The sequence below is a fragment of the Uloborus diversus genome, chromosome 1, assembly GCF_026930045.1.
Source record: "Uloborus diversus isolate 005 chromosome 1, Udiv.v.3.1, whole genome shotgun sequence".
Taxonomy (NCBI): Eukaryota; Metazoa; Arthropoda; class Arachnida; order Araneae; family Uloboridae; genus Uloborus; species Uloborus diversus.
This window is the reverse complement of record NC_072731.1, coordinates 145,644,029-145,716,117: the sequence shown is the minus strand read 5'-3', so window position 1 is coordinate 145,716,117 and position 72,089 is coordinate 145,644,029. Positions and strand designations below refer to the sequence as shown.

The 72,089-nt window shown below is 33.6% G+C and overlaps 2 protein-coding genes across 2 annotated transcripts in view; both read right to left on the bottom strand.

Moving 5' to 3' along the window:
- LOC129216145 (tyrosine-protein phosphatase non-receptor type 4-like) overlaps positions 1 to 10,204 on the bottom strand; it is a 150,534-nt gene extending 140,330 nt beyond the window's left edge. Inside the window, 1 exon segment of the mRNA XM_054850305.1 lies at positions 10,190 to 10,204. The gene's annotated coding sequence lies outside the window, so the exon portion shown is untranslated.
- An 18,218-nt stretch (positions 10,205 to 28,422) lies between these two features.
- On the bottom strand, positions 28,423 to 70,109 carry LOC129232731 (protein disulfide-isomerase A4-like). The gene is made up of 9 exons (XM_054866846.1): positions 69,782 to 70,109; positions 48,776 to 48,981; positions 47,895 to 48,033; positions 46,356 to 46,561; positions 44,172 to 44,327; positions 38,787 to 38,935; positions 37,157 to 37,313; positions 36,749 to 36,988; positions 28,423 to 28,826 (listed from the first exon to the last, which is right to left on the bottom strand). Exons 1-9 carry the CDS (start codon positions 70,045 to 70,047, stop codon positions 28,423 to 28,425), a joined length of 1,923 nt encoding a protein of 640 aa, XP_054722821.1. The 5' UTR covers positions 70,048 to 70,109.
- Between the last annotated feature and the right edge of the window lie 1,980 nt (positions 70,110 to 72,089).

Here is a 72,089-nt window from a genome sequence, read left to right as displayed (position 1 = left end):
TACCGGCACACGTGAATATTGAAGGGAATGAGTGTGCGGATTCCCTAGCAAAAGAAGGCAGAAACATTGGCAAACCTTGCACCACCATCACGGTAGCAGACTCAAATGCTGTCGCAAAACATAGACTTCTGCCACATACCTTTAAGAAGCCCCTCATCACCGACTTTGATTGCCCCAGAATCCTAACATCTACAATTGCAAGATTAAGAACAAGCCACTATAAAGGGATAAAAATTCTTCCCGACAAAACGAGAACTTATATTCCCTGCAAGAACTGCACCGATGCCCAACTGACTCCGGATCACATTCTTGAGTGCCCGGCCCTTATCCCACATGTTCTGCAGCTGGGTATGGTGCCACTGGCTTCAGAACTTCGAGAGGTTCTCTACAGCACAGATGCGTTGCAGCTAGCGGACGCAGTCTTAAAGACACACGGAGCCATTTAATTGTCCATGGACACGACAAAAAAAAATATATATATATATATACAATATATATATATAGTTTTGTTCGATCTCATATAAAGTAGTAAGGAAACGTAACAAATTAGTAAATCAAAGCCCGTAGCTAAGGTTGAAACTTTTAAGAGTGATCGGCAAATTCAAAGAAGTTCTGCAGCGAAAGCACGAATCCAAAAGATCTGATGAAATAATTTAATGTTTTTTTTCTTTGATAAGACTATTTCTATAAATTTGGTTCTCACTAAAAAGTATAGAACAAAATAAGTGTAAATAATTTCTTGATTACAACACTCAATAATTGCAGTTAATCTTAAAATCTTCATATTAAGGTTAATTCTAAAGCAGCCAATAAAATTTAAATAAAAAATTTAGCGAAGAAGAAATATAGGTATAGTAAAAGCTATTCGTAAAAATTTGTATACCGCCGCATTTTGTGTAAAATAAGCTCCTGATGTATATGAGCCCTATTTTCGTTGAAATTTTATTGATAAAATATAATTTAAAATATATTCACGAAAATTTTCAAAATTAAAATATTTATATTTTTTATAAACTCTGAAATTTACTTTGGGTGCCATCAAACCCCCTCTCAAGAACTTGGATTTAGAAAAAAAGCTTTTTTCTCTCTCAAGTAACAGCTTTTAAAAATTGAAAGAACACGATTTGGTTAATATCTATTTGTTAGACATTAAAGGGGGGGGGGGGCAAATTACAGGCAATCCTTTTCAATTTTTTTAAAAGGGATTTTTATGTCATCTCACTTTTTAACTCGTAACTATTGGAAAATTTGATTTTTAAATTGAATTTCTAATGTTGTATGCGTCTTGGGTTTACAATAAAAAACAAAATGCGAAATTTTCATAAAAAGGAATTAATATTTCAATCTCTGTTTAAAGGCCCCCTTCCCCTGAAGGGAGAGACAGAGTTGAAAAAAATACAATAAAAAAAATTTAAAAAGTCCGGAGTCGGAGTCGGCCATTTTCCTTCCGACTCCGCAGCCCTGCTTTTATGGGCGCTGCTGGCTGCTGTTAGAAGGCTCTTGTTTTCCCGCGCTTTCCCCCAAAGATCGCCAAGCACTTCTTTGTCCTAGCCAACCCCACCGCCTCGCAGCGCGGCAGTGACGTCAGTCAAAGGACTGATTTCGTTAACAAGCAAATGACGTCACTCGCGCGTGAACGTTAAAAAATTATTTAAAAAAAAAAGTATTAGTCGTATCGTAAAAATTTTTTCGCAGATGATATTCATGTATGTTACTCTATCATATAAAAATGAAATTAGAAAATCGAATACTTCCCTATTGTTCAAATTCTTACTTCTAATTTGCTTTAAACTGATATTATTTAATTAATTTGTAAAAGTTATAAATTGATAGTATATACGTAAGCGCGTAAGGTGGATACATTCGTTGCGGGCATGTGCATGTTGCGATAATCGTTCAAGTTCTTACTCTTCACTTCTAATTTACTTTAAACTGATATTATTTAATTCATCATCATCATCATCATAGTTGGCTCGACAGCCCAGGGTGGGCCAGGGCCTTCCTTTGGAGAATCTTCCAAGACGTCCTACTTTTTGCCTGGGTTTTCCAATTTTTAACTTTGAGAATATCGAAGTCAGATTCAACAGAATCCAACCATCTCATTTTTGGTCGTCCCCTTCCTCGAGTTGTCGCAGGTTTTGCAGCAAAAACTTTTTTTACTGGGTTTTCTTCGTTCATTCGAGAGACATGGGCCGCCCAGTTCATTCTCCTAATTTTTATGCATTTTATTATGTCAGGTTCTCTAAACAATCTGTAAATTTCAAAATTGAATCGTCGTCTCCAGACACCGTTCTCATTGATGTCTCCAAAAATGCTTCTTAAAACCTTTCTCTCAAAAATTAATATCTTGTGCTCTCCGGTTTTAGTCAAAGGCCATGTTTCAGAAGCATAACTTAGAACTGGCCTAATAAGAGTCTAATAAACCAAGATCTTTGTTTTTCTTGAAATCAAAGACGATCTGAAGATGGGGCGTAGTCCAAAAAAGGCCTTGTTTGCCAACGTTATTCGGTTCTGTATTTCTGAGATTGTGTCATTTTTGTTGTTAACACAGGACCCAAGGTACGTAAAACTGCTAACGATTTCAAATGAATGAGTACCAATTTCTAAACATGTGTTCCTGTCATTTGGCGGAATTTTTTGAACAGGCATATACTTGGTCTTAGAGTCATATATTTTTAGTCCCATTCGACCAGCAGCTATCTCCAAAGATGAGAAAGCCTCTTTCAAGGCTGGTACAGTCCTAGCAACTATATCAATATCATCAGCATAGGCTAAGATCTGAACTGATTTGTAAAAGATGGTGCCCCTAGTGTTGATATTTGAATCACGAATAGCTTTTTCCAAAGCAATATTAAAAAGAAGGCAAGACAATGAGTCGCCCTGTCGAACACCATTATTAACATTTAAATCCTCAGAGAGGACACCCTTGAATTTTACCTTGCATTTAGTGTTGTTCATAGTGCAATTATTTAATTAATTTGTAAAAATTATTAATAGATAGTATATACGCAGGAGCGTAAGATGAGTATATTCGCTGCTGTGTGGATACATTTGTTGCGGGCACGTGCATCTCGCGACAATCATTCAGGTTCTCCTTCTTTACTTCTAATTTGTTTAAAATTAATATTGCTAATGTACAACGTAGTAATCATAGTTAGATAGTATGGATGGACGCAGATACATTCGCTGCTGTAAGAAAATAGTTGGTGCTGTGCGGATACATTCATTGCGGGCATGCGCATTTCGCCATAATATCGAGTAAATCGCGTTTCCCACCTATCCTTTTTTCCTTCTGTTAAAAAATTGCTAAAATATTAATCCTCCTTTCTTTTCTCCTATTCATCAAGTGGTGATAACTGAGCAATTCTTTTCATGTGGCTTAGTATTTCTTTTTTTCCTCTTTTTTTGGGCACTCATATAACATTACAAAAGCACCAGTGGCTTTAAAGCTTATTAGTCAGCAAGTTCGCACTTGCCGTATTTTTGTAAGTTTGCACCGCACCCGCGCGGCGTAAGCGCCGCGCTTTAAGTTTAACAAACAATGAAAGAAAAGTTTTTTTTTTTTTTCTTTTGAAAATATCTGGAACACAATTTAAACAGATTAAATATTTCAAAAAAAAAAAAAAGGATTTTCTCAACAACTTACAACCCTAAATCCGACAACCACGGAATTTCGAATCGCTGCCGAAAATTTTGACATTGCGCATGAAAAAAACTTTAAACGATCGCCTTTATGGATGTTTAAAAAATATACGAACTTTCTTTTAAATAATTACAGGATAAACTCGCTTAAATTTCAGCACTTTAGTCCAAACAACGATGCTCAAAGCAAGAGATTCGGACTTTACCGTGAAATAAAAATTCCACAAATTTTCCCGATCTATACTCGAAAATTTTGATATTTTTCCTTGTTTAGCTCAATCTTTTAACTAAAAACTAAAGCAATAAAACACATTCTGGCATAATTTAATATTATCTTCCCGTTAATTAAAGATTTAAATTACAGTAGAAGCTTAACTGTGCGAAAAAAGGCGGGACACACCGATCGTGAATTCATCAAAAGCATGTTTGATAATGCTACCAAAAATTCAAAGGGAAAATTTTGTTATTTTTTATTCAAAACACATTTTGAACACAATTCCGATCATTTTGAAGAAAGTTCCAAACATTTTTATTTTCCTTCTTTTCAAAATAGTTTATTTTACGTACAACGTTGTAAACTGTCAAAAAAAAAAAAAAAAATCATATGCACCGCACCTGCTGTATTCGCCATATCGGCAGTTTATAAACTTTTTTTCTTGCATGCGCCACAGCGCTTAGGCCGGAAAATCCGGTATAGTTTTGGAATCCTTGGGTACATTGGGCCATAAAGGGACCAATAGGCAGATGGGGGACTTGCTCCTAGTGGTATCTCTCATCTTCATGAATAACACTCTTGCTACTAAATTTATTGCACTTGTTTTTGTTCCCTCCCTCAACAGAACATTTCCAAGATGCAGCGAATTGCTAGTTTTTCCTTTTGTTCTCAGAAATTTGAGTACCCTATTGATTTCTTGACTTGACAGCTTAAGAAGAGAAAGAACCAATGTATGATCTGCAGTGGAGATATAATTCCCAAAAATATGTGAGCTTACGAATACAAAGATATCTGCTAAAGAAGCTTAGTTTTAAAATTTTGCTTAGGTCTTTGCATCTATAGGGTCACATAATTGGCATGAAATTTGGTTCCTTGTAACCTCAAAGCATATAATTGCAATTTATTAATTTTTTTTTTAATTTATTTTTTACGTGATAAACAATTATTAGCTTGCAGATACCTTTGAGCTGCGTGCGCAGATACTTTATATTTTTATCTGACTCTGCGCTTGAGTGGGGGCTGTAATTTGCATTCTAAAATCAACGATTGCAATGAAGTTCAGGAAAATATTTCACTAATTGAAAATTTTATCCGTAGTACAAAATGCCACACAATGATGTAGTGAGCTCAGTAACCAATTTAGTTCTGATTGGAGTTATTTAACTGTTCAGAGCACTGGAGTGATATTTAAAACTAAATCCCCTGTTCAGCTCAAAAAAAAGTCCAAATTGACGAAAGTTTCCCTCCTCCTTTTTAATTAATTTACTTCAACTTTTCTCCAATCTTTTGCTGTATCGCCAATAGTAAGACAGGCAATGCTGCAATTCTGCACCCTCTAAGTCGGTAGGAGTTCTCGTTTGCAAACACCAGACTGCCTCTCTTTTAAGCAGCCGGTTATGTAAATTATGCTAATTATGTGCACATATACTTGCAACACTGAAACTTTTGAGTACATTATGATATAAAATAATTTGATAAAGGTGTTTCATAAGTCTACCCAATGATCCAATGCAGTGACAAATTTTGGTGGTCCAGAACCTGTAGTGATTCAATGATAGAACCAGTCTTGATGACAGCAATGAGCAATACAATAGTAGAATGCTAAATATTTACACCCTTTTATCTTCCAGTTTGGATATCACAATCCATTTCTAAAGCCACTAGGAGTTTCTTCACTCTCTATGGCTATTGACTCAGAATGATAGTGGTATTGCTCGCTGATACTGGTCAGTGTGTTGTAATGAGGCCTTTAACGTTGGGGCAAATAACATGAAAGGATATTGAAGGCAAAACATTTAGGGGCATTTCTTTGTAAATGAAGTATTCAGTTAAGTCTCTAGCTTCTGTTACGAGAGTACTTACTATCTGTAAAGATGTGTCAACCCAAACCATCTTTCGCACCGAATGGTATGCACAGTAAGATGGAATAACAAATTGCTAAAAACTTGAAGTACGAGTAATGCTCTGATCCTCCATCAATATTTGATGCATCTGGTTTCATAAGGAAAGAAATCCTGTATCGTTAAAGTGTTATTTCCTGAAGCAAAAGATCCATCCACCATAACAAAACTAGTAGGTTGTGGCCATCACGAAACTTTCTTCTATATCTTTCTTATAATTCTGATTGCTCCCCATGCTTGACGAGGAAGCATTATTCCCAACAAAAACAAAATTACACACACCAAAACTTGACGACCATCCCAATTCCCAATTTATCTCAAAAGCAAAGCAAAGTATGAAAATTGAAAATTATTTTAAAAGCCTTGCTTAAAATAATTACAAACATTTATTTGTTGACAAACACAAGATGGCAACAGTTAAAAATTTTAAATCATCGTGATATTCTGTTTATTTTCCAACAGTTAAAATCACGCGAAATACACAGACGACAGTCTGTAACGATTTATCTTTCTTATTGTTGCATTTATAAAGCTATTTTTATTCACACAAAAAAAATCAGCCCCCCCCCCCCCCCCCCATGGAGCGACTGGCGCCAAAATTGAACCAACGCCTGTTTACAAATGGATTTCATCCAGAACGTAACATTACTTCATGAGATATGGCACTGACAATGAAAAAAAAGAACATTCGATTGCGCCACCCCCCCTTTTCAGCTATTGACACCATAATAGAATCAGCTCTTATACCCTTTAGGGGCTACTTTTTGATAAATTTTTGTTAGATTCTGTTAATTATTTCTTGAGATACAGCAGTCACAATTGACAATAAAAAATGTTCTATACCTCAACCCCCGTTTGAGCTATTGACACCAAAATTGAATCAGCATCTGTACCTGTTACGGGCAACATATGGACCAAATTTTATTTGATTCTGCCTCTTACTTCTAGGGGAATAGCAGGCACTTATATATAGAATATGCAGGAAATATGCAAGCAATGCAATGTATTTCTCATTTGTAAATATGGAAAAGCTAGCGTTATTTTTGATGGGTACAAAGAAGGAGAAAGTACCACCGAAATATCATCTGTGTCCTATTACAACAACTAAGCCTCCTGCTCCAGAAACTCAGTGCCTCATATCTAGTGCTTGCTCTGAGGGGATCACTATGATATAGTGAATGTTTGAAAAGTCTGAAAGTAGTTTGAAGTGCTCAAATATATGCACAAACTATGTTACACATAGCTGCAACAATAACAATTTTGCCGAGGATCTAGATACCAAAAAAGATCTTGATAACAAAGACTTTTCGTTACAAGTTTAGGGGAGAAATCATTTGAAACCTCCAGTTCTGATGGAGAGTTAATCTCAACTAATGACGTATTTGAGGCATGAATGTATATATAAAGCACATTAAAAATTTTGATTTTAAATTCTGCAAAAAAAACAGAGTTATTTTTCTGACCGTTTTCAAATGTGCTTTTAGGTGGGGGGATGATCTTTAAGTATATTATTTCATTTTGGGAAGTGAGCCACTGTTCTGGTGGGGTGGACAGCCCTGATTTAATGCATTTTAAATTTGTATGAAATAATACTTCTACTTGAAATGGAAAGGGGGGATTGGGTATTATTTTATTGGGGGGGGGGTGCTGTAGCTTTTAGCTTTGGGAGGGGGTGCGCCATTGCTCTTGGAGGATGGACATGCTTGATTTCTTACTTTAACGTTGCATGAAATAATATTTCCATTTGAAATGTATGGAGGGGGGTTCGGGGGTACTGCTTCGTTTTTACAAGGAGAAGGGGGCTCTGTAGCATTGGTGGGTTGTGTAATCCCTCTTGGAGGGCAAACGGCTTTAATTTAATGCTTTTAAATTTAGTATGACAAAATAATCTCACCTGAAATGCACTCTAAAAATTTCGAAAAAATACCCAAAATAGCAATTTTTAGATGTCCCCTCATTACTGAAACTTGACTCACAACAGGGAGGGACTTTTTACCTGTTCTTATTGAGAAGGTAATAAACAATTTGCAACTGGTTTAAACTTTTTTCTTTTTTATTGGATTGTTTGGGACCAGGGTTGGCTTTCTGCCGGCAGAAACTAGTTTTTGCCGTGCCAGTGGCAGAAACTGGTTATAACCGGTAAAAACCGGCAGAAACTGGCAAAAACTTAAAAGCATCTTTAATTACTTAAGTGATTGCTAAATGATATTCATTTAAGTAAACTAAAAAATTAAGCTTCATTTCATCATTTAAAAAAATAAAATCCTATGCTAATGCCCTTGATTTAGTTTGAGAAGGTAACTTTTCAATTGCAGATGCTCGTAATGTTTGGATTAATCTGACAAAGGACGAAAAATCATATAGGTGCTCAGGAAAGAGGAGCGACATACAAAATTAAAAGGCATTTCTGACTTTAATTTGCTCACTCATATGCTTCATCTAAATTATTTGTGATCGAAATTATCACATGCTTCAAGAAGAAAATGCCAGAATTTTACTTGTCAATCAATATTAAGATAGATTTTGTACCTAATGTCACAGTTTTGCAAAAAAAAAATTGGCCCTATTTCTCGAAACTTATTTTTCCAGTTAAATTTCTCTCACTACCCCAGTTACTACATGGTGGACCAGTTAAAAAAATATATACAATCTATGAAAGTTTCACGAACATTGCTTGTTCCTTCATGCATTGCCTGCTAGCTCTTCTGTTGAAGGAATATTCTAAAGTTTCTCATTTGTACATATTAGATTGAGAAACTGTTTCGATTTTAGAAACCACCTTTACTAAGAAGCAACTGCAGGGTCCAAACAATGTAACATTTGATTTTAAATTGTGGTAATATCTTAATTAAATTGTGCTTTGGTTAATAATTATTTTTTCCATGCACTTCCTATTGCATGTCAATAATTCAATTATTTTTTTCATTTTGTGAGTTTTTTCCAGTTTCTGCCGCAAATGTGGCAGAAAGTGGTTTTTGCCATGCCGGTTTTAACCGGTTTCTACCAGTGGTTTTAACCGCCTCGGCAGAAACTTGCCAGCCCTGTTTGGGACTGACCCCTATTTTTACTGTTCTACTACTGTTACAATCCAGTGAAGGCTGTTTTCTTCAGTTATCTCTTCAGCTTCCTTCTTTTGCCTCTCAATTCACATATCAGAGTTCCTTAATAAAATTTCTAGCCCTTCCGAGGAAAACTTCCTGAGTTGATGAGAGTTTAGCTTTGTTGTGTTACATTTTCTAGAAATTGGTTAAAAAAAATTAATACAATGAAAATCAATTATAATTATAAATATTTTATGTAAAGAGAAGTTTGTTCTAACTTGCAATAAGTTAACAGTTTTTTTCATTTGATTCGACAAAACATAAAACGCAACAAATTCGCCAGTTTGCGGAAAAATTTGATGCAACAAAGCTAAACTTACAGATAATTTTATAAAACAAAGTCTTTATTTTTTTAAAACCAGTCTCCAGCAAATGTAACAGGACAAAGCTAAACAGTCATCTACTCAAGAAGTTTTTTTGGGAGGGGCAAATAATTTTTTAAGGAACTCTGATACGTAAAGTGAGAGTGAGAGGCAAAATCAGTGAATTTTCAACAGCCTCCCCCTTCCACATTTGTGTAGATTTTTTTCCTTTTTAAAGTTTGCATTACTTTTATTTTAATTACATGCCAACTATGTAAAATTCAAGGGAAGAATAAAAGTGCTCTTTCCTGTTCCCAGTGCTTTCTCTCTCTCTCTCCATATCTTGAACTACAAAATCAGTTTAAATTTGTAAATGTTAAAAGACACGCTGCAATCTAATTATACTGAAATTAAGGAAAAAACCTAGCTGCAGCAAATATTATTTTTTTAAACAAGGAAAAGAGGTGGATAAGAGTCGTGGAAAAAGGATTTTTGTAACAGTCGTATTTCAAGAGAATTACTTCTCTCGAAATTGAAAAAAAGAAGTAGTTTTCAACCGTTTTATAAAATTTCCAAAACTGAGGGCTAAAAAAATGCAATTTTAAGCCATCTCTTTAGTCTAGTCAAAGGGGTAATGGTCTTTTCTGAATTCCTTCTTTCTATAGGAGGGGTTTAAGTACCTCAGCTTCCTCCGTGGATGCGCCCTTCGTTAGTATGGAATGCAAAACCCATTTTTCAAATACTTCAGAAATACCCTTCTGCAGGTACTACACTCAACCACATGGCAGTATTGTTGTTTAAATGAAAATTTGGGAGACATTTATATCAGTAGAAAGTTAAAGAAAATGCATGAAAATTTGAGATTCTTCCAAACAAATCAAGAGAGTTGATAGCTATCAAACCTTTTTTTTTTCATTTAATATATTTTCAGACAGTAATTAGTTCATAAAATCTAGCTTTAACTCCCACAGGCAAAAACAGTTCTGACAGGTAAAAAATACAACCTATAAGTGGATAAAAACTAAATACCTGATTAGAAATAAGGAACACCATTACAAGTATCCACTTGAAGGCTTAGTATCCTGCAAAAATAAGTTAATGTATAAATAAAAAATAAAAGAGAGTATTTTTTTCTTTTTTTTGATATGTTTCAGTTGAATATGTAGTTTACATTGTAACTTGTTAACACAAAACACTGACATGTTTAATTTTTACAACAAAATCAGATTTTAAATTTAAAGCCTGATGTATTGTGTCCCCCAGGCATTTTTAGGAGGGCACTCTACCCTGCCTCATTTAAGTTAATATTTGATGTGCCTTGCTCGTTTTTCTGCACATCTCTATGTGGCCTTCTTGCCCCTTCACCACAAAAGCAAACTTTTTTCTTTTCGAAAAGTAAAGATTCAAGCAAGCCTGTCCTTGAAACGTAACTTCCTCGTTTTCCTTATAATCTAGAATTTCATTTGAATACAAATCTGAATTTATTTTATCCCTTTTTTAAGCATGATTTTTTTAACTTATACATTTAAGAGTCATTTTTTTTTTAAGCTGGACACTTTTGATAGTTGATGTCTTCAATTTTCGTAAACATTTCAGGATGTGTTAGTGGTACAATGATAAGAAAAAGTAAAGTTTCTTTTTCTAAAAAACTGATTTGTTTGTCCTTGAATAGGGGTCAAAGTTTAAGGTCATAAAAAAAGAGCTAAATATATGATTGCCTTGCTTTAAAAGCAATGAGTGAACCAAGCCAATTCTTTTAAATGTGGATACTACTTGATACTAGGGACAAGATAGCATAAATATTTTAGTGGCACACTCATGGCTTTGAGGGCAAACGTCAATTGAAACTGCTGCTTTTTTTACTTTGTTTAGGCCCGGATATCTACTAAAGCAGTGAGTAACCCTTGAAAATAAGTATATGATTAACTACTCACTACAGTATAGTACTAAGAAAAATATGAAATAGCTTTCGTTTCTCTTGACTCAAGTAGTTAAACCGTCTTAAAGTCGATGATTTTTTAAAAAATCCCCTAGTTTAGAGGTCAAAAACTTTGACCGCGACGGGTCAACAACTTTGGGTCGCGTTCTGTAGTTATAGTCGGAGTGGTGCAGTTTCAGGTCCAGGTTAAAAACCCATGGCAACTAATCAACTTTTTTAGTTACGTGGTCTCAAAGTTGAGAATTTGAAATAAAAAGAAAAACAGTTTTAGGTCAATTATTCTAAAATGCCTGAGTCAATAACTTTGAGCAAGAGCTGTAATTATGCTCCATGTGGTGTAGTTTTAGACTCATGTCAGAAAACAATGAGATCTAATCATCTTACTTTATTAAATGGTCTCAAAAATGATGATTTCAGTACAAAAAAAGCATTTTTTCACGAGTTTGTATGCGTGCTAATCAAAATCTTATGAGCTCAAACTCGCATAAATACTAGAACGAATCAACAGCCTAATGTACTTTAAGCCCGCAAAGTTTCATGTTTCCTTCCAGTGTCATAAAATTTTCAGTAACCTTGACCACAACATGGCAATTCTTCTCACAAATCTGATCCGCCATTTTGCAGCACTATATTTCGGAGATCCTAGATCAGTGGTTCCCAACCTTTTTTGGCCCATCGCCCCTTTCGGAAGTTAAATTACACCTATCGCCCCCCACGTTCTTCCCTTAAAAACACAAATTAGATGGCGCTGATTTTAGTGAATATTAATGTTACTGAACGCCTAATTTTAGTTTAAAGCTTCAAAAAGTGCATGATAAAGCAATAATTAGCTTTAAAACTGAATTTTTTATTCTTAACCCCTTCTCCTCTACCCCCCCCCCCCAAAAAAAAACAAGAAAAGTAAAAAGATAAAACGTAATTTGAAGTGCTTTAATTAACCAACGTCATTTACATACTTAGCAAAAATAAGAATACTACATTTTTCAGTAACATGCTTTTTTTTTTAAATTGAAATCCGGAAAAAAATTGAAATTTTTAACTGTTAAGATTTGTTCTTTTTTACCTTTTTAATGGCTGCCTTGTGCTTGATGGAACTCCGTTAAAGCTTTGATGTCTGGCTTTATATTAGTGAGATTTAATCTGAGGTCCCCTTTGAGGCAGATGTCCAATCTATTTCTTTGCTTCGTGAGAAGCGGCACTACAGAGCTAAATCCTCTTTCAACTAAATATGTTGAGGGGAATGAGATGAGGAGCTGTTCAACTTTTTTCCAAAATTGTGGGTAAGTACCCATAAGATTCACCCAGGCAAGTTCGTAACCGTACTGCTTGAAAGTAATTTTTGATTCACAATCAAATTTCAAATCCATAAACTCTGTCTGCAAAGAGTTTTCCAGTTCATCCACATCTTCAAAACTAAATGGGTCTAAAATCCAGTCAGGAATTTGTAAGTTGATCAAATCTGCAAACTTTGATTCCATGTTCTTTTTTAACTGATCAAGGTGATCAATAAAAACTAAATTTTTTTCTTCACGAAGTTCATCATCTACGATTCAACTTTTTTTAGAGTCGGAAACAGGATAAATTCTTTACGGCCAATATTTGCCTTGTGGATTTCGAATTTGGCAATGACTGCTGAAATTATGCTTTTGGCCTTGATGAGGTTCATCTTGTTTCCTTGAAGCTTAATGTTGACTTTGTTCATGTTTTTCAAAAATATCTGTAAGATACGCAAGTTTTAATTTGCGCTGTTTCAAATTCTCACCTAAAGCAGGATCATGCAAGTCGAAAAACTCAGCTACAGAGTCGAATAATTCAAAGAAATGGCGCAAACAGTTTCCTTTAGAAAGCCATTTCATAGACGTATGTAAAAACAAGCTCTCGAAACAGGTGATCATTGAGAGAATTAGCTTTGATCTTGTTAATACCAGTAATGACTAATTGTAAGGTTTCATGTAAAACACCACTCAATTTTTTTGCAGCCAAGGGTTGACGATGAATGACACAATGGATGGTAATCACTTCTGGCACTTCTTTTTTAAGGTGTGCAAGAAACCCAATATGATGACCCGCCATGGCATGGGCACCATCTGCTGCGCAAGCACTTATATTTGTCAATGGAATTTCTTTTTCTTCAAAATAATCCTTCACCACTTTAAAAATCGACGATCCTCTTGTATCAGTAATCAAAGTTCTGGCGAACAACATTTCCTCAGTTATCTCTTTCAGCTCATTAATAAATCTCAGGTAAGCTAATAAAATAGCACTGTTATCTGTCACAGTTGATTCATCAATCTGTAGTGCAAATTTACTTCGTTTCAAAACATTTATGAGTTTGCACTCAACGTCAGCAGCCATTTCATCTATTCTCCTGGAAACTGTGTTGTTACTCAGGGGGAGAGATTGACTTATCTTTTTACTGGAGCCCTCACCAAGCAAAATTTCAACTATTTTTTTGGCAGCCGGCAGAATAAGAGATTTGCCAATCATATGAGGCTTACCACATTTTGTTATCAAAAGAGACACTTCGTAAGAAGCAAGAAGCCCTTTGTCAAGATCTGTTGCTTGTCTTCTAAGTAATTCACCCACTTTTGGCCGTTTATCCGATTTAGTCTTGAGGTCTTGAAAATAACTAAGAGGTTCATTTACTTTGTCACCATGTACTCTTGACAAATGCTCTTTCATTCGCAAGGGCTTCATCGCTAGAAAATGTTTTATCGTACAAAAGACAGTGCGGAAACTGCACATTTTGCGGTGACGTGATAAAACCAAATTTTAAATACTCTTCTGAATACTGCCGGCACTTCGTTTTCGAATTCATATTGAACTTCCACACTACGAAACATGCACAATTAAACAGAAATTCACTAAATTAAATCAAACAATAGAAACTACGTAATGAGGTTTATGCGCTGATTGCAAGATTCTGAATGACAACTGATAAGTAAATGCAAAAATCCATTCCTACACATATCCATCTACTTTTCAGGTGTTAAATATATGCTGGCGCCAACGGTCAGACAGTGCTTACAAGATTTTTTTTTTCTTCCTCGTGAAAACGGCAATAAAATAAAAGATATTTTTTGCTTTTGGGATTTTTTTATCCGAACAGATTTGATTGAGCTGTAAATCATACATGCCTTATTTTCTGGGAACGACTTTCTTTGATTTGACGTGCCATATGCTTGGTTCGGTATTACACAACACAGGTATTCTGAAAGATATTTCTGAATTGTGTACCGATTTGTTTTAAAAAATATAGTTTTTTAAAGGTCAAGAATTTCCCATTACCAGGTATCCGAATACCGGTCGCCCCACAGAAATTTATCGCCCCCTAGAAGAGTTCGATCGCCCCCAGGTTGGGAATCACTGTCCTAGATCCTCAGGATTCGGCTCTCGGAAGCTAAAAATTAGTATCAGGTTAGTTTCAAAGACACCTCTATGCCTGCATAAAATTTCATCCCATTTGGGGATGATCGAGTGGGGACAGTTTGAAAAATCATGTCAGTTGATGTGGAATCACTCTGATATAAACATTATGCACATTTCACCTGCATCTTTTGTTATTGTCTGAGATTTTTTTTTTGTTAGATGTTATATTTATATTTTTGCTTTTGAGCCTTATTTAATAAATGTTTATTTATAAAAGTTTATTACTAAGTAGTGTATATGCACATTCTACTGCAATTATGAACTCAATCTCTTACCCAATTGCAATCCTCTTCCTAAAATATAGCACTGACTTATGATCATTATAAAGTCAAAAATAATAAAAGATGCATGTGAATTGTCACAATGTTATATCAGGGAGAATTCACATCAACTGACCTAAATTTCTCAAACTGTCCCTGCTCGATCAACCCTGAATGAGATGAAATTTTATAGAGGTGTAGAAATTTTTTTGAAACTAACCTTTGCAAATTTTCAGCTTCCGAGAGCCGAATCCTGATTATCTAGGATCAAAGAAATATAGTGCTCCAAAATGGTGGATCAGCTTCGTGAGAAGAATTGCCATGTTGTGGTCAAGGTTACAGAAAATTTTATAACACTGGAAGCATGAAATTTTGGGACCTTAAAGTACATTTGGCTGTTGATTTGTTCTAGTATTTATGTGAGTTTGAGCTCATAAGATTTTGAGTAGCACGCAAGCAAACTTGTGAAAAAATGCTTTTTTTATACTGAAATCATCATTTTTGAAACTATTTAATTAAGTAAGATGATTAGATCTCATGGTTTTCTGACATGAGTCCAAAACTACACTACGTAGAGCATAATTACAGCTCTTGCTCAAAGTTATTGACTCAGGCATTTTAGAGTAACTGACCTAAAACTGATTCTTTTTGTTTCAAATTATTAACTTTGAACCAACATAATTAAAAAAGTTATTTAGTTGCCATGGGTTTCTAACCTGGACCTTAAACTACACCACTCGGACCATAACTGCAGCTGTGTCCCAAAGTTGTTGACCCATCGCGATCAAAGTTATTGACCTCTAAACTTGGCCATTTTTAAAAAATCATCGACTTTGAGACTGTTTAACTACAAAAGTCAAGAGAAATAAAAGCTATTTTATATTTTTCTTTGTACTATACTGTGGTGAGTAGTTAATCATACACTTATTTCTGAGGGTTATTCACGGCAGTCACAGATATCTGGACCCAAACAAGGCAAAAAATTTTTTTTTAAATTGCATTTCAATGGACTTTTGCCCTCAAAGCTATGAGTGAGTCACCAAAATATTTATACCAAAATGTAATTAGTATCAAGTAATATCCTTATTTAAAAGAATTGGCCCGGTTAACTCATTACTTTTGAAGCAAATCAATCATATATTTACCTCTTTTTTTCTCACAACTCTGAACTTTGATCTCCACTCGTGGACCAACAAGTCAAATTAGAGAGGAAAGAAGCTTCACTTTTTCTTACTTCAATACTAGTAAAATATCCTGAAAGTTTCAGGAGAATTGAAGGTGTCAACTATCAGGCTCCCATTCACTTTGTCCAGCTTTGAAAAAAATGACTCTCAAAAAAAAAAGCTTTTATTATTTAAACAAATTACTACCAAGAAAAAAAAACATGGGTTTAGCATGCATACAGCCTAGAAAATAATAACAATGGGGAAAAAAAGCATTGCAAAAATTTCTTTCAAAAAGTACTTTTTTAATTGAATTCAAGTGTCTTTTTATCTCAGATCGCCTTGTTCTCATTTCGGTTGGGGGGTAGCGGTTTTCAAAGGAGTGGTGGTTTTTTGGGGTCGGACAGGGATGAATTTTAGATGATCTTTAATTGTGCTCAAGGAAAGGGGAGAGGGGGGGCAGCAGTGAGTTTTGTATGATATTCAGCAGATTTTTTTTTCTTTCTACAGGGAAAAAAGGCTTTGGGGTTTTTCTCTCCTACTTAAGTATTTTTTGAACCAAATTTTAGCCATCCATCCCACACACCCCCTACAGTGGCGAATTTACTAGGGGGTGGTGGGGGCGACTGTTCCCTCCGTGACCAATTTTCTGAAACCAATAATATGGAATTGAAGAAACTACTTGAAATTGCTACTGTATTAAGGAAGTAAATTCTATAAATTTGCTTCAAATTAGTTTTAGACAGTATTGTAGTCAAGGATAGATGGTGTTTCCCACTTTTTAATTTTAACTCAAGCAAGCCTCCTCCCCTTTTTTTTAAACTTTAATAATTTTTGTATTTCCTTACGTAAGAGTCATTACACCTTTTTCTTCAACGAGTATACTGTTCTCTGGTATGATAAGACGTTGCTTCGATTAAGAATACCATAGTAGATCTAAACTTAGTTACTGTTTCCTGATGCCTAAAACTACATTCACATGATATGAAATTGTCGAGATTGAAACAAGAACATAATTTTAAATAAGTTTTGGACAGTAACTGCATCTTTTAAGTACTTGCACAAAACTAGTCTGCAACATCTTACTTTTTGTTAGTAAAATATTCTGACACTGAAAGTAAGAAACTGTTTTTGAATATGAAGTCAGTTTCAAATGCTTATATCATTGAGAGGGACATATTTGTCGAAGGCTCTATACATTTTACATTTTAGAAACCGTTCAAGTTTATCTACATTTTTACTGTGTAAAACTTCCTAGTGGGAACACTGTTTGTGTGTACAGTGACTTCTGTGAACGACCTCCTCTATATAACGACCACCTACATTAACGTCCCCTTTTCTGGGGCACCGATTTTTCCCCGTATTAAAAAGTTACGCTTGAAATATTTTGCATTTTTAGCAAATTTTGAGAATAATACTAGAAAGTCGATATTGGTTTACGGGAAAGTAGACTTGATTAATACTGGGCGGAACTTATTAATAATTTGAAATGATAGCTCTTTTTTTTATAGGCTACATATTTTTTAAAAAACATTATCAGTTAATTGACTTTACATATTTATGAACACTTACCTATCATACTTTTTTTCTGATTATTGTTTTATGTTTAAGATTTAAGAAACATGAGAGAACATTAAAATTTAAATGTCACCTGAGTGCTTTCTCTCACCTCAAAATCACTTTGAATGAGATAATATCAGTTGTACGTTTGTACTTACTATGAAAAAACTTGCATTTATTTTACAGAATAAGATGTGTTTGTTTACCAATTGGAAAAAATTTCGATTTCCATACTTTTTCACTGCCAAATGTTTAAGTATTTGGCCAAACTGAATAGTTGATTTGCCTAGCATATAGGCAGTAAGGCAGTACCGAATTTTTCATGTATCTCATCTGGCAATTTTTAATAATTAAATGATATAGCTGTATATACTTAATACATACTAAAAATAATGAATGCAAATAGCATACTGTTTACAAATGCAAATAGCTATATTGTAAACAGTGGCACTAACTCATGCTATGATCAGAACTCATTCAATAAATTAGTTCTTCAGCCTATCCAATTTTCTTTTCCTGATTTCTTTTTTTTTTTTTTTTGCTAAAACATCGCTCGGTTGGCGATCACAAAATAATTTGGTAACAGTAAGAATGATACACCGAGGATTTAGAGTAAAAGCATTTTTTGCAAGCATTTCAAAAAATAAGAGTGTAGGAACACAATGTTTCCTTTCGGACGAACGTTTTAAGCTTGAACGTCAATCAAAATTATAAACAGCGAAAATGAATGTTCCAAAAAAATAGATAATTCACACGCGGATGAAATTACACAATCAGATCGCAAGGCCAAAGGGATGGAAATTATATCAAGCTCAAAATAATGTCTTTTGGGACCAAATTTATAATTTGAACGCAACAAAAATGCAACCAAAGTTACTTTGGCATGTTTAATGTTTTGTTCTGATATCTTCCAACTCAGAAAGCAATATTATTGTTGACAAACAGCTATATTACTCAAAAAGCAACCGAAACACACAAGATTGTTAAAAAGGAAAATCTTAAGATCAGGGTTGTAGATCGGAATAATTGGTTTTCAATTTAATAGACAACGTTCCTAAATGTACATTAACACAAAATAGATAAATATTTCTTCGGTTTAGAACTCACCGATTATTTAGGGATTAAGAGACTCTCCCGTTACGGCCTTTGATGTTTACACTTCTTCCCTTTAACTATTGCTTTCTACGGGGTTAACGTAAATTTTGGCAACTTAATTTAGGATGTCGCACACATCAAACACGCTAAACAAACCAGCATCAACGAATCAAAATGGCGAATTACACAGCTAATCTCACGTGACCGGAAAAGAGAAACTTTTCTCTTAATGGCAATACAAGATGAAGCGAAACATCGTCTGCTACAGCAGTAAATGGCTTTAGTGATTGGTTTCGTTATGTACAGAATCCTGCATTGGAAAATAACGTATAGAAGTTAACAAAGGTCAACATTACTTTATGAAACAAAATGAGGGATAATTATTTTTAAAAAAAGTTCACTTGTGTGCAGAAATTTTAAATAGATTACCAAAACATTGTTATGAAGTGCAAATTTGAAAGCAAAATTTTGTACCGATTCAGTGTGACAGGTGACGTAAATGTATTATTTTCAATTTTGATTGTTTCAATTCAGAATTGTATTCTTAACAATTTTTAATTTACAGTTGCAAATATTAAAAATCATAAGTAAAGTAGATTTTTCAGGTTTATTATCAATTCCTAACTGAAAGAAAATTTAAATCAAACACCCTACGGTACTATTCAAACGTTTACAACACTACAATATTGTTTTTCACGAAAAATAATAGCATCCCCTATACTTTTTGCTGACGCAAAATTTCCCTCCCCCTTGGTTTTCAGTATCCATGTATTTAAGGGAGGAGGATTTTTGTCCCAGAAAAAGTTGAGTAAACTAAAAGAGCCTTCATGGTCTTAATAAAAATCAAAAGTTCAGACAGATGCATCATTTCGAACTTTTTCAGTACAGGGGAGGGGGTTACACATTGCAAAATATATTGAAAAACAGCAAAAAACATGCCCACTTACCAGTAAATATGTTAAATTTGCAAAGGGACAGTGGTGTAGTCATGGAATCAATATTAAATTCATATATAATCTCGAAAGTTTTTTTAAAGGAAAAACAGACCTGTAGAACAAGGATGGATCTGGAAAGTGTTCAAGGAGGGGGCAATTGATTTTACAGATACGTAACCCTTTTATGAATTCCCAAACCCTCGCCCCCTCCATAGTGTCTGAAATTAAGTTTTTTTTTTTTTTTTGGACTTCCATTTCTAAAAACTTCCGGAGTGTACTGAACCCCATCCCTTATCTTAACGTCTTCAAATGTGCCCTATATATATATATATATATATATATATATATATATATATATATATATATATATATTTTATTTAATCTTCAATTGAAAAAGATTTGCAGATGAGAGGCCACAAAGCCATCTAAGATTGTCTAAAATTGAGTTTTTTGGAGCTTCGAATCACTTCCTGAACTGTTCTGATTCTCAACCCTAAAGTGTTAAAAGACGTGCTACAATTGCATTTTCAAGACTACAATTTTTAACAAATTCTAAGGAAGATCCCTCTTTTTTGTAACATTATTGAAGATCGTTTAAATTAGTTTTGGAACTTGAGTATCGAAAATATGCCGAGGGAGAGTTCTACATCTTGGCTCAGGGAGGGAGAGATCCCCCTCCCTTGCTTTCGTTCTTGCTGTAGAACAGTAACAGATGTCTTCAAATCCTAATTTACTTAAAATCCTTAAACAAATACTTTGGTTTTTTAAAATGTTTTTACACATTCCCTTTTAACAAAAAGACTCAGATCATGCTTTGACTTTTAACCAGGAACTGCACAATAAGTGTATTTAGACATTACATCAATTTTTTTAAGGAATAGTATATGAGTTCTCAAATTTGAGTTTTCTTATATTTACAGGAAATTTCTGTTTTATTGTTGAAATTTCTGTTTGAAAAAGGACATTCTCATTATTGATTTTTTATAATCTATTTTGGGCAGGGTCGATGGGAATCCATGGACCCTCCCCTTGGCTATGCCATGGGGTTGGGGGTACCCCTCCTAAATGACAAGCTTGTTTTGAGATGAATGAAGTATCTGTGTATTTCCTGAATTTAAAGTGAAGCAAATTTTAACATTATGTCATGATCAGCAATGAAAAATAACATTAATGTCAACAGTAAGCTGCATTAGGATATTATACAGGGTTTGTCCGGAAAGTAATAGGACTGAGTTGATTAAAAAAAATTTATTGAGTCAATTGTTACAATTCTTAACAAACTTTCAAAATAAGCTACTTCTGTGCAGATGCAGCCCTGCCAGCGTGATTTCCAAGCATTAAAGGCGTCACGGTAGGCATTCTCCGGAATAGCCTTGAGAGCCGCGGTGCATGCTGCTTGGATCCCCTCTGTCGTCTCAAAATGCTTCTCTTTCATCGGCCTTTACAGGCGAGGAAACAAAAAAAAGTCCGGGGGGGCCACATCTGGGCTGTAGGGCGGCTACGGAAGCGTTGGGATGCCGGCCTTGGTCAGGTAGCTGTTCGTCGTCAGTGAGCACTTTTGGGACCAACTTCGCGCACACCTTGAGCATGTTCAAATGCACCGTCACAAAACCACGAACCTCAGATTTTGGTAAATTTAACATTTGGGCAATTAAACAAATACTTAGTCGACAGTCTCAGTTCAAAACTTTGCGCACACGAGTCACATTGTCGGTGTTTGTCGAAGTCGAAGGTCTTTCAACACGGTCTTCATCGGCGACCTCTTCCCGGCCTGCCAAAAAGACCTGGTGCCACCGAAATACACCACTTCTTGCTAAAGCAACTTCTGGGTAAGCCTGCTTGATCATATCAAACGTCTCTGTCGCAGATTTACCGAGTTTGACACAGAATTTAATTGCGCATCTCTGCTCTAACGAACGCTGCATTTTCGGCTTGCACCACTCACAGAAACAAGTCGAGCAAAAATGCCTGTCCTGACTATCCAGGTGCTCGGAGACAATCGACTAGCCGCTCGTTTGTTAGCTAGGAATGCCCTCTGCCGAATCCAGCCGGCGCGTGCATGCTCCAAAGTACAGTCGCGGCGGAAAAAAATCAGTCCTATTACTTTCCGGACAAACCCTGTAAACTATTTTGAAAATGAATGGTAAATTATGAATTAAAATATTAAGACACGTACAAAATTAACTTATCTATCCTGATTTTTCGTAACTAAAAAGAAACAAGTAAATATTTTATACCTTCAAATATTTGGTGAGGCAATAAATTTTTATTACTTTACAGATTTTGATTACAGATTTTTTGGTTTTCAGTTCCAAAACATTTCCGGAGTTCAGCTCCAAATCCTCTCCCTTCCTCTAATAGCCTCGAAGGTTTTGTTTGAAGGAATGTTTTCATGTACAATTGACTAACCGGAGGGATGGTAAGATATTATAAGAACACACCTGGTTAGTTACCAGTGAGCCAGGATGAACCAGTTGCTCTATTCAAGCATACTTAGAATCATTTGAACTTTCCATTTTGACCTTTCCTGTATTGTGACGTCTGTATACAGTGGACTTTCTCTATTCTGAACACTCTTGGGAATGAACAAAAGTGCTTAGATTACGGGGGTATTCATTATAGAGGAAGACTAGAGAATGCATGTATATGCATTCCATTGCTTTGATGGACTATGTTCAATACTTTGCCTAGTGAGCTATAGAGGTGGCTGAGATAGAGGTGCTGAATTTTGGATTGGTGGCAAGTGAGCCAGGAATTCAATTCAATAGGACCTAAACTCTTGTCGTTATTTATTTCTTTCTTAATTTAATAAGTTTTACACCACATCCAACAATAAAATATTATAATACAGCTATTAGTGCAATACCTGTAGAGAAAAAAGTGTGTATTCTCGTGCAAGGTATATGTAATCATCCAAGTGAAAATACTTCCGGCTGATTCTCAGCCTTATTTTGCTCGAAGGTAATCATACTTGAAAAGTTTGGAATATTACTTAATACAATGGTTGGATTCTTGAAATCTAGTTCAATGGCTGAAATTTCAGGCTCATCTGAACGATTTTATGTGATGCAACAATATCCATGAAAATAATTTTTTTCTTCCTCGCTCCACCTTCCCCTCAATGCCCTGAATCTTTGTAATAAAATTGTGAATGTATTTCATGCTTACCAATTTGATTCATAGGAATTCCCCAGCACAAATTGTGAACATGTTCAGTTTTTGAAGCGGTAATACTTGAAGGAGGTTAAAAATAGCGTTCATATTATAGGGTGTTTAGAATACAGAGAGGTCGGCCTATGTTAAGTCTATGGGGTTTTGCCAAGACCATTAAAATGTGTTCAGAATATCGGGGTGTTCACATTAGGGAATGTTCAGATGGCGAGAGAGTCCACCAGTGGTCGCTCCCTATTCTGAACACTCATGGGACCGAACAAAAGTGATCATATTTTGGGGGTGTTCATTATATAGGGAGACTGGAAATGCATGCATATATGTTCTGTTGCATTAATCGACTATGTTCAGCACATTCCCAAGAAAGCTATACCAGTTTTTTAGATAGAGGTGCTGCATTTTGTATTGAAAGCAAGTGAAATGTCCAATTAAACTCAGTAGGACCTAAACTCCTGCATTTCTTTTTCTTAATTTAAAAAGTTTTACTTAACATTCAACTATAAAATATTACAATCCATTTATAATTACAATAACTGTAAAAAAGAGTAATATAAATTAATTTTTGTATTGTGTATTCTCCTGCAGAGTATGCTGCCGTGCTAAGCACAGATATGGTATATCTGCAGTAGAGCTCAAAATGAGAAATTGATTATTAAAGTTTTACAACTGGTTTCTTTGATTTATAACTTAATCGAATGCTCAATTTGCAGTAGTTGTTTCGTAAATAACTTATCTAAAAACCGTAAGAGAGTATTTTTGTAAAAATCTTTATTTAAAATTAATAAATATAGTAAAGTCTTTATCTTAATAAATATAGTTATTACAAATTTTCTTTTCAAAACCTTTTCAAATACTAAGCTATTTTCACTGTAAGTGACAATTACTAGGCAGTTTTAGGGATATCTGCACAGATACAAGAATAGCTTAGTAAAACGTGTTCAATGCATCAATAAATAATACTGAAAACATCTGCTTTCTTTGGACTTAGCTGTTTCTCTTTATTTTGTTAATACAAATCTAAGAGAATCTACCTTCTGAAAGATACCATTTTCAAAACTCCAGACAGTTAAAACTGTAATCCATAACAATTTTCTGTTTTTTATATTCAAAGAATGTGTTTTTTTATTATGTTTTATTTTCTAGATTTATTTTTACTGAGCATGAAGATAATTTTGACAGCAGACGATACTTAAATAAAAATATTACTGGCTGTAGATTGAAATGCATTTTTTTGCATGAAAGAATTAGATATGAATATTTTACATGCATTTTATTTTTAGAATTTGCATTTTAAATAAGCATTTAAATAGAAAAAGCTCAATTTTGATAAAATGTGCAGATACCACATCTGTGCTTAGCACAGCAGTACGTGTTATTATCCAAATGAAATGAAAATGTTTCAAAAATGAAAATGTTTCCAGGTGATTCTCAGCAGCATATTGGGTAGGTAATCGTAATTTCAAGATCTTGAATACTACTTGATGCAATGGTTGGATTCTTGAAATACGCAGTGCAGTGGCAGAAACTTCAGGCTCATATTTCTCAGCTGAATGATTTTATGTAACGCAGCAAACAATATCCGTAAAAATAATTTTCCTTCCTCTTCTCTTCATCTCAATGCTCAATCACTGTGGTGAAATCTTGAAGGTATTTCAGGTTTACCAATTTGGTTCATAGGAATTCGGAGTACCGATTGTGAACATGTTCGTATATAGAGAGGTAATAACTTAAGGGAGTTAAAAATAGTACTCATAATCCTGGGGTGTTCATATTATAGGGTGTCCAGAGAACAGAGAAGTCAACCTATATTAAGTATAGCGAGTTTCGCTGGTACCATCAAAATGTGTTCAGAATATTAGGGTGTTCAGAGAGAGTCCACTGTACATAATACTTCAAGCGAGGGAAAAATATATCTGTACCCCGTACATTATTTCTTTTGTTTGATACTAATGTAGACAAATGCTGTAAGAATTACAGACAGCCATGACATAAAAGTAATTGAAAAAAAAAAGGATCTGTGTGTTTAAGAATATCTGAGTGTCAGGTTCAAAAGGAAAATTTTAAATTTTTTGAATTTCTACCAGATTTTTTAAAGGCTTTTGTTGAAATGCTATCAGAATTATAAGAGGACATATGAAATATATTTGAGAAAAAAATCTGTCAAAACAATATTTCAACCCAAAAGTGCAAGCTGCGGAATTTGTTACATCAAAAAATACAAGAAAAATCAATGTATAAATGAAACGCTTTATTCAAAAAAATATTATGTAGTACAAAATTTCATAAATACTATAAGTAAATGTATCAAAATATATGTACAGACGTATTTATAAAAAAAAAATTTCTTCATTCTTTTACAATAAATATATCAAACGTAAAACAAGATGTGCATTATTTAAAGGACACAAAAATTAGCAATTAAATGTAACTTCATTTCAGGTGAAAAACAATCATTTTGTTCCTTAACTACACATACTTTTAAATTGCTGATAATATCAAGACAAAAATTAAAATACAAAAGGATGCACATAATTTTTTTCATCATTTTTTTTAAAATTGTGTAATTAAATCTCACTTTCTCTCTCTCTCTCTCTCTCTCTATATATATATATATATATATATGTATGCATAAACAAGGAGTAAAATTCTAACTTTTAAGTACAATTTGACTCCCTTCAAAGTTTTATATGTGGAAGGGTTGACCAGTTTAAGTAGAGAAAAATAATCAATTTTATTTCAAAAAAACACTTTTAAGCTGTTGTATTCTCCATTCTTTAACTTGGCATTAAATGTCTAGCTTTTTTGCATGAATTTATCCAGAGTTTTTACAATTGCTTACTTATTCCACTGAAATTACAAATATTTTAAAATTTAATTAAGTCTTCAGAGAAGAGAGAGGAACATTGAGTATGTACACATAGCATGGCCTTTGGTGAATTGTCTACAGGTAGAAGTGTCTTGCCAGGAAGGGTTTTCAGAAATTTCTGCAGAAATCCCACCAGCCACACACACATATACAGCCCAAATTCAAAATAATAGAATATCAGAACTGTTTGAACAAAACTTGTCCCTGAGTTGGGACAAATGAGCGCATGCAAATAAAAAAGAGTTAAACATGTCATGCATGAGTAGGTAAACCAATTTCAACAACTTATGGATCATTAACTCATTGGAAAATTATATTGATTTTTTATATGGGTCAAAAAATTAGAATAATCTATTCATTCAATCTAAATTTGAAAAAGTAGTGAAAAAAATTGCATACTTGTTAACAGATAGCCTGTCATTAGTACGAAGTTTGGTGCTCGGATAATTTTACGCCCTTTTAAAAGCCTTTTATTGCTCAAAATGAGGCGTCACGGTGATACATAGAAACGAAGTTTAATATTGTATCATTGCTTAAAGTTAGAAAAAAAATAATCTAACTCAATTCAAACTAACGTATTACTATCTACAGTATGCAAGATTTTATATAAAGGAATATAGAAGGACTGACCAACTAATAAGTAACCGAAGTAAATGAGACCGAAAAATTATAATAACTGACAGAGAGGAACCCAAATTAAAGCAAATTGTCCAAAGTAATCGTTGAAAAATGTTTCTTGCATACATAAGTGTTAGAAAATCTCTATATGTATTGTATCCACGCCAACTACACTTGGACAGTTGCATAAACTGCAATTCCAAATGCGAATCTGCAAAGCAAAACCAAAGAGAACCATGAAGCAGAAACAAGCATGACTATCCTGGAGAAAATGGAAGCTCAGAAAGAGACAACAAGGTTGAAAAAATATTATATGCAGTGATTATTCGTTTTTTGAAATATCTGTGAACGAAAAAAGTGTTCTGGTTAGACATTTTCAAAAGTAAAATGTATGACAGATATTGTGTAAGACGTTCTCTCAAATTTGAGACATCTTTTATGATGTGTGAGTGCATGTGGGCTGCTGGAATTGGGCAATTGTATGTATTTTATACTAAAACAATGTGTGACTTCGGTTGTTTATCAATAATACTGCATGACACTTCATCTGAGCCACAGCAGTGACACATGTTATCTTCGGCAAGATTCTATTCCATGTCACATCTCTAAATCGACTAGTTAATTTTAAACCAGAAAGAAGAATTTCCATATTAAATTGGTCAAGCAACTCTATCGATCACAGTACAATCAAGAATTTGTGGTACCATTATATCTAGAGAAAACGGTTTAAGACCAAATGCCCGCTAACAAAATTGAACTTGTTGCCGCATTGAAGTGGGTATGGGAACGTTGTCAGTAGCGATGAATGTAAATAAGTGGTTGAATCTGTGTGTGAAAGGATTAAAGCTTTGAATCCAGCAAAAATGATGCATTCAAGTACTGATATTGTTTCATTTGAAAATGTTTTCCCCCCTTTAGATGAAAATATTCTTTTTTTTTTGACTCAATGTAAGCCCACATCACTATAAACTTTTGGATTATTCTGTCTAAGATTATTTTTTAGTTAAGTATATTTAAAATGAAATGTACACTTTAAGGCCTAAGAAAGATGGCACGTTCATTAAAATACCTAATTTGCACTTATATTTGGTTTAAAATTTTTTTTTCAAAAAGTGTTAAGTATTCTATTATTTTGAATCTGTGTTATATATATAACAAGTGAAAGATTATGAGAATATAAATAGCCATGAAACTTTATTTAATGCATAATAAAATTTGGAAAATAACACAAAGCTAATTGTAGTTGTTACTATTAGCTGTTCATTTATTTATTTTCTTAAAAAATCTGAAAAAAATCATGTTAAGTAGTAAAAAATTATAGAATATGAAGTACCTACATTTACAAATCCAGACATACTGTAACATTTGTTGAGAATTGCTTTTTAAATGTATATTCTCTCTTTTTAATAGTATATATATTCATAAAAATTTTCACCAAGAAAGTACAATTTTACTTTACTATAAATTCAAGATCAGTTTTTCTTTTCTATTTCACACAATCACTATCAACAGGCTTAATCTTTAAAATTAATCCAACCATCAACAATATGAACAGCAGACACTTAAAAACTACATTAAGAAGTGTAACACAAATGAAGGTAAATTTGCCAGTTTATCACAAAAGCATATTTAGTGCCATTTTTTTTCATTACATTTGCTTTACTGCAGTTGTATAATATTGCATGATTTGTCCTTCAATCCACTTTCTGTAACATTTCTGCTTAACATTTGAAAAAAAAAAAAAAAAAATTGCACATCCGACATAGGAATGTTATGTAGCAGAACTAATATGGGAAGACCATGTAAATGCTAGAAACTATTTGAAAATCTACATTAAATTTATAAAACTTTTGACTCTTTTTTTTTTAAGCGTGGATTTTTTTAATCTAGAAATTTTTGTTTACTTTTACCACTAGCAATTTCTTCCTCTTTTTCAAATAAAAAATAATAATAAATACATAAACTTTGAATCATAATATTAATGATTGAAAAATTAAAATTCTGGTAGCAAACTAGCTTTTGATGATATTATACAACATATAACAAATTATGTTTTAAATTCTCAAACAAATGCGGAAATGTATATATATATATATATCAAAAGGTATAAACATTTCTTTTGATTATAAATCAGTTATAAAATATTTTTAAAAAGTAAGTTATATTTTGAAATTTTATTGCTTACAAAAAAGTCAATAAATTAATTAAAAAATTAATAAACATACATTACAACTCATCTTTAGAAGAATCTTTTGAAACTTGCTCACTTACAAACTTAGTTAAATCTTCAAGCGTTCTCTGGCCATCATATTGCATGGGTTTCTTAGATGATGCTGGCACATAATATAAAGTTGGAAAGCCATTAACATCAAAGTTAGTTGGATAATCGTTAGCTGTGGCATCTATTTTAGCAATGACAACTTTATCATTGTCTCTAAATTTCTTTCCTAAGTTTTTATAAATTGGCTCAAGCTGTTTGCAATGTCCACACCAAGGGGCATAAAATTCTAGCAGGACATCCTTCTTATTTTTCATAACTAATTCTTCAAAAGTAGAGCCAACAACAGTAATAACTGGACCTTTATTTTGTTTTGGAATAAGTTGAGATCTTATGTGTCTTGGTACATCCCCTGCAAAAATTTATCATTTAGTTTCAGGAAATTATTAACAAGAAAATACGATAACAAAAACCATGACTTTTTAAAGCAGAAAGGAAATTATTAGACTAACGTCATTAAAAAACTAATATGGTTCTTAAGATTTTATTTCATGTTTAAAAAAATTAAGAAAATATTTGTGGCAAAGAAAGAAAGACACTTAATATCAAGCAACCGAGTGATACTTTAAAAAATGAAAAAGTGTGATAAATTTAGCTATGAGTCATTTAATTAAAATTGCAACTAATAAAGTATATTTAATTTTTGTACAATGGGTACATTTGTGGGAGAAAAACAAGAAAAAAAAAGATTAACAATTCACCAATCATGCACACTAGGAAAACATGTGAGACAACAGTTTCCCCCCCCCCCCCTGACTATTTCCATCTCAATGGGTGAAACTGTTTGGAAGGTCAAAAACACTGATTAACTTTAGCATAATAATTAGCAATATTATCTAATTACGCATTGTAAAATGGATGCTTGATCTATTTGTATTGTAAGGCAATGCCTATTCTGTAATGTAAATCTAATCTGGTAAAACATTTTGAGTAAAAGTTACAAGTTTAACTCACATAAATATGAGATGAGCAAAGACAACATTTTTTTTAATCTTAGGAACTAGAGAAAAATTTTAGGCAACAGACAAATTATTCCTCAGAACTTAAAGGAAAGTTCAGTACAACATGGCTTCTGAAAAATTCTTGTTCTACAAAAACAAGTTGTCAAGGTTTTTTTTTTTTTTTTTACTTTTTAGTTGCTCAGGTAGCCTGACACCCAGAATTTGTTGAACCCAGGGTTTACCAAACTGAGAGCAGCCAGATAAAACCCACCAGGATTTTTTCGGGCGAGTTCAGTTCAAAAAATGAACCAATTCAGTAAAGAGGGGTTTTTTTTCTGAAATAACTGCACATTCAAAACATTTGCTTCAGAAACATCTTTATATATTAATAGGCAAGCTGTTTTCTTTCGGTACCGATTCCTCCTCTGTTTGTGAACCGATTTCATTGATTCTTTTTTTGTTCAGTAGCTATTGCCGAGTTTTAGTGTCATCAATAAAAATTTTTGAAATCGAACACTAATTAACGGAGATATTAATAAAAAACGCATTTTTGTCCTAAATGGCTCTTTCTATGCGAACGGATGGTCCATTTTTTTCGAATTTGATATGGTTGTAAAGGTCTTTAAAAAATACTCCTAACGAAAAAATTGTCAGGGTGCCCAAGGTCCAATAACCTAAATCCACTAGAAAAAAGTTATAAACGTTTTTTAGTTAGCAAAACTCAAAAATTTTAATTTTATCTCTTTTCCATTGTTGAAATTCATTGTTGGAAGCGTGAAACATTAAGTTTTAATTTATTTTTTAAACCGCTTTTTCTACACGAAAAATGCATTTTAGTGCTTTGAGCTTGTTATGGTTGGAAAGCTCGTGAAAACTACTCCTAAAAACGTTTACGCCCCGTTTACGGCAAAAAAACGAAAACCCGCTAAGATGACTAGAAAATGATCTACAAAAAATTATAAGTTAGCGAAAATTCATTTTTATTTGATTTTTCACACGATTTAGTTAGCGTGAAGAAATTGATAGATAATATTATGTGTTGCCATTTCTCGCTTGACCGTAAAGAAATGCAAGTCTTGCATTTTTTTTTCTATTATTGAGGCTTTTTGGGTAACTATGAGCATTAAAAATGTTTTCATTTTGAGTATGTTTCCGCGATTTCAATATTTAAATAAATCATTTTACGGAGTGAGGGAGGGAGGGAGGATAAAATTACCTTCTTCTCACAATAATACCTGCCTTTTCTATTGCCAACAGCAAATCTCTAGGTGAAACTTTTGATAAAATTGGCGATTATTTATTATGACGTCCAGTGCTTTCGCATAGACAATTATGTTGCCATGAGTAGAATTTGTTCCTTTGACTGTTGAAAATTTTATATTTCTAACGGCAACGGTCATGCCTACTTTTACAAAGAATATTGTTTATACAGAAGTTTTACGTATTAAAGGAGTTTTACAGTATCATTTCATTCTGGAAGAATTCGATAATTGGGATAATAAGGATTGGCGTTTAATATGGCCCTTATTCTATAGTAAGGATTGGCGAACTTTATCTAATGCTGTAAAATTTTTCTCACCAAAATGCCAGCGCGAGAAATATTTTTCTTGTTGGCCCTCGGAAAAAGGACCAACGGATGTGGAATGGGAAGTTCGGGAGAAATGAAGCAATGGAAACTGAATTTCAATTTAAATAACATTTTATTTAAAACATATGTATAAGTATAAATAGGAAAAACTAATATTCAACATTTATAAAACCAAATCCCCATAAACAAATTAAATATTTCCCCCCAACATACATCAATAAGAAATATCACATTATTCGTTTTCTCTAAATTTCAGTTCTAAAACGTCCTCAATAAAACAACCCTAAACAGCACACCACATTGTTGGTACAGTCCAAGAAAAACTATTTAGAAATTTCATACCCTTGGAAGTCCACACATAAGCACTTGGCACATAAAACATGAAGGTCACATCCATCAATAGGATGAACTTTTCAGTTGAAAAAACCACACGTCCACTCGTGGACGACAGACCATCCTCTGTCAATGGTCACTGCATTCCAGGCACACTCATACCACAGTAGAAGACTCCCCACCATATGCAGTACAGGAAATTATTTACCTGGTTTCTATGCCAAACAGGAGAACATTCAGTAGTAGAGGACGCACAGTCTATTAGAGGTCACCTCACCAGTCGAAGAGATGCCTCACCCCACACTGAACCTGTACGGTCCGACCAGCTCGGAACCTAGGATGAGCAGCTTCGGATCCTTCGGTCCTGTTAAGCCTAATTCAATACATCAACTCTTTCTTTCTAATTTTATTTTCACAAAACCGCCTTCCAAACATAGGGTACTGTTTTAGAACTTATCCTGCACTACTAGCATGCAAAACAAACTTTAATTTTTACATTTCTTTAATAAACTTCCACGTCCCCTGCGTGGACAAATCAACCAGAGCACACATGCTCACATCAAAACAAACCGTCTGCAGATTGCAGAACGGAAGCAAATCATAAGAGATCGATTGATTGACTTTCTATTTAAACCATCACTGTTACCCCGACGCAATGACGTGACGTCATCAAAATTTGCAACTCAAAACACAGTTAATATCTTAACTGTTGCTATTTTTAAATTATCTTCTTCACTGCTTTCAGCAAAAAGATCCTCAACTCTTGAGGCCTGACGTCACGTCCGGAGATGGGCGAAACACGTGATCGACTTGTTGGGTGTTTAGTCACTTGGGGATTTCATACGTCCGCCGGATAATCAAGTCTTTTAAGACCGGGAATCTGTTTTTCTCGGATAGGTTTGAATTTACAGGTAAGTTTTAAACAATTTAAAATACATTCAAGCTTTTTACGAATCTCTCCAAGAACCAAAATAATGGCTTTTGCCAACATTTCTTTTTCATTCATAAAAAAAAAGAGTAGAGAAATGTCTATTTACAAGGAGCTGACTACGAATAAAGTCCTTCTTTAAAGTGGGGTTCATTAAATTAATCGTTCGTGACAAGGGGGAGGAAATAAATGACAAGAGGGACATACAATGGAGAAAATGTGACAGCAAGCCTTTTTTTTATAAGCAAGTTTATTAAAAACAGTATGACATGTGGCAAAGGGAACAGTGAGCATGGTGAAATGTGAAACTTTGTGACAAAGGGGAGAGGGGGTCAAAAATTTTGAGAAGTGTATTGCTCAGTTATTTCCTAAACCGTAAACATATCACAAAAACGATTTTTTTAAAATAAAATTGCACTATTATTAGGATGTCCAGTGTTTTTGAATGGACAATTTTTAATGTAGCAAGTACAATTCGTACATTTGTCTGTTTGAAATTTTATATTTCTAATGGAAGAAGTCAAGGCAACTTACTCAATAATATTCAACTTTTTAGAAGAAATATTGTTCATGAAGAAGTTTTACGTATAATCTGAGTTTTGCAGCATCATTTCATTCGGGAAGATTTTGATAATTGGGAAATTGGCGCTCTTCATTTATTGGCGTCAAATTTTTGGCACCAATTGCAGCGTGAGAAATGTTTTTCTTTGCATACGTAAACAAAGAGTAGGGAAATATATATTTGCATACAGTTACCACAAAACAGGGGTTGTCCAAGAATGAAGTCACGCTTTAAGGTGGGGTTCACGAAATAGTAACAGTTTGTGACAAAGGAGAGGGCTCTTCATCTATTGGCGTCAGATTTTTCACACCAACTGCAGTGCGAGAAATGTTTTTTTCTTTGCATACATAAACAAAGAGTAGGGAAATATATGTTTCCATATGGTTACCCCAAAACAGGGGCTGTCCATGAATGATGTCGCTTTAAGGTGGGGTTCACGATATAGTAAAAGTTTGAGACTAGAAAGAGGAAAGAAATGACAAGAGGGATATGACATTGGGGAGAATGTGACAACAAGCCTTTTTGTAATAGGAACGTTTATGAAAAACAGCGTGACATGTGACAAAAGGAAGAGGGGTAAGGTGAGCTGCGAAACTTTGACAAAGAGGGGAGAGGGCCAAAAATGTTGAAAAGTGTGACATCAGTTATGCACCGCCCTCAACCATAAAAAAATCTCAAAGATGACCTTTTTTAAAAATTGTACTAGTATTGCGACGTCCAGTGTTTTCAAATAGACAGTTATATGTTGCCACGAGTAGAGTTCCACCATTTTATACTTGGGAATTTATATTTCTAATGACGAAGAAGCTACTTACTCAATAATAGTAGACGTTTTATACGGAATATTGTTCACACAGAAGTTTTTCGTATAAACTGAGTTTTGGTGCTTCATTTCATACGGGAATATTTCGAAAATTGTATTATTGACGATTTTTATCTATTGGCGTCAAATTTTTTGTTTCCAATGCCAGTGCAAAAAATGTTTTTCCTTTGCATACGTAAACAAAGAGTAAGGAAGAATCTATTTGGATAGCTTAGCACAAAGCAACATGGTATCCAAAATAAAATTAATCAAGCGAAGAATTTGACGACTACACCAATTTATCAATGGGGCTGTTTTCTTCAGTCAAAAGTTCTACTTTTAGTCACTGAAATTTATAGAATAAGCAGAAGAAATAACTTGGAGCCTGAAAAAACTTTTGTTTTCTCGACAGTTATTTTTTATTAATATTTCAAATGTTCGAATTTGGAAATAAAGCGTGATCTTTATGACGTTACAAGTGATCTACTTAGGTGCGTTACTCCATTGCTGTGTTATATGTTTACGCTTTGCTGTCAATCGCCTTTCCACGCTATGATAATTTGTGCTGTGCACTAATGGCATCAGTGAATGGCATTTCATCGCTTTTGATATCATATGCAGAAGCGTAAAAACTGAATTTCAGTCTGCGCACCGATTAAAATAATTGTTAAAAAATGATAAATGTTTAAAAATTATTTAAATAATGGTTAAAACCCATGTGTTTTTGCTTGCTCTTTCAGAAAAAACACTTTAAAAATTTCGGAAACGACCCCATTACCAAAATATCACTTTTCATACATATATTTTGAGATTAACAGACAAAAAGCAAAATTAGAATAAATTATTACCTTTTGTTATTGTGTGTTTCTAGATATGCAGTAAACAAGGGTAAAAGTAGAAATAAAATGTTGGGAATAGTTAAATTCATACAAGATTTCTCAAATATTTATTTATGAATATGGTCGAATTTCGACCACTGGGCGAACACTAGTACAAGTTATTACAACAACATTGAGCAACATCTAATGCAGATTACCATTTTCCTTTTTGAACGATTTAGCTCTTTGATGTATGTTGGTAAATATTAAAACTATTTGTGGATAAACTTTGAATATAATAAGAGATTTCTCTTATTTTATTCAGCTAGTTCTTTTTTAAGTATTGCCAAAACTAAGTAGCAATGTTGGCAATTCCTCACTTTTTTAAGCATTTTATAAAGTTTATATGGAAAACGGGGAAAATGATGCTGTTTTTTTCTTAAAATAAATTTGGCAAATTTGCAAGAAAATACTGACTTTATTGACTGAATTCTGATAACACTGACAAATACTGACCACATAGACTTTTACTGACCAGTTGTGTGTCCTGCATCTTTAACAGGGCATATATTTGCATGGTTTCATTTGCAAACTTCCACTTAAATAAAATAAACATCTTTAGTCAACATTCACATATTTTTTTTTTTTTTAGCTCCATTCTGAATATGTTTCCTTTTGAAGCCTGCAGTGAAAAAATACCAGTTATGAAGCATTTACCACCATTACCAAGCGTTTAGCTTTAAGTTTATTTCTAAGTTCCCAATGGATCAATCAAAAATTGGAAAAAATTCAATGCAGAACTACACGGGTTATACAGGTTTTTCTAAAACCTGTCTACCATACTCTTACTGAGGCATCCTGAACTGAGATGTAACTTTCAGGATACGGTGCAAATTTAGCACCAAAAGTTATTAGAAACTTAAAAGAATTTGGTTGTATTTTAAGTAAATATTGGCTCATTTATGAACAGAGAATATTTATATTACTTCACAAAAAAGTTAATTACATCACATACAAAAATAGCATTATCAACTTAGGTTTACTTTTATTCAAAAGAAAAAAGATGCTACATAAATCCTGATATAGATGGATTTTTAGATTGATAAAAAAGTTTCAACTAATTGTTTTATTTATTAAAAAATTTAAACAGAATTACTTTGAAATCCGAGTTCAACAATTTTTGAATCCTTAACTATTTTTACAGCACAACTAATTAATTTTCAAGAAAATTTATAAATTTATTGTAAAGTGATTAATTTAATTTTTTTTAAACTAACTTAATTGATATGTTGTGTAAATTATAGTTAAATAGTTTTTCTGCATCAGAAAATCTTACGTGTTTATAAAAAATGTTGGTAATGACTATTTGACAATGTTAGTGTTCGACAGTTTTTGACTTTAAAAACAAAACTCTTACTATTAGTGAACATTGAGGATCTTCAACCAGTTGGCATCAAACCTGGAACCTTCCAGTTACAAGTGCAAAGCCTAGCAACCAGGAAAACCACAGTTCCTGCTGTGCTATTTGTCAACAAGACAACCTTTGCCCACATACTGGGCGACTCCCATCAATGTTTTCAAGGACATGAGGTACTACTGTGGTCAGTCAGGTCAATAGACCTCTCCCCAATTCAGACTACTTGGGACATTTTTGGAAGGTAACTGCAGTCTTCTGGAATACTGGTGAATTAAGTGCCCAGTTGAAAAGAATATGGCATGATCTTCCTCAGGATGTCATGGGAGACCAAAAGTCAGCCATGTTTCAGCTTGTAGAGCTGCTAGAGAATTCTATGCTACTTACTGATTTGTAACTTTTTTGATGCCATAAATTCTTACAGTCAACTCTCAGTAAATCAAAGTCCTGAGAGACTGGCTAAAACCTTTGAGTTATGAGAAGTTCCCACAGCCTTCTCAAGACTTTGAAACTCAATGAAAGCTTTGAGATAAAGGAACATTCAAAATTTAAGGCTTTGACTTGTTGCGAGTCGACTGTAAAATGATCTTTTGTTCTGAACTTACAATTATTTGCTTACCTTCTACATATACTACATACATGTTAAGTTTTGTGATAGTAGCTCGTTTCTTTCTGTGTGCATACATCTTTTGCGACTGAGTAATATTAAACTTTGAACTGAAGAATTTAAAAAAAAAAAAACTAAAATACAAGATCTCAAGTATTTTGAGCTGAATATTACACTAAAAACTTAGCTGCACTTATTAGATAATGAACTACATCAAAAAACTTAAAGCATATATTAGAAGCATAACCAACTGAACTAGATTTTTTCATTATGAAACTTACCATTGAGAACATCTTGAACAAAATTCTTCAATACATCAGCAGAAAAATCTTCCTCTGGTTCCATCCTGTACTTAATTTTTCTGCTCTCAAAATAACCAACGTTAACATCTTCACCACTATCATCTAAATTAAGTTGCACCAGTTCATCTTCAAATTCTTCTTCATTTGAGACAGCAAAAGTTATTTCCCCCGTATAGTCCTTAGCTACTTTAGCAACTTCCTTTTGGATAAGTTGTGTTTCTATACAAAGCACAAAATCATAAAATTAGGGCTAGATTCCAATATAGAAATATAAATGAATCGATTATTTCAGAAAGGGCGTAAGTCTAATGGATTCCCGTAGGACTTACACCCTTTCTGAAATAATCGATTTAAATAAGGGAGGGGAGGAACTCAGATGTGACTTACGAACTCTATGATCAAAACTGAAATCCACATCATAATATACAACAACTAAAGGGTATTTGTCACCATACTTCCAAATATTCTTCCTACTTCTTTCTCCAACAAGAGGCAAATGATGCTCATTAATAAACCTGGTTACATCATGAGACCCAGCTGCTGTCTACAAAACATAATTACAATGAAACAAATGTACTCATTTGGACGAACAAAATGACTTTAAAGAAACATGAAATGCAAATAATTATCAGGCATCTTCATATGTCTAGAAATAAAATAAAATTGTGAATTCTTTTTTGAAAAAAAAATCATTCTTCACACGTCAGTTTTTGTGTTGGTAATGCAAACAAGAGGGAGGGGGGGGGGGGACAATCTGGCAACTGCTTATAAGTAGCAAAACATTTTTAGGGCGGAACAATCTAGTAGACATAATAAAAGTCTTATTTGTTTAAATAAAATGAGGAATGAAAGATAAAATTTCAAACCAATGAATCACCCACTATCAGCATGTTTGCAAGAGCAATATTAGACCAACGCCCCCGTAATACTAAATGCCAATTGCTTTCTCATTTTTAACGTAGGGCAAAAACAAACTCAAAATGTGTTGAGTTATACTGCTATCTATCGGAAATCATCGAAAATAACAATTGGGTAATTTTTAAATTTTAATTTTGAAATTAACCAATTGACAATTTAATTTGAATTGTTTGGTTCCATCACCATAGCAACTCCATTATTGGGTGTGGCTGTTTGCTTGATAATTATCATACATGGGCAGTTCACTTTTTGAGGCAAATGGGATAAGTATTTAGTATTAAACAGGCATAGTAGACAATGCATGGAGCTCAGCAAGTACAATGCAAAGGTAATGCAGAACCATCAGAAGTAAATAAAATAATTTTTAAAAAGAAAGAAAAGATAAATGGGATTTTTCGACCTACTCATGTCAGAGGCTAATTTGTGGCAAACACCATGATAGTCAGCGCAACTTTAAGTATGATCATAACAGTTTTTAAATTTTTCATCAGATTTATTATGGATCCTTCTCCAAAAAGTACACATAGTGTATCTAATTTCAAGTTTAAAAAAAAAAAAAATATATATATATATATATATATATAATGCCTATACATATTTTTTTTTTTCAATTACCTGTTTTGAATTGATAACAAAAGAAAACATAATAAGTTCATCACTTTTTGATTGCATGAATAAATTTTTGCATATTTAATCGAATAAAATTTTTTTGCTATGGCATTATGTCCTTTACATAAAAAACAAATATTTAAATGAAATGCTAAAGCATATTAGTTTTTATTTTCCTTAATTAAATAAATACAATTCTTGTAATGTAACAAAAAAAAAAGGGTGTAAATTTATATTATACAGTGAAGCACCCCTTACACGTTTTTGAACAGACTTTATGAAACAAGCGTATAAATCAAAAAATATATAATAGGCATACATTAATGTGTATTAGAGCCTGCAAGGATCAATTTAAAAAATGCATGATTGCTAAAAACGTATAACAGTGCTTCACTGTATATCCATCACATTTTTCTCCAGAAAACTATGTAGTTCAAAAACTAAATAAATAAAACAATTGAAAATTTTTGAAAACAGTAAAATGACTTACATTAGTCAGTTCAAATTTAGTGGGTTGATATTCAGAAGCAAATATTTCTGGTTGATACAAAACAATTTTTGACTTTTTTACACCAAAATGATTCAAAATTTTTTTCTCAAATACATGGTAGAAGGTAAACTTCCCTCTGAAGGTATTTGCTGAAAGAAAAAAAAAATCATGATTTTTGTACCAATTAGCACGAAAGAAGACATAAAAATAAAATTGGTTTTAAACATTGGTACAAAAATTTAAAAAGAGGATAAGAAATGACATTGAACAAAACATTTTTAAGGTTTTTGTTCAATAATGAAGCAGTAATTATGATTATTGAAATTAAAAACAGGTTATCCATGGATAATAGGTGCTTCTATGGCCTTAAAAACCAATTAAAATCAAATTACATCAGATTTAAAACTAAAATAATTTTATATAAAACATTGATAAGACCTTTTATTGACTTTTGAGAAAGGTTTTAAGAAAAATTTTTGAACCAATAAAACAAGATAACTCTTGGAGAATAGCTTATAACCATGAAATTTACAAAAAGTATGGTGAACTTAACATCTTAAAGGTTATAAAGGCGTCTTGCATTAGGTGGCTAGGACACATATTTTGATATACAGATGCATTCCCCCACACTTTCTCCAACATTGAAGGAAAACACCATAGGCAGACCCCCAGTCAGATGGCTGAATAGGATAGAAAAGGACTTAAAAGTAGTATGAATGAATGGATGGAGGGCCATTGCACAGGATAGGGTTAAGTGGGAAAGAATTGGAGAAATGGTCTTGACCAGCAACAGACTGTAGTACCAGTGAAGAGGATGAAGAATAATAAAATACATCAATATGAAAAATACATAAAAAATGAAAAACTCATATCCTATCTGCTTTTAAAGGAGAATAAAATACTTCCCCTCTAAATTACATATTTTATCATCATACAGTAGACCAGCGATTCTCAGCCAGTGGACCTGCACCGATCCACAAAAAACCTTGCCTAGTTCAAAGATTTTTGGTCGTCCACATTAAAAAAATTTCTTTACTCAAAAACAGAAAGCTCTATAAAAAAAAATAATATCCTGTGTAACATCTTTTACATGAATTTTGATTAACATTGGTACGTTTCTATGATCTTCAAGCAATGTCTATTACTTTTGTTTAATTATTACAGTATTTACTTATCTTATTCTTAAGATGTAAATATTTTTTGTAACAGTTTCTAACACCAAGTAAAGTTTTATTTATAATTTTTTTTTTAAATTCACACATTTATCATTATTATTATTATATTTTGTAAAAAAAAAAAAAAACTTGATCCTTCACAAGTTTTTATTACAATTACAGTGCCCACTGTTTATTAAAATCACCCTGGTTCCGATTTTATAAACGGGCAAACCTACAATTATAGAAATAAATACTGAAAAACAAAAGAAATGAATTAAGAATAGTGTTTTAATATTTTATATTAAGTGTTTCAAAATGTTGACATTTTAACTAAACATGTTTTTTTTTTTTTTGTTTACATAAGGTTCTTAAAATATTGCATACTTTTGTGTGATTAACAAGAGCTTTTCTGACATCTATTGAAAGGACAAATTTGGCAGTATGGTTCACTCATTTTCTGAGACCGATTGCCCCACTCCTTGAGCAGACATATAACTTTAGAATTTTTATGCCTGTCTTAATTTTTAATGCAGTAAAACTGTCTTTTTCCATTTTTAACAGATGCTTTTTAGAGTCTCCATGGCTCTATGGTAGAAGCTTTGCTTCATATGCCGGAGTTTGCGGGCTCGATTCCCGCCGGTGTCATGGGTGTTATTTCTTCTCTATGTGCTGTAAATCTTTTTTGTGTTGTCTTATCCGTTAATAAAGAAGTCAAACCTTTCAAGGCAATGGTACCAATCTTTCCGTAGTAGTTTATTAAGGACATGCAAACAACAACAGCAGCAGATCTGCCGTACTAAGCACAGATGTGGTATCTGCAATAGAGCTCAAAATGAGAAATTGATGATTAAAGTTTTACAACTCGTTTCTTTGATTTATGACTTAGTTAAATGCTCAACTTGCGGTAGTTCTTTCGTTAATAACTTATCTAAAAACCGTAAAAGAGTATTTTTGTAAAAATCTTAATTTAAAAATAATAAATGTAGTTACGACAAATTTTCTTTTCAAAACCTTTTCATATACTAAGCTATTTTCACTGTAAGTGACAATTTCTAGGCATTTTAGGGGTATCTGCACAGATATGACAAAAATAGAAGAGTGAATCGTGCTCAATGTATCATTAAATAATACTGAAAACATCTGCTTTCTTTGGACTTAGCTGTTTCGCTTTAATTTGTTAATACAAATCAAGCAGAATCTACCTTCTGAAAGATACCATTTTCAAAACTATGGACTGTTAAACCTGTAATCCATTACAATTTTCTGTTTTTTATATTCAAAGAATGTATTTTTTATAATGTTTTATTTTCTAGATTCACTTTTACCAAGCATGAAGATAATTTTGACAGCAGACGATACTTAAATAAAGATATTACTGGCCGTAGAATGAAATGCGTTTTTTTGCATGAAAAAATTAGATATGAATATTTTACATGCATTTCATTTTTAGAATTTGCATTTTAAATAGACATTTAAATAGAAAAAGCTGAATATTTACTTTAACAATTATGCAAAGTTGTATTAGTTTTTATTATCAACCTGTATCAAATATTCAACGGTAAACTAATTTTAATATTCTGTGTTACAATAAACTGCTACATTATTAAATATACTGCTTTACTAAGGTATAAAAGTCGTATCTACAAATTACTAAAGAAAACAGTGGTAACTGCGCAGATACCACTTTAAAGGTTTAGTATTTGTCACTTACGTTCGAATTGCCTTAGCAAACTAAGCAAATTTGCAAATACGACTTTTTCTTAAAGCTTTTTTTAATATTTCGCGTTCACAAATCACCAAAAAACTTGAGATTCAGGTAAATTAAATTACTAACGACCACCTGGTGACAATAACTTAATTTTGATAAAATGTGCAGATACCACATCTGTGCTTAGCACGACAGAGATGCTTTACAAAAACTTGATTTTATAAAATGGCGACATTGATTTTATTAAAAGATGTTTTTAACATGGTTTGGTATTGTAATGCCTCTGTTTATCCAGATTTAATTTTTAAAAGCAGCTGATTTTATAATCTAGTGATTTTATAAGTGGCAGTCACTGTATTTAACAGTTCACAAGACTATTTCTTCAGAGTTGTTCTAAAATAGCGTTTTAGAAATTCAATTTTGCAGTGATTCTGGGAGTAGCGCTTTGAAACCCCCTCCCCCTAACATGATTGAAAGTCGTTTAAAATTGCACATTTTTGGAACTTCAGTTTTGAAAAATTACCAGATGAAAGATATTGAGCTTAATTTTTTCCTTAACACTTCTTGAAATGTCTACAATCGCGTCATTAAAGCTTAAATGTTTGCAAAATGCCCCGGGGAAGGCCTTTAATCTCCTCTTCCTAATGCTACCAAAGATCTTCTGAAATTGCCCTTTTTGAAACTTCCAATTCCAAAAAGTTTCTGGAAGGGAGATTTGAACCGAATACCTTCCCCTAATATTGTCAAACATAGAACTTCAATTCGGAAAAAATTACTGATGTAAGGTCAATTGTATTGGTCCTTGATTGTAACAGAAAGACATTTACACAATTCTGTAGTCACAAAAGAAAAAGAAATGCCTTCTAAAATTATAACAAAGATATTCTTCATTGTGAAACAAAGAAGAGCAAGAGCAGCCCTCCTCCACGACAGAAGTATACAAAAAACCATACTACAGTAGTGTGCGAATTAATGTGAACACGACAAAAATTACACAATTTTGTTTTTGTCTCGTAATTGGCAACACTTTTAAGTCAATACAGCCGCCATTTTGTTTTGTCAATGTGTCAGTCAGTTAGTGGTATGACATATCACACTACGGACGCCGTGCATTTTATTTATTTTTTGCAAAATATTGCTTTTTAAGGCGTTAATCTGCACAAACGCATTATAACTTGCTTTTGAAAATGGATATTATTCCAAAAAAGCGAACTAAGATCGTTTTTTTGCATGAACATACATCCATGACTCAAAAAGACATTATCAAGGAGTGTAATGTGAGTTTGGGAGCTGTCAATAAAATTTTAAAGCAAAAAAGAGATACTGGGACAATTGAGATGAACAGAAAAGGAAAATGTGGGAAAAAAAGAAAAACAACAGCAAGGGATAAAGCTTTTTTGATAAGGGAAAGTAACCAGCTAGGAACTTTAGCAAGATTTAGCACACGTTGGAGTTGTTGTTCACTATTCAATTGTAAGAACACTTCTTATTGAAGGTGGAAGAATATCAATTAGACCTCAAAAGAAGCAGCTACTGACAGCTGCTATGATGAAAAAGCGATTTGCTTGGGCAAAAAAATATGTTAGCTGGACTGTTGACAACTGGAGGAAAGTTTTATTTTCAGACGAGAGCCATTTTTCGGTACAAGGGCAACGATCTCGTTAGGTCAGAAGAAGTGTCAACGAAAAAACAGAAGTGTCAACATGTCAACGGCACATGTTGATCATACAGTTATACATCCGTCAAAGAAGATGTTTTGGGGCTGTTTTTCTTATAAAGGTACCGGATGCCTTGTGCCAGTCGAAGGTATGATGAACTCCCAAAAATATAGAGACTTGTTAGACCACAGGTTGAAAGTGGAACTCGAAAAAGTTGATGTAAGCAATGAAGCAAATTTTCAGCAAGACTCGGCTCCGTGTCAGGTGTCCAAGATCATGCGAAAATTTTCCTAGGAGAAAAAGATTTCATCCCTATAATGGCCAGGAAATTCATCGGATATTAATCCTATAGAAATTTTGTGGGCTATAGTGAAAACTAGGCTTCGCAAAATTGATTGCATCTCACAAACAAAATTAATAGAAGCTGTTATCCAGATATGGTTTCGAGATCAGCCAATATCAGAAAACTGTAAGAAACTTGTTGATTCCATAGCAAAACGTGTTTAAGATATTATTAAGGTCAAGGGAGGACACATGTCATATTAAAATAATAAATATGTAATTTTTTTTTGATTAAAGAAATATATGAACAATAATTGCATTTTTTCATTTGTGTTCACATTAATTTGCACACTACTGTATCTTAACAGAAAAGGTATCCCTTGGTGCAGGTCTGATTTAGGTTTGATTTAGATTATTAATTTTTCCAGACTGTCTATATATTTTTCCGACAGCTTAGGTTAAGTATGTAAAATAACTTTTAAAACCTATAAAGTTGGAAATTAATTTTAGGAAACATGCTTGAAACGAAAAAGAAAAAAATGAGAGAAACACACGGAAATTAAAAAATATATATCTTTACCTGTTTCTAAATAAGACGTGTAAATTTGCTCCAAATCAGATAAGAAAAAGCCCACAATTACTACATCATTTTTTCCAATTGCATTTTCTAGTAATTTTACAGATCTGATTTCTTCACTAGGTGGTTTAGCTTGTTCCTTCATGTATGAAATAATACCTAAAAAAGTATCAAATATTCTAGAATTTCAATTTTGACAGCCTCTAATAGTGCAGTGTTTGATATTCAACAATTGACATCAAATATTTGACACATTTTAATTAAATAATACTAGCTGCCTTTTTTAAGTAATTAAATATGCCATCCTTTTGTACATATTCGACTTAGCTATAGTGGACTGGTGTGCACCACCAAAGGCAATATACTTTGGGAGCTTCCCCCCTTTTTGCTGCCTGTGGCGCGCACTTTAGCCTCGCGGTTGTAGGCTGCTTGTCCAACCCACCTGTTGCGGATTGGTGTACATCACCCTTGGCAATCTACTTTGGGCGTCATCCCTTCTAACTAAGTGTGGCGATACATTAATAAGTGAGCAGTACAGTAATTTTTGGCATGGTACATCTTTAGAACCAGGGTTAAAAAATATCGTGATATTTTGATACATATCCGATATTTTCAATTAGAATAAACTAAAGTCTTCAAAATAGTACAGGCATCCTCATATCACTTTTTATTTTGTTGTATTATAATCACATTATGTAGACTTAAAATTAAGGTTTCTTTCATTATTTATATCTAATATTTCATTTAACATTTCTATCAATTTTAATTGAGTTAATTTAGTATTAGCTGTTTTATTCATTTTTCTTCTGTTAGCTACTTTTACAGTTATATGACTCAAAAATAAATAATATACATTAGTCAGTGCACAGTCATAAGACAATTTCTTTTTTTTTTTTTGAGCGATGTTTGATATTTAATTATGCCCTTTTAACCAGAATTAGTTTTTTTACATTACTATAAATTTATGAATATAAAATATGTAATAAATGAGTATTATATTACTTTGTTATATTAATGGTGTATTAATACATCATAAAAATGTAGTGAATAACCTTGTGGTTATGTTAAATAATAAATGAACAATATTACTATGATTAATGTACTATTTATATTGAAAATACCATAGCTGGAAAAATAAATATCGGATATATATTGTGATATATATCATGATATACATTGACTGATACATATCGGCGAATCCTGTCTAGAATCATTCCATTCCCGATTTGCTGAGTGGCTCCACTTTACCATTAACTTGAATCATTTAACTACATCCGCTTCAAACAGAAAAACAGGAAGAAAATATAAGTGGTAGAAAAAAAGGCCCTAGTTTTTCCGAAGAGAGTAAAACATAACCTTGAAAACAGAACTCCTAATGGTAGGATTTGGCAGCATGCCAACATGTGTTTTCTTTCAGGAGTAGAATTTTCCTTGAGAATTTACATCTTAGTTAACATCTTTGCTAAAGTCATAGAAAAACGAAAACAGTCTAAACATGATGTCCAAAAAATAATGAGTCTATTGATACCTGGTTTGATCGTCAATTCTCTGGTGCTCGAAAGAAGAGTCATATTTCATAGTATCTTTTATTCCAATTTAAATTTATGCTATTAGTTGGATTTAAAAATAAGCTATTTAAAAAAACTTAAAGCCCAAAATTTTAATGCATCTTATCACATGAACCTTTTTGAAGTTAAAGTTTTGCAAATATTATTATATTAAGATGAAAGGATAAATTAATTTCAGTGGAAAGGAATATTTACTCAAATTATAAAGTATGAAATCTTACAAAAGGATAAAGGTGGTGCTTGTCCCATAAAGATGTGTCACAGCTCATTTTCAACATTTTTTGACTATGGTCAAAACAAAATGCTAAGTGGTATTTAAGACATTTTAAGATAGCTCCAAGGATATATAGTGAAATCCCGTTACAACAAACTTCAAGGGACCACAAATGTTGCTCGTTGTAGCGGGAATTTCGTTGTAATGGAATTCAAATAATGTAATGGCAGTTATATAGGGACTGAAAATGTAGTTCGTTGAAACGAAAAAATTTCCTTGTATTGGTATTCGTTGTAACAGAATTTCACTGCAACTTCATACAAAAAAGGAATGAAAGAAAAAATCATACAAAAAATAGTAGGATATAATTATTATTTTTAATATTATGTAAACGCAAATTCAAACCTGATTCATCCCTGGGACCATTATACTCATATTTTTTGCCTTCACGGAAGATAATAAGTGTTGGCCATCCTCTTGCATCATATTTTTCAGCAAGATCTTTTTCAGCAGTTCCATCAACTTTTGCAAGTGGTATTGGTGTGGGCAAAGTTTTTAAAACTTTTGCAGCCCTTTCATATTCTGGAGCTAACTGTTTACAATGGCCACACCTAAATAAAAAACATATTAGTATATACCGCATGAAGTGCATTGAATAAAATATTATGCAACAGCTTATACTTTATTCAAGAAATGAAAACACACACGGGTTGATTCCTAGAGAAAGAATCAAAAATAATTAAATAACTAATGTTGACGGCTTCAGCTCTTAAATTACTTTTCTACTTTAATTTTATAATAAACTATAGTTAACAAAAATCACATAAATGAAACATATAATGAGATTTAATGTAAAATAGCTTTCAGTTTTAAAATCTACATTAAACTTTTTTTTTTTTAATATCTTTAGAAGACATTTTAGAAAATAATCTCATGTTTTTAAATAATTGTTGAGCATCAAATTTTTTTTATCACATTTAGATCTAATTTAAGAAAATACTAATAACTGCATGCTTTGAAATTTTTTGTGTACTTTTTCCCCTAACATAATTAGTTTATTATTTTTATGCTTTCCCAAAGTGTGTGTGTGGGGGGGGGGGGAATAAATAAAAATCACTAGAGTATTTCTTTTTTTTTTAATTTTAAGTAGATCACTTTACTACTCTTGATTTTAGAAATACTTTTAATACTAAGTACTGTACTTTAGACAGAAGGCATGAAATACAAACAATGGTGCTGTCCCAATCCAAGCAAATGCCTGTTTTTGGGGTTATTTTAACCTTATAATAAAATTATATATTTGAATTTGCAGGTTTTTTTTTTATTTTATTTTAACTATCACAATTGATAAAGATTCAATATGTTTTTTGAACTAAAATGTAATAAATAAGAAATCAAATAAATAAAAGAGGTCTAAATGTAATGCATTCTTATGCTGTGTATTTCTTTTCAGACCAAAAAGGAGAAAAAAAAAATGACATCAAAATGTTAAACTTTGATTCTTACAATTACAATACATTCTGATAGATAACATCTGCATACTGGAACTTAAACCCTCTCTTTTTAGTTTATAGTTTAATTTTTGGTCTTTTGACCATATTGATTGAATCCTTTACGGCTAATGAGCTCTGGATTCAACCTTTCAACTTTTTCTATTAATTGCTGCTTGTATTTTTCTTTTTCTCATCATTATTATTCTTAAATTTTTTTTAAACTTGTTATTTGCTTGTTAACATTGCTTAGTATCATTCATTGCAACTGTTTTCATTGAATACAAAAAATTTCCCCACTTTCAGTTAAGTCCAGAAATATTTTATAGTTCAAAGTCATTAAATATTCATCAACTTTTCTGGTCATTATGGTTATTTTTATTTATTTATTTTTTAAAAAACCAATTTCCCAAAAGATTTAATTTTCAAAAAAATAAAATAAACTTTAACTTACCAAGGAGCATAAAATTCAACTAAAATCAATTTTTCATTTTCAACAATGGAAGAAAAATTTTCACTTGTTAATGTCAGTACAGCTTCTGGAGGTGGTTTCCAATTAGGGTCGGAACGTTCTTTCATGTATTCCACAATACCTTAAAATTATAAATTAATGAAAAGTCATTTAAAAAATATTTTGAAAAACAATGATAACATTTAAGCAAGAAATAATTGTATAAAATAGCCTAAAAAAATTTAGTCATTCTTTAATTCTTTCTTAACTCGTTATCTTAGAAGAAAAAAAAAATCTTTAAACATTCTCAATATTTTCTTTTTTTTTAAAATCTTCTAAGAAAATTTTAACAAATTTAACTTAACTTGGCACAAATTTACATTGAGAAATAAATGTGTTTTGAATTTATTTGAGTCAATGCAACTATGTTTGATTCAGATACTAATTGAATCTGCTTTACAGCCCCTTCACTAAATTGTATATCTAAACAATGTTCACTTCACAAAATTTAATACCTTAAAATAAGGCCTTTTACAAAATTTTATCTATAAAATCAGTTCTTTTATCACTATTGAGCTATATCAATTCATTTGACAGCTAAACATCAGTAAATAAAACTTCCAGCTTCCAAGTCATTCCCAGTAAAGAACTTAAGACCAAAAGGGTTTCAGATTAGATTTGTGAAAGCAAACAAGCTCTATACTACACAATATGACAGGATTTTATTTTTACAAAAAAATACAGTGACGTTGAAATAAATATTGCTTGTTCTAAACAGTCTTGATACCACAAAGCAGCTAATTCAATAAAGCGGCAAAATTGCAACTATGCACAGTTCTTTGTCTTAGAATAAAACTTCAACAAAGAGCATGGGAAAGGCTTACCCATGGCAGTTCGAGGTCCATCATACAAAATTTTTCGCCCTTCTTTAAAGATGAATAAAGTGGGAAATCCTGAAACTTCATACTTTTGAGCAAGGTCAGTTTCAATAGTAGCGTCTACTTTAGCTAAAGGAACTGGAGGATCTTCATTTTTCAATATTGTAGCTGCTTGAGCATATTCTGGAGCAAGACTCTTACAATGCCCACACCTATTCAATAGAAACTCTGAGTTAAATAGAAAGAGACAAAACAATAAATAATAATTAGTAAAGAAACATTACAGCCATCCAATATAGAATATTGGGACCAAATGGGAAATATTTAAGATTTGGTTTCTTTGATCAGACAAAGCAACAGCTAGGGTCTGATTTGTTGGGAGGCTAAAGGGATTTCTAGAGGCATTGGAGAAGTATCGCAGTAGCACTATTAACTGGGCCAAAATATTGTTTTCAACATACTCCTCTTTCAAGCAAAAGAGGAAAGAAAACAACCTAGAGATTGGTGCACATTTAGTAACATCAGAGCTGAGCCGAGATATTTTGCTGCTTAATATTTAATACCTTAATGCTGTTAAATTTTTGAAGTTGACTGAAAAAAAAAAGATAGACAATCATATATGGGATAAATCACAAAAGTTCATTCAAATAGACCCAGCCTAAAATGTTTCGGATGTACATTACAATGCTAAACATATTAGTGTAATGTAAATGATGTGTTTGATGAAAGGGGGGGGGGGGGGGGATACTGTCCATCAAAATAATTGGTTTTATTTTGTAAAACTAATGCAAATGTAATGTCTGTTCCTTTCTAAACATCTTTTTCTTTGGCAAACCTCAAAGTGAGTTCCCCAAATATTTTTTTTTACATCTACAGCATGTGTAATGGTAATTAGGGGGTGTTAGGACCATAGATCTTTAAAAGGGATAGATAGGCCTTTCTCCTACAGCGCAGCGTATTTCGTCCGGAGAAAGTGGGGTCATCATGATTCTTCCGAGAATCACGTGATCAAGGGACATCGTGTCTCCCTCTTCTCGGGCAGCAGTGATATAACAATGCGAAGCGTCGTTAAAAGTCTAGGATTGTCTGAAGATTTTCATTATACTTATGTGAAAAATCTATATATGTGTGAATCTGAGATTTTCTAGCGAAAGAGGGTTTGATGAATTTTATTAAAAAATAAAGACATAGTGAGTAACAGAAATCTTTCTTTCCGCTAAAGGCAAAAAAAGTCCCCATGCCGAGTCGAAACTAAGAATATTTTAAGCAATTCACTACAGATACCGAGCATTATATTAAATCATAAAAACAAGCGATGGAAAATTAGTTATAGTATGTCCGCGAAAAACTGGATTTTTAGGCTTCCTAATTTCTATGAAAAGTGTGCTGGGAACATATGAAAAGTATGTAGGTGCCCGAATTCCAGTTCTTAACTGCGTAATGACTTATAAGCTTACTCAGGATCACCTTGAAACTTTTTTCAGTGCGATCAGGTTGCGAGGGGGGGATTCAACAATAATCGTCGGATAATTTCGAAGTGCGAAAAAAAGATTATTCATTCATACGGAAATTAAAGAGTTCAGTTCTTCAAATTGCGCTGATTTTGACAACCTTCAAATGCTAAGATTAAATTTGAAGCGTAACAAAAATGCTTTGAAAGAAAGCTTTTTCATCCGATTCCTTTGACGACAATTTGGAAAATTCAGAAATCATCTCAATTAACATGACGCAGTATATTAATGATGTTTCTGACTACGCTGGATTTTTTGTCCGGCAAGTGCACTCTGTTGTGAACTGCGACGACTGCAACGCAGTCTTAACTACAACAAATCAAAAAATAGACCTAATAAAATTTAAGAATTTTGGGACACATTCAAGTATGATAACTTATTGCAAGATTGCAGCCTTTGAAATATGTACATTTGTGAAGAATAACTGAGCGAGAATGTGAAAAAGTTTTGGGAGTAATACACAAATATAATGTTACTCATGAGACCACAAGAGTTATGCAAAAAATTTCGAATTCCGTTTTTCTAAGTTTAAATAAGCATATGTTGAAAACAGAAGCAGCAGATTTTCTCGTTAAAAAGTTTATAAAATTAATCGTTACGAAATATTTAAGCGTTAGAATGTATCGCGCAGTCAATTCAAACAGTGAAAATAATTCACAAAGATCAATAAGTAGGAAAGTAACAAAATTAATATTGTTAAGGGACAATAATCACTAGTTTTCTTCACCCTCGAGTTTAAATTGTCAAAATTATCATAGTCTGTGGGACGAAAAAAAAAGAAGAAAAGAAAAATTGGGGAGGGGTGGAAGTCAAATGACCATTCATGTAGTTTATAATTGCAAATAATTTATTTTCCGAGTACTTAAAAAAAAAAAACACTGAAGTTGCTTAAAAATTAGGAACAAACCAAAGGGTTTGGTTTGGCTAATATAGTTTTGGTGCGAAACGCATGCGAATATTAGAATGTTATTTAATTGAGTTGATATTCGATACTATTTACATTTGTATTTCTAATTGGTTTATGGTTTTAGATCGGGTTTTATGTTAAATTGTTGCACTGGCTTCAAAAGTTGTGGGAAAAAGCACACATTGAAACTATTTATCTGTATTTGAAAAATTTGATTGAAATAAAAGAAAATTTATAAGGTCAATTTTTGTTTAAGATTTTTGAAGACGTCTTTTTCTATTCAGTATTTAAAGCACTTGAAAAAAAGTTTAAATAGCTTGTGCGCTTGCTTCAAAAGTTATGATGGGAAAATATCTAATGGACCATTCCATGAAAAAGGTGTCATTTTGTCCCGCATTTCATTAAAAAGTAATAACTTAAAAAGGTAACAAAGAACATTTTTTGCAAAAGTACAACAAATACATTTGCGATTTCTTAATGAAAAAAAAATTGCTACCTTTTTTAATTATTACTTTTAGTGACAAATATGAGGTGTTACGTGAGGGACAGAATGTTCCCTTTTTCTTTAATAATGGGTAAAATGCTTTAATTTAACCCATGATGAAAGGGGGGTTTAACCCATGCTTAAAGCATTTAACCCAAGGGTTATATGCTTTAATTTCCCTTAATTGTGCGAATGATCATGGCGCAAAGTGATTCTCTTCGATAAGGGAAACAGTTTCTTGTGAGGGGAGTCCCTTGATCATGTGATGTCCAACGGGGGATGTTGACGCGCGCTCTGAGGAGAAAAGTGGGGAGAAGGCACATCTATTCTATTTTAAGATCTATGGTTAGGACTAGTTGGCCCATGGGACACATTTGATTGGTCTCTGTAATCTGGGTGGCCACAGGCAAAGCAAAATAACTTCCCGGTCTAACTAAAATTTTTTGGTTTCTCATCCTCATCGAGCTAAATGTAAGTTACCCTTGTGAACCAAGCCTTTTACACTCCATCAAACATTGCCATTCTAAAATAAATACAGAAAGCTTTGATTTAGCGATACCAGATTTCCTCAATTTAATGATACATTTCACTGGTCTGGATTTGACTGCATTAAATGTCTATGCTCCTCGATTTAACGGTAAATTTTCTAGTTCCTTGACAATTCTGAAATTGGGGTTATACTGTAATTTTAACAGGAAGAAAGGTTTAGGAATAAAAATTTGTTTGGGGAAAAAATGAATTTAGATGATTGGTTTAGGGCCATTTCAAAATATTTTGTCCAAATGTAGAATATGCAACATGACACTTAACTAATTAATTTAATGTTTGATTAGCACATTGTTTTATTTTGAGTTTGTGTGTTGGCTGGACAAAGTCAAAATAAAATTTTGTGCCGAACAAACTTGAAATTAAATAGTTATGGCAAAAAAATATCTTCGGAGAAGAACACTGGAGTCCCTTTCCATAGTTTATAGTAGTGTTTTCAATACCCTTTGAAACATTTTTGAGGGAAGAATCATGAATTTTTCCCCTGGGTCTTTTATCAAAGATGGCCTAAATTTGCGATTTTAAGATTGCTGTTTCCAATAGAGGATCCAGAACCTTTTGTAAAGGGAGTCAAGTTTCACTGCTCTTCCCCCCCCCCCCCCCCTCCACGCCAAAAAATTAGAACAAAACTCTTTCAAAATATCCCCAAAATTTTTCAATGGCTCAACCTCTGCCAAGGATCATATTCCCTCAAATTTTCATCAAAAGTCATATTTCTTAAGGAAAAGAAGCTGCACACATTACCGTAAACTTTAAATATATCGTTCTCCAAAGCAGAATATTTAACGATGTTCTGCAATGAAAAATCATTTGACCAAAATTGTTCTGCAAGAACTTCAAGCATTGTATACACTAGAGGTGGGGAATCTTGATCTTTTTAATGATCTGTTCATTTGAGGACCGTTCATTCTTTTGATCCATTCATTTAACTCGTTCGTTTGAATGACTTCGTTCATTTAAAAAAGTTACTAAAGTTTTCCAGCGAGAGCACTGAATACATACATAAAGTATTACCGATAAACCATAGACAGGCATCCCTCGTATAACTCGGTTTCAAGGGTGGATCCAGGCTCTGGTTATGGGGGGGGGGGTCACATAACGTGTACCCACAAACAATATCATCTTGGTGGGGGGGGATTACGACATGCTCGTCAAATAAAGGGGGTTTCTTCGGTTTAAATTGTAGTTTTACCATATTTCGTTATGTATGAAGAATCTGAAAACGTTGGTATTGAAATCTTCTGCTTATTTCTTACTTACCAACAAATCGTTGTTGCATTATTAGCATATATAAAACAAAAAATACAGTATGCTTCTAAGAAAACTATGTATATTCTAAATGTTACAATTTTTAAACTTTGTGGAGGCCTGATTTTTCTAATTTGAATTAGGAGCAGCAGCAGTCATTTATGTTGGTCAATGCACTAGATTATACTAAAATGAAAATGAAAAAACTATAAAACAAACAAGAATTTCGAATTGTACAAATACCATACTGAATAGTCAGTAGCAGATTTTAGGGGAAGTCCAGGGGGTTCAGGCCCCTCCCAAAGGAATAAATTAATGTAACTATTTCATTTAATTTTTTAATTGACTTCTCTTTTACATAAATAAAAAACTTTCAGTCATGAAAAAGAACACAAAACACACAAAGCATATTTGATTAAAAGTATTTTGTTTGCTAAGAAAGTACAATAGACTCTATCTATTCTGAACACTCATTGGACCGAACGAAAGTCTTCAGTTTAAGAGGGTGTTCAGTATAGGAGGAGACGAAAGTAATGCATATGTGAGTCCCGGACCATCAAAATGTGTTCAGAATATCTGGGTGTTCAGGTAAAAGAGTCAACTGTACTTCAGGAGTCAGAGGCCAGAGCGGCAGAATAGGAGCTGCAAAATGCATTTAATTCAGTGAAGAACCTTATAGCGCGTTTCGTCTGTTAATTCCTCTTTGAGGGAATCAACTATTAACATTTTAAAACAATGTGTAGCCTAGAAGAGTCATTTCGATCCAAGAAGCTATTTTGGAAACGATAGATTTATTTTTTAGCTTATAAAAAATGTAGAATGAAAAAAAATCGCATGGTAGTTTCTTGGCTAAGACATATGATATTAATAGAAACAGCATTTAGTATCAAAATGGTATGTCATCTGTATCAGGGAATTAAGAACAAATCGACAACTACTTTAAAAGAAATAATTTCTACATACAATAAAATATAATACAATACTAGTGTTCCCGCTAGGCCGTTTTTGAAGGGCACAGCGCCCTGCCCTTTTCCATATCAGCAGAATGCGCCCTGCCCTTCTTTTAGATCGCAAAATGCGCCCTGCCCTTCTTTTAGATCGCAAAATGCGCCCTGCCCTTTTCAAAAATAAGAAAATGCACCTTTTGTTTTTAAAAAGATGCCACAACCATCGTTTCGACCTGCTGCGATATCGGGCCAATTTTATTTGTCCAGCGATCGTCTGCAAAAATGCCTATGTCTTATCATTGTTCCCAGAATTTCACCCTGAAAACGGCCCCATAAACAAAAGGGGAAGCAAATACCTAGGGGAAGAAGGGATGAGATTCTCTGAATTCAAAGAGGCTTATCAGTAGGAAACAAAGGCATGTTCTTCCCTTCTACTGAGGGTTGGTTTTTGAAAGGTTGTGGGAAGAAGTGGGGACTTCTGGGAAGGAAGAGATCTTTGCTTCATTCCTTCCCATCCTTGATCTTCTGAGAATCAATAATGAGAGAGGGAATAGGACAATTTCCTAACATTTCAGCCCTTTGTGTCCGCTTTTCGTCTGCACGTGGAAATTAGGCTTAGCCAATTATAGCACATTGCTGGTGATTGTGTAGCAAGAATTACGTTATTTGACACAAAGTAAGTAGTAATATTTCAGAGGATATAGCCAGGGGTCGATCCAGCGTGAAATTGGGACTGCTTTGCGGCCCCTTCACAAAATTCCGCATGGCAAAAGTGACCCCTTTCACAAAATTCCGCGTCGCAAAAGCGGCCCCATTCACAAAATTCCGCGTATAAAAAGTCCCTTCACAAAAATTTATAAAAAGGCAGCCTTTTCACAATATTTTTTAATTGCATATGTGTACGCATCTATGGGGAAGCCTACCCCTCTTCCATCTTCCTCATCTTAACTTTTTGCCTGCTGCGTGAGGTGTTTTTGCTTGAGAGCCTCAGGGGGGGGGGACGCTTGTGATTGGTGGCTAGCGAAAATCCAAGAAAAATAATGAGCACGTGATAAAGAATTGATTCGATGATTTTCTGCTGTTCCACGAGAGCCAAATGAAGACTGACACATTTCACGCCACGGCAAATTAATAGCCTATATTCTGTTGGTTTGATTTGCTTCAATGACCAAACACTTCTGAATTAAATATTCCTTTGAATCATTGTAACTTTCAATTGTGTCTTAGTTACACGCATCCTTCCTTTATCCATATTATTTTGCCAAATTATGCACTTTTAATTCTCAAAATTAGTTGCAAATTGAAACCTTGCCAGTTGCAGATCTTCTAGTTTTTCCCCTCTTTCTTTTTTTTTTTTAAATTTTTAAAATATTCTCCTGTTTTTTCAATTTGTTCCTATTTCCTTCAGTTTATTTTGAAAAAGTTTAAGGTTCATAGTTGGGGGGTTATCTTACGGAACGGACGAGCAAAATTTCTGAAAATTATTCCCGAACGAAGGTTAAAAAGAACACTCGAAAATCTTATATTTTCCTTTTTTAATCAATTGTATAGAAATTCGAATTGAATACTGGCGCGTGCTGATGCAAATCGTATTGTATGGCAATTAATTAAATCCTGTTAGAGTATGAGTGACTACGTGGGAAACGCCGAACAACCGATTGGCGAAATTCCCTGTAGTTTGTAGTTGATACTGTCCATTCTCGAAAGCTCACTTGACACGATTGCATTTAATGGAAAAAAAAAAAAAAGGTGTGATTAGGCCAGGGGCACCCACTTTTTCTCATATTCTTTAGTTTAAAGCGCAGCGTTTCTTGATCTTTTTTTGAATCTCGGACCGGTAGAACTTCGTCAAAAAATTTCACGGACTAGTAGAAATTTTTATTTATTTTTCACTAAAATAAACTAATCTGTTTTGTCTTTTTTTTTAAACAAATGCCAGAAAGAAAAACCTTCTACTTAAAATAAACTTACAAAAGTTAATTGTAAGATTTTTTTTAATAACTTACACACTTTGAATGCAAAAATAAGCGCAGCTAATTTGTGTAAATTTTCATAAGCGAATAAATCTTGGAGAGAAACCACAAAACGTATTCAAAGTAATGGATATATTAATGCATAAAATATCGTATAAAATTAGGAATAAAAATAAAATAAGGAAATTTTATTTTAATGTAAACGGGTATAATTCTTCGAAGACCGGTCAAATTTCCTCGCGGACCGGTGCCTGCGGAGAATTGCTGGTTTAAAATGCATTATTCATTTTTTCATTCCCGCTATTTTTCTTGTAGACTGTACGTGTAAGAGCAAAAGATAACTTCCAAAGTCACGCTAGTTTGAGCGTACAGCATACAGTAAACCAAAAGAATAACGGTATCATTTTTTTTGTAGTTTAATTCCTAGATTCCTTTTTTTTTATTGATAAAATACAATGCCAGCTGAAAAATATCGTCGGTCATTCTATTTAATCTTGCTGTCTTCTTAAAATGAATATGAAACTTTGAGATGAGCAATTTCGCAATTTTTTAACGCATGTCCACTAATGGTGAGCAACGGGAGGGAGGATTTTATTAAAAAGTGGCGGGAATCGCATAATCTGCAGACGATAAATTTAAAAAATGTGGTAATTGTATATTATTCCAGTTCGTTTTCTTTCTCGGTATTAATTTTTCTCTTGTAACAGATCGTCTGCGGTCCAGGAGTGCAGACGATATTTTTCGTAATTAGCTTGTTCACGCCTTCGCGTGTTTAAGAGGACATTTCTTAGGCGCATCAAAAAATAAATTGATATTCTATTCGATTATAATTTGTGTGGGAGCGGATAATGGAGCACTAGAGATAGCAGCCGCAATAATCTCAGTTTGGAGAGATTGCTTGTTCGTTGAAAATTATTCTTCTAGAAATTAAAATATGAAACGAGGACGTCCTGCAACGGGAGGTACCTCCCAAAATTCTGCTTATTATGTTGAAAAATTTCGCTCTTTGAACGTTGGGTCCCAAAATATTGTGAATTTCTTCAAGTCAGCAATTAACAACCCCGATAAAATGGCTACCACCACTTCATCATGCAGTAACTGTTGGATATAATTAGATGTTATAGAGTTAATAGCCTACAGCTAAGCTGAAAATTAGGCAACTCATTTCCAACTGAATTTTGAGGGAGTGGTCTGCCCGAAGAAAATAAAACATGAATCACTTTTTAACATTGAAAACATTTATTTAACATATATTATAAAATAGTTACATTACAATAGTTCAGTCCTCAAAAAAATATTAAATTATGCTAGGTCAAAAAGGATCTTACAGTAAGTCCATGCAGATGTCAAAAATGCTGTTGGCGTTCCACAGTGAATTCCCCACAGGTAGAAGGACGGCATCGCAATTTCCCCATAATTGCACGCAGGTCAGTTCATACCTCAGGCGTCAAATTCACCATATCCAGGAAAATATCGAAGATGGACTCGATCCCTTTCTTTGCATTGAAGACCAAACAACCCACTTAAGTTGGACTATAACTTTTCATTTTTATGAACATCATAACAGCACGCGCTTCCAAAAACTGGGGGCATCAATGACGAATCATTCGGAAAAATCCGACCTCCCCTAAGAGGCCAGTAGCAAAAACTTTATGAGGACATGGACGAACACATACACAAACAACACAAAACGAGAAGACAAGTGAGAGAGATCGAGCTACGGCCAGTCCGAGTATTTATGGCCAGATCCGACCGTGCTCGTAACAATGTGACGTTACCTTATTTGCATATTGCAAGAACAGCTCAACCCAGGAAAATACAGCTTGCAGGTTGCACAATTCTTATTTAATTCGACATTCAGCACCCAACACCTCAACAGGTTATCTTATGTGATCGACATGTGCTTTGTCGGAAGTTTACCGACTTCTGCCGAATGACGGCAACCAATCATAGCGTGCCACATATTTTTCCGAACACTTCCGATTCAAACTCAAACATTTGAGTGTCGGTGGCAGGTGGATGGGATTTCCCGTGCAAGGTTTTTCCCGGAATGGCAAAAGGTAAGTTACAATTTTTTTTTTTAAACAATATTGGTGAAATCCTTCAAGAAACAAAAATAAAGGCATTTATCCCAACAGTAACAGTAACGCAAATGTTCCCGTTTCGGAGGACTCGGAAAATGCGGTAAAAGATAGTAACGCAAATGTTCCGATTTGGAGGGCTCGGGAAATGCGGTAAAAGATAGTATATCTGTTGGGCTAAATGCCTTTATTTTTGTTTCTTGAAGGATTTCACCAATATTGTTTTAAAAAAAATTGCAACTTACCTTTTGCCATTCCGGGAAAAACCTTGCACGGGAAATCCCATCCACCTGCCACCGACACTCAAATGTCCGAGTTTGAATCGGAAGTGTTCGGAAAAATATGTGGCACGCTATGATTGGTTGCCGTCATTCGGCAGATGTCGGTAAACTTCCGACAAAGCACATGTCGATCACATGAGAAAACCATGTTGAAGTGTTGAGTGCTGAATGTCAAATTAAATAAGAATTGTGCAACCTGCAAGCTGCGTTTTTTCAAGTTGAGTTGTTCTTGCAATATGCAAATAAGGCGACATCACATTGTTACGAGCAAGGTCGAATCTGGCTATAAATACGCAGACCGGCCATAGCTCGATCGCACTGCTACTTTTTCTCTCACTTGTCTCCTCGTCTTGTGTTGTTTGTGTTTGTAAATTTGTTCGTCCATGTCATCATAAGTTTTGCTACTGGCCTCTCAGGTGAGGTCTGATTTTTTCTGAATGAGTCGTTGTTGATGTCTTCAGTTTTGGAAGCGCGTGCTGCCATGACATCCATAAAAGTGAAAAGTTATAGTCAAATCTAAGTGGGTCGTTTGGTCTCCGAGGAAAAAGGATCGTGTCCATCTTCGATATTTTTCCCTGATATAGTGAACTTGGCTCATAAGGTGTGAACTGACCAGCTTGCAATTCTGGGGAGATTGCGATGCCGTCCATCTACCTGTGGGGATTCACTATGGAACATCGACAGGACTTTTTGACACCTGCATGGACTTATTGTAAGATCTTTTAAACATAATTTAATTTTTCTTCGGAGGACCAAATTATTGTATTGTAACCATTTTTATATATGTTAAATAAATGTTTTTCAGTGTAAAGAATGATTCATGTTTTATTTTTTTCGGGCAGACCACTCCCTCAAAATTCAGTTGGAAATGAGTTGCCTAATTTACAGCTTAGCTGTAGGCTATTAGCTCTATAACATCTAAAATTATATCCAACAACATCAAATGACAGTGAGGCAGTTCGCCAAAGTATAACGATTTTTGAGCAGAAAATACTGGAAGTGAATCTGGAGCAACTTCAACTGATGATGATATTGAGATTGAGCCATCAAATAATGATTCAAGCATTGTATTTGAGAGTACAAATGGAAAAAATGAAAAAATTAATTTGAATTTTGTCATCTTAAATTCAAATTATGTTTTTCGCAATCACGAGAGTGTGTTTGTATATGTGTGTGGGGGGGGGGGGAATGTGTATGTGTGTGTGTGTAAGCATATATGTTTGTGTCTGTGTGCAGGCATGAATGTGTGAGCAGTTGTGTGTATGTGTAGGTGTCTGTATGCATGCGTGTGTGTATGTGTTTGTGTGTGTGTGTGTTTGTGTGTGCATGTGTGTTGGTGCGTGTATGTATGCGTTTGTGTGTAGGATATGGACGCAACCTGGAGACAATTTTCGCTAGAGGAGCAGCATCGTGAGGCCGGCCGACGCGACGGGTGGTGCTGGCAGAGGGTGGCGCCGCGCCGGTGGGAAAAATGATAGCACGCCAAAAACAGTCAAATGAAAGCAATAAGCAATCGTGATTGCTCAATAAGAAGCATGCAATAAATGAAAAGTACATTGCAAATTATAAAAAGGTGTATAGCTGGCTTTACTATAGCTATTCAGCTAAGGGTTTTTTGTGCAAAATATGTTCATTTTTCATGAATGTTAGTGATTTGAACAAACCTTGAGTAAATATTGGAGTTGATACCAAGAAAAGTCGTCACCCTATAAAGTTTTAAAAAAACATGAGTGCAGCAAAAATCACAGAGAGGCTGTCAATATACAAAAATCTAGTGCAAAAGAAGGAATTCTCAAAAAAATCTGAAAGTGAAGAGATTGGAAATGAAGCAAAAAAAAAAAAATGATTGGTAAGTTTATTCAAATTTTGTACTTTATAATCATGAAGCAATGGGCCATTTTTGAGAATTTTGAATCTCTAGTAAGATTTTTGGGGGTAAATTTATATGACAATGAAATTAAAAACCATTTGCCAACTTGTGGTAAGAATGCCACGTATTTATCCCACATTTCAGTTCAAATTATTTATCTTTGAAAATACCAAAATTCCGCTGTTTTCAGGAAAATCCTAAATTTTACTTTGATTACGCAATATATATTTAGTATTAATTTGTGTTGAGTTTCAAAATTCAATTCTAAAATAACTTTACTAAAAATAAAATTCTTTTATATGCTGTTTTTATATTTTTATTTCTTTCGAAGATCTTGATTTCCTTACATGCACCATGGTAAACGAATTTTTCGCATTTTTGATGTTGACTGTACCTTGTTAAGTGGCAAACAAATAAAAGTTCTTTATATATTTATTAACATCATTAAATTGCAAAGTTTTAAACGAAATACCTACTCTGTAAGAACGTCAAATGTCAAAAAATTAAACGCTGAATGCTGGTGCAGTATTATTTTGGGTTTTAATTACTTTAAGTTTTCCAAACACATACATTCTTCTGTGTTAAGAAATATTTGATATCTTTGAGTCTGTTCATATTGTATTTATTGGGAGTTATCATTACGTTCAGCAGCATGTGCAATTTTCATTGATCTAAAAGTATTTGAGAGGGGCAAACAGTAAATCTGTTGAGAGACTTTCACCTTAAGAAAGTGTGCCTTGGATATATATATATTTGTAAAAAACAATAAATGTAATGTATGTGTCAAATTACGAATAAACTGTTAAGGGTCTTACCCTCCCCCAGCGCATTTTCTCTAGACAGCTTTCAGGTATTCTTCAAGAACTTGCAATCACCCCTGAAACCTGTCTAGGGCTTTTCTATAACGATACGACAGCTAAAAATGCTTTTATATAATCTTTTCCAAGAAAAAAATCACGAGAAGTTCTTTTTTACAAAAATAAAGAAAATTCACAAAAGTATTTTGCTTTTTCACAAAATGGGGACCCAAAAAATAAAACCTGGATCGACCCCTGTATAGCAGATTGTAGATAGTGAATCTTTGTTATGCACTAGGGGGAAACCGGGGTAAAATGGGTAGCCGGGGTAAAATGGGTATTGTTGCATTTTTCTTGTTTTTATTCTACTGGACAACATTTTTTAAAAATAAAAAAATATGATGAAAATGTTTACATATCAGGCAACATTTTGACTTGAGGAAAAATAATCTAGCAACTCATTTACCTGGCTTAACAACAGTTTTATTTTTCAGAACACAAAACAATGTGTTTATAGTAGTGACAAACTTCTTTCTAGAAAAATTTACAGGAAGTTTTTTATTTGGATTTGATAGAAAAAGAATTTTTCTGACAGAAAACTCAAAAAATAAGTAAATTTTAATATTTACAAAATTTTTATAGTACTTTTATTTGCATGGGGTAAAATGGGTATAGCCAACATTTTCTAGTTAAAGACATTGAATGCATGAAGATTAAAAAACTTAAATTATCTTTGCAAGACAAATGTTAAATACAGTAGAACCTGCCACATCCGGATCAATGTGGCGACTGACCGATCCGGATATCAAAAAATCCGGATATCAAGACCGCATTTAAAAATAGCTGTATTATATATAGTTTTCAAGCTGTATTTCTGTTCTTATAAACAAAATTTAAAGTTTTAAACATTTATAAACTTAGTAGTATGTAAATACAATATGCTCCATAGAAAAACAAAAGGTTACACAATTTATTTACAAAAAGTTACACATCACAGTTATAGTATTAACAAAAATTTACTTAGCTTTTGAAAAAGTTGGTTATTTTCTGCTGCTTTCCACACTGTACACGTTTTTTTGAAGCCATGTCTCTCATCCTTTTTAAGAGCATCACGTCACTTGCACAAGTATTTTCTTGACTTTGAACGTAGGACAGCAGAGCCTCGAACGACTTGAAAGCTTCTGAATGGCTCATTACTTTTGCGACCGGATTTTTATCAGTGCTTTCATTCCCTTCGCTGTCTGAGTTTTTATCATCATTCCTGCACACCATGTTCAGTATATCGACGTTTGTTAATTCGTTCTGTTCGTCAGCACTCAACCACTCGTTAACATCGTCTTCCTTCATTTTTTTCACATCCCGGCAGGTTCTTTACCAGTTCAGCAATCTCTTCTTCGGCGGAAGTTTCATTGCTACCTTCCTCTGGTTTCTCTCCCATAGATTCATCAGATGGTTTGGGTAACAACTTCCTCCATGACCTTACCATTGTTATTGGTATTATGTCATCCCACGCTTGGGCCACCCACATCACCACATCCAACATGTCCACTTTTTTTAGAGTCTCTGTAACGTTTTTTCCTTCATCCATTCCAGCAATCAAAACCGTCAGTAACTTTTGTCGATAGACACGTTTTATAGATTCTATAACACCTTGGTCCATAGGCTGACAGAGGGATGTCACATTTGGGGGGAAAAAAAGACATTTTATTTCGCCATCTTTTAGTTCTTCTGGGTCGGGATGAGAGGGTGCGTTGTCCAACAGCAGGACTGTCTTTCTCAGTAGATTTTTTTCTGCTAAATGTTTTTCAACCTTTGGTACAAATTGATTGTGAAACCACTCTTTGAATATAACACAGTCCATCCATGCACTCTTTTGGTGACGGTACCAAACTGGCAAGGAAGAAAGATCTCTAGAGTTTTTGAAAGCCCTAGGTTTTTTTGACTTTCGGATAAATCCTAGAGGGAGTTTGTGAGATCCTGTAGCGTTCTGCAGACTAAAATTGTCACTCTTTCTTTTTTCTTCCTGAATCCTGGTGCACTGTCTTCTTGTTTTGAGGCCAGAGTGTAGGTCGGTAGCATTTTATAATTGAGACCTGTTTCGTCACAATTGTAAAGCTGGTCTCCGGTAATTCCTGCTTCTAGTAAGCTGTGCAATATTCAGTAAGTCTTTTTGAAGACTTCGACAACTTCTGGTTCAGCAGACAGTTTCTCACCACATATCTGTAGCTTTCTCACACCGTACCGGTTTTTTCCAACTCTCCAACCATCCTTCACTTGCCTTGAAATCATTATCACCTTCAATTTCTTTGTTGAAGTGTAAGGCTTTTTTCTTTTAACATAGGTCCTGAGATTGGTAATCCCTTCCCCCTCTTTTGAGTGAACCAAACATACAAACACTCATTGATATGGTTGTTTGGGGCTTTTTTCATCATTTTCAGTTTCTTTATCCCAGTTGTTGAAACCTGCGATGAGCACCATTTTTCAATTTTGTTTCTGGATTTTTTCCAGTCACTCACAGTGACTGACACTAGTCCTTACTCCCATCTCAACAGCAATCTTCTTAGCCGTTTCCCCAGCATCTAACCTCTTCAAAGCACGAAACTTTTCTTTCATTCTAACGACATTTTTCTTCCGTTTCTCGGCCATATCACTACGAAAACGATGGACAAACAACTGTCACTGCTCAAGAGCAAACAAAGACTGAGAGCAAACACATACCGACATTCGCAAATTATAGAAAAGGGTGGGAGGAAGTCAAACCGGTCGAGAGTCAACTGAAGGTCACATACCTAGAAATACCATATGCAACTATAGGGGCGCCGCCATTCATCTCTTCTTTCGCCCGTCGCACAGTTCGAAAGAAAGAAATACTTTGACTTTTTCTTACTCAAAAATTGAAAATTTGTCCTACGAACCGTCCGGATGTGGCAGGTTTTACTGTATAATTCATCTTTTAAACTAAAAGTATGATTTTAAAAAGTTTTATAAATAATTACTCTTCATTTATTTGTTTTATTTAATTACTATAACTTATGCCAATTAGTACTTAAAGGTATTATATTTGATTATTATCGATATAGTTCATGATTTACTGTAAGTTTATTATGTATATGGTTCATTGCTACACATTATAAAACATAGTAAGTATTGATAGCTAATATGCTGTTTTTTTAATTTCCTTTTAAAACCACCAAGCATATGCCCAGAACGTTGTCTTAATACAATCTCACACACAATCACAACAGAATTCTTATGCCTCATAGCAAAGTTGTACTAAATAACTAAATGATCCTGCTATAGGTCTTGGTTCATTGCCATTTTTTAGCACTGGTAAGGAAATGAAAAATTTACAAAAAAAAAAAAGTAAAAGTCCAAACAAAGGTGGGAGAAGTTTTAATTGCAGAGCAGGTGGCTACAAGATTGTACACGAACAGGCAAGAGACAAAACAAAAGCAGAAAAAGTAAATAAATACACATAAAATAAATTAATTTTAAAAAAACATTAACAATAATTGATAAAATAACTAATGAAGTAGAAGTGAAAACTAATGGTTCTCCTAGTTGTTAATCCCAGCAATTGGCGACAGCGCCGTTATTAAATTTGGGGGAATTCATAGGTTTAATCACTGAAATCTCAGTTGAAGTTTGCTACAAAATCATCTGCCAAATTATCCTATGTGCTCCCCAAGAAAGATGACATTGATGTTGTGCAGGCATCACAAAGTTGTAAAAATACTACCTCAGAGAAACCGCAAATATTTTCCAATGGGCCTTTTGTTCATAAATTTGGTTCTGTAAATATTTTTTTTGGTTGTTTTGGATTAAAGTCTTTATCCTCCAATGCAATTATACTCAATTTAAAAAAGTTTTCTCCATTAGTTACTGTAGTTCAAATTTAAACAGCATATACCCATTTTACCCCGGTGTACAGGCCCGTGTCCAGAATTTCATAAAGGGAGGGGTTTTGGTTTCAATGTTTTTTCGTTCTTACCTGCACTGTCAGAAAAACACAACAGTGGCTCAAATAATTTATTTCTGTTTAACGGCTACAATGAGGCGCATAGTGGTGTGCATTGGCGTCGTCAGCTGAAATTTATTGGGGGGGAACATTCTGACTCTGTCATTTTCAAGTTGCATTAAGAAAAATTAGTATATATATATATACGAGACAAAAGCTTGACATTAAATAGAAATGGGTTTACATTTAATACAATGCTTTTAAACGGGTACATCTTGATTTACATGTTACAGAATCAGAAAAAAATTTAAATACCAACAAATATATTTTTTCTAGACTGCACATGGGATACGAATATCCGTGCTATTTTTTTGTGATCAATTTCGTCCAAGATCTTTTTGTGAACGTAACATAAAGCAACATGATTCAACCGCTTTTGTGTCATAGTCGACCTTAGATACAATTTCAGCTTTCTCAGCGCACTGAAGCTTCTTTCAGCTTCACACGACGAAGGGCGGCACACCAAGTGTAGCTGTACCAAATTTTCAAAATTTTGAAACAGTGGACACTTGAATTAACCGTTCTTAATGAATGAAATTATCAAAAACGAAATCCAGCTTTATTGAATCAGCCGCTTTATGGAATCAAAACTGTTTAGAACAAAATGTGACTCATATAAGCCGCTACAACTGAAGAATTAAATTTTTGTATTACATAATAATAAACCCTGCAGCTGTAAGTTCTTGGCACAAGTTGGATTCAAATGAGCTTAATTTGATGATTTTTAATTAAAAAATTAAAGTACATAAATCACCGTTATGACATTTACGAGCCTACGAAAAACACAACTACAAAAATAAAATAAGACACAAATAATTAAGCTCTCATGATATCATATTTTGATAATGCAACCTTTTAAAGTAGTTTCTTAATTTTTTTCAGGTTTTTTGTAACAAATGCACCAAAATTTTGCTTTTTTGTTGAATCCTCCATACACTCAATGCATATGAAACAAAAAAAAAACAGCAAAAACCATGCCCATCTAAATACATTAATTTCTGATTTCTCGAAGTCAGCAGGGAAAGTACCACTCCTGATACTTTTTAAGTGACGGGCCTGATTTGAGAGGCACACCCCGCAGATTGAAAAGTATACTAGCCTACACAGAGAAAAAAAAAACATTTAGTGTATAATTTATTGAACTTTGATCAGCGGACGATGGGAAAAAGATAGAGAAATGAACTGCTTTTTTCTGACACGTGACAATAAGTTTTAAAATGGTTATTTCAATAAAATTTGTTCAGTAAAGCAGGATTATTAATGGATAACTTTCTGTTAAGCTTTAATAACTAAAAGGAGTATTATTTATCCCATTAAAATTTATAAAAGATCAAACATTTCAAAAAAAAAGAAAAAAGAGAAAGCATTAGCTTCGATAGGATTCATAATGTCGAAATATTGACTGTAAAGCATGCCTGATTAGCAGGCATTCAGGGGCTACTCGATAGGAGGTCACTGTGAACTTTCATAAACTTTCCTTTCCCAGAAAATTTTGTCTGATGAGTCTTCTGAGGTAATTACCTATCACGGTCTTTTGACTTTTTGAAGACGGTTCCGTGGATGTTGATGATGACTCAGTAGTTAAAAATTGCTCAGGTTCATTTGATGTAGAAGGTTTGACACATTTTCTCGTTTCAAGCCACCTCTCCATAGCCGTAATCGAATGTGTAAAAAAAAGTATTTTTTACCAAAATAGGAGCGCTCTTCAGGTCACCTACTCACAAGGAGACCAAAAGACCACATGAAATTATCTTTATTTTTGTCGGAACATTTCCCAATAGGGTATCTCCTTTTTTTTGGTCTTTTTTCTGGTCATCTTGCGCTTCTTTTTTTGTTGGCCTATCGGAAGTGACATCACAGTATCCATCGTTATGCTGGCTCATGATTTGCTTTTGAAATTGCACGTTAATTTTCAGACTCCTCCTTTTTTTCTGTAATGTAATGCTTTTTTGGTCAAATTTGAGATGCCGCAAACACATTTGAGGAACCACGCTTTGGTAAGGTACTTTGAAGCCACGTGTTGAATAATGACAACATGACACGTCCTTTCCCTTTCTACCCCAAACTTAACCTTTGACCTGCTAAATAGTCTTCTAAAGTTTGGCGCATCCTTTGGCCAGGGTGTTGTTGCCAGCTGCAAAAAACCGCCAAAGAGGACTGGTGTCTCATTTTGTTTGGGTAACATCGGTGTCGCTATGAATTGAATCGAATCGGAGAAACAAACACTGCAAAACTCGAAACAGAAACCTGGAAGCGCCGAGAAACGAGATAAGAAAGAAAAGGGCAGAAATTTAAATCCCCGTCTGACTTCTGTTGACTTATTAGCACGAGAGTTGTAAAAAAAAGGGGGGGGGGTAGTCCATTTAGTTTCAGTATCTCAAAATTGTCCCGTTGTTTCCCCCTAAATAGCAACAAATACGCTGGAATGACTTTCAAGCTGGGGAGGCCGGCGACACGACTATGGATAGTTGACATTGCACTAGGGAGCGTCGCTAGGGAGAAGGTGTTCCCTTTCTAGCATCCTCCACTGAAGATAGCGTGCGCAGAGAGCAGAGCAATGAATTGTCATTGGAGTTCACTTTCCGACTTCCCGTTCACTATACACATCACCTATTTTGTTTTTGTTTTTTTAGTTCATTTTTTTTCGATGTTCATTTCGTTTTATTTGATATGAACTAAACATGGTAAATTATGTATTATGCAACTGTTTACAGTCTTCAAAGCAAAAATAATTTCCCCAAAATAATGAATTTCATCTTGACAATAATCGAGGGGGTCCGATTTTCAAATATTGATGGGGTCCGGTCCTCAAATATTGGGGGGGGGGGGGGGGGTCCGGCCCCCTTGGACGCCGCTGGCCGCGACGCCCATGGCGGCGTGTGTGGGAAGGGGTGGGGGGTCCAAAATCTCAGAGGATGTGTTTTCAAGTGATATTACCAATTCTATTGTAGAGTAGACATGGCTAGTTTTTATTCGGCTCATGTTTATCCGGATCAAACTTGTATAGTTAAAAAATATATATTTACTTAAATAATAATTTAAAACTGTGAGTGCAACAGTGCAGCAACTAGAAACTAAGTTTTAAGGGAGACATGTTGAAAAATAATCTAATCTGATAAGGGTGCCAGGGTTCTTCCCCCGGAAAATTTTGAAATTTTTAATACTGAAAACGGAATTTTAGACGGTCTTTGGCTCCGCGGAAATTTGTAGAAATTAAAGGAGTGGAACGCGACTACAGGCCATATTTATTGACGTTATGGCAAGGAATGCGGCTCAGAAACTCTCCCTAATCATTTTTTTTCTTAAAAAATAGATTAAAATTTATTTTTAATCTCCCTTTCAAATTTTCGAAATTGAAGTTCCAAAAACACAATTGCTGATTAACTTTGAAGATTTTTACAAGGAGGGGATTCTGATCTGTCTCCTAGATTTTCCTAAACAGTTCTAAAACTTTAAGCAGTACTCTAAGATATTAGGAAGAGGGGTTCAGAGGTTATTCTACTTAAATTTTTAGTTAGTTTTGTTTGAAGAACCTAATTTTTGATGATATTAAAGGAAGGCGATTCGAGGACTCTTGCTCGCATTTTTTCTGAAACTGGAATCTCGAAAACGCAGTTATACGACCATATTTGGTAAAATTAGGGCCTTTTTAAAACTGAAACAAAACCAAACCCGAGTTTCGGCGACACAATTTTAAGCAATGTTGATAGAATAAGCGATGTTGTTCGGGGGCTTTTTCTAGAAATTTTGCGAAACTGAAGATCTGGAAGCCAAAGTTTGAAATGCTCCATAATGCTATTGGCACCGGGGGCGGGGGGGGGGGGGGGTCGTAGGAGTAGCGTTTTGAAGAAGATTTTATTATTTTCAGACAAACTAGAAAAAAGGGAAAAAAATGCTGAGAAACTTCAATGAGAATGTTTTGTTTTTTTAAGTACCATAAACAAACTTCAACATTAAAGTTAATTTTAAGTCAAATTTACACATTTCTTTGATTTTTATTATGTTTTCACTATGGGAGGGGTTTAACCCCTAAAACCCTCCCCTTGGACACGGCTCTGCAGGTGTATACCCATTTTACCCCGAAGCACGGGGTAAAATGGGTATATACAGGGGTAAACTAGGTATACCCCTTTACACTAAATTTAAAGCAAAAAGTTAACACAAACTATGTCCAAATTAGACCTAAGATACACAATGTATAGAATATTGAACAAAAACACAATTATATTTCATGATATTTCTGCTATGGGTCACTGAAAATAAAAATGCTGTTTTTTATACCTATTTTACCCCGGGTGACCCTATCCTTTATCCAAAGAAACTTGCAAAATAAATGATAAATATTTTACCAAGGAGCATAGAATTCCACGAGAATGATAGCTTTACTGGAAATATGCAGATCAAAATTATCTCGGTTCAGAATCAAAACATCATCTTCAACCAATGTTTTTGTTTCTATAGTTCCACCATCCACTTGTATTTCTGCTGCTTTCTCAGCATCGGTACACAGCACAGGATGTAGAGTTAAATAAATTATTGAAAACAAAATTAAACTAATCAGTGTCGTGTTTGACATTTTGAAACAACTACTCTCATAGGAAAGAGAGCAAATCATTGAAAAAAAAAGTCGAATAAATATAAATATGCTCAAATAACCAACCGGCAAAAAACACGAAAGAAAACAAACACAGGAACCGGAAGTTTTTCATTCTGACGTGGAAAGGGGGGAGGGGGGTAGCGGGAGCACCATCTTCTTTAAAAAAAAAATTATTCTGGGTACGTTCGCACATCTTGACTAGTCAACCGATGAATAACCGCAGCGTTCAGTGATCTACCGGTCGATCACAATTTAAGCTGGTTGATTGATCCGCATGACATTTTTGACCAGCAGTAATAATTATTTTCTCGGATCAACATACATTTGAAAAAGAAACCGGATCAATCATGAGAGACTTTTTGAAATGGATAAAATAAATTCCGAACTTTGTACATTTCTACTTTTCAAATTGGAAACACAAATCGTCAGGATCAGCCATGTTACTCATTTTGTAAACACGTTCGGTTAGGGACCGAAAGATTCTGAAAGCGTCAGGGTGAAATAGTGCAATATCTTCGCTTCTCTGCTTGATTTTCTTATCGTTCATGCTGCCATCTAGCGAACAGATGTATGACTATTAATCAATATTAATTATAAAATAAGGTTGCAAAGCCCTCTTAATGAAGGTTGTCTGTTTCTTTTTTTTTCCGTATTCACTTATTCTTTATAATTAGCCAAAATATGAATATTTGAAGAATTAAAAAGGTTCATTTACCGTTTATGGTGGAAAAAAAAATGAAAAATAGACTTTTTCATTCACATACATAATTATTTACTTTAGTGCAATCTTATAAAGAAAAGAGAAGAAGAATGTATTATTTTTGGTTACACTTGGTGTAAATGGGTGAAAAAATAAATTTTCAAATTTAGTAATATAGAAAACATGATAAAATTCAAATTGCCTATAATTGTTAGTAGTAATAAAATTATTCAAAGAGAAAGGAATAAAGTAGCATTATTAAACGTTTTTTTATTTGGGTTGTTCTGAATAAATACATTGCTCATTTGCACGAAATAGACGTAGGATGTGTAAGAGCTACGATTCATAAAAAGAGATTAAATTCAAAATTGGACGACAAACATTGGACGTTCTTGGGAATTGGCATTTGTTGCATTTGGAGGATGTAAAATTAATCCTCTGAACAAAAAAAATAATGTCACCTCAACCGATGAAAGTACTCAATAAACTTCGGTAAAAAATATTTTAGAAATGAAGAAAAAAAAGTTTTGATGGAATTATTTTCTACCTTTTCATTTACTTTTTACAATTAGTATTCATTATTAATTAATGCCAGGGGAAAAAAACCTATGTACAATAGAATAAAAAGTTATTAAACTAGTTTGTTGATAATCATATCTTTAAAAAGTGAAAAAGGTGCTGAAAAAATGTCAGTTAATTAAAAGTGAGCAACAAAAATTATTAATTGGAAAAAAAATCAAATTCGTTTACAACAAATTTCATTTGATGAATAACATATCAGTTAAAAATATGAGTTTCAGTTTACATCAAATACAAAAAAAAAAAAAAAAAAAAAATCAATCAAACATTTTAGTCTGCAAGACGCTCATATGTGAAACACATTTTAAACGTTAAAATTCTATATGAAAATAGTTTTATTGTAATAATGCTAAAGGTTATTAGAAATGACTACGTGACATCATTTAACATTTTTTAATTTTCTTTTGAACCAAAAAACTCGGATTTTTTCATTCAGATTTTTTTAAAACCTTGAAACATTCGTATATTTGGGTTGGTTGGGGGTAGTGGGTCACTACGGTAAGTGGATCAACCCCCTAAAACTGAAATAGGTATAAACAACTCTTCAAACTCTCTTCAACTCTTTCAAACTCTTTTGCACAGATCATGTTAAATTTCATCACAGTAATTGGTTTAACACATATTTGGGATTCATGAAATTTTTCTAAATCATAGCACTTAGTCAAAAAAAAAAAAAAAAAATCTGATTTTTTTTTTTTTTTTTTTTGCGAGTTTAAGCAACATTTTTCAAAAAAGTGTTTCCAGGTTAGTTTTTATTATTTTTTATGATAATTAATTTTTT

Coding starts and splice junctions, on each gene's coding strand:
- LOC129232731 (XM_054866846.1), bottom strand. CDS start 70,047: ATGATTTGCTCTCTTTCCTATGAGAGTAGTTGTTTCAAAATGTCAAAC. Junction 46,562..47,894: donor GTTGAATTTTATGCTCCTTG/GTAAGTTAAAGT, acceptor TTTTTTATTTAG/GTGTGGCCATTGTAAACAGT. Junction 36,989..37,156: donor CAGTTTTGATCATAGAGTTC/GTAAGTCACATC, acceptor TGCTTTGTATAG/AAACACAACTTATCCAAAAG.